The following is a 72089-nucleotide window of genomic DNA, read 5'->3' on the forward strand; positions in this document are numbered from 1 at the left end:
ACACAGTGTGATCTTGTCTACTATAATATTCAGACTGTAAGATTGGCAAGCAATTATTAACGTATCTGTGAATTTCTCCTTTCAAATGGAAACTTTCGTTCCACTTGATTCTTCATTTGCCATGCTGTAAATCTTGTCCTGACGCAATGGTATCTAATGGTATTTGCAAACACTAAAAATACCTTTTACAGCAGTAGGATTAACATTGCTTTACAGCAAATTGAATTCATTGCAAAGTTAATGTAAAGCGTGGAATGTCTACGAGTTTTCTTACAAGTTAAAATCTGTATTCACGGGTAAATTCTGAATGGGTTTACAGAAGTCGTTGTCATTATACATCGACTGAATTGCGTTGTAAAGGGGAATACTTTTATTTTCAGTAAAAGGCTAAACGTTATCGCTGTAAAATAAAAATTACAATTTAGATTTAAGTTTTGAAGTAATGTGCAAAATGTACCAATACTATTTATCACATGGTATGGCGTGTCATAACCCATGCATTATTTGTATTATAATAAAAGTATAATATCGCAACGTTTCGTATTCATGTGTACAGCATGAATAATAAGTATGCGACACCTTTCCAAAGTATATGTGATTCATCCTTTCCATCTTTGACTTACAAACTCATTGTGTTAACATTCATGCTAGGTGATTCCTTTACGAAGTATAAATAACTCATTCTTTTCATCTGTAATCTCCGTACGATGTGTTAACTTTCATACTGGGTGATTCCTTTACAAAGTAAAAAAATGACCCATCGTCTCCATTTGTAACTTACATAAAATGTATTACATTTCATACCTGGGTGATTCCTTTACAAGGTAAAAATTATATATCCTTTCCGTCTTTCACTTACAAACAGTGTTTAAACTTTAATATTACTTCATAACGACAGCGTGATCATTCGTACCATTACAAAGTATAAATGACAGTCTTTTCAACTGTAACTTACATACAATGTGTTAAATGTCATACTGGCTGTAGTTACCTGTATGCTGGTATTTATTATTACGAAACGATATTGATACCTTTCTTACGGTTTTTCTAAAGTGCAAACTGACAAGTAGACAATTATATTCTGAAGATAGAATTTTTTAAAATTTTATAATTTTGTTGATATTACATTTGTTGGAGTAGGACAAACCATTCTGACGTACAAACAGAATTATAGAGTTCTAACACGTTTTTAGCGCTCCATAGGAAATTCTTTCCACCTTTCCACTCATATTAGAGATTTACACGCGACACATGAATGATAAAATTTCGCTTAGCTTAATCTGACAAAATAGCTCGTTACAACACAGCGCGAATAAGGTATATCAGGTATGACGGTGTGATATCAGGCGGCATCTGTCTCTTCAACATCCGCTGTTCCAGTAGCGAAATGGGAAATCCGCGAAAACTGCAGAGATGCCTAGGGGAAACAAAATATTCGCGCTTAACAGCCACACAGATATCATAGGTAATCGATCAAACTGGATACGGGTGTGAAAAAGAAAGGTTGACATCTTACCCTGTAGTGGCAGAAAATCTTGGTTTGTGCATACGATTATATGTCCTTCATTCACAATACTACACATGTAATATTAATACATATAAAATTAACTTTATATTGAAATATATTAGGCCTACACCAAATAGGGTTTTACAATTACCTTGATTTTTAATGACTAACACCTAAAAATGTATTTTTGCGACGTCCTAACGAAATAAATCATTCAAGATAAAAGATTTATGCTTTAAAAGTTATATATATATATATATATATATATATATATATATATATATATATATATATATATATATATATATATATATATATATATATATAATTTTATAATGGAATTATAGTTAGAATAGTATTTGATAAAATGTTTTATCCAAAAACATAACAGACAAATATAAGAAACTTTTGAACATGTAATCATTGTTATCGGTATAAAGAAAAGAAGATCGGAAAATTTGTCTAGGCATGAGAGATTGTGCAATCTTTGCATGCACAACTGTGTAGGTGATGAGTTTTCGTTATCTCCTTGTATATAACTATTTCAGAGAGCAAAAAAGCAACTATTACCCAAAGTTTAAATAATTACTGAGTTCTGAGAAAGCTGGCGTTTTAAGAAAATTTTCTAATCTGATTAATATTTTAAGAACATTTCGTTCATTTCTTATCTTCTTTACTCGATGTGTTTGCTAATCTTTGCACTTCCTTGAGGAAAAGAAAAGTCCCCTACGCTCATCATTGTAAAGCAATGAGTTTGCTACAGATTAATTGGTCTTTATTTACCATAATTTGTATCCTCTCTTTCCAATTATATCACCGTCCATGTATTTTATGTTTGAACTTTTGTATTCCGTTGGAGTATTGACTGTGATAATGCTGTCAATCGGAGTCAAATTGTAATTACTGTACAAATATTATATTGTCCATGACTCATGTACACGCACGAAAAGTGAGAAACCAGTATTGTACCTCATAATTGGCACATTGCCACCTGAGTGTAATAAAGAATTTTATATAAATGCCTAAAGTTCGTTTTAAATTTTACTCCTTCCTTCCAGTATTTGGGACCTAAATGTGTTGACAGCGGAACAAGCTGACCACATCTCAAAATTTTTCTTATAGTGTAATTGCTGGTACACGAAAAGATAACTCACAACTTGATGATTTGATTTTCGCTGTCAAAATGTGTGACGTAAAGCGTATTATTCCTCTCCAATAATTCCGTTTACTGATAACCTTTCGTTTCAAAATGTCTCAGATATTGGAAAATGCTGCTACTTCCACCGATTACGATTTCCTTTAACGTGGCTGTTTCTTCTTAAAATGCAGATAAAAGTAAGAATTTAAGAAGTGTGTGGTCACCCTTAAGGGACAAGATGGAGAAAATGTTGTACAGTAGAAGCAGTTTAATGGGATAATGGAGGAAGATTTGTTCTTATAGTTGTGCCACTATTTGTATTATTAATATTATTATTATTATTAGTAGTAGTAGTAGTAGTAGTAGTAGTAGTAGTAGTATTTCTTTATATTCGTAATTTGTCATCCTTGTATTTTATTCTTTTATTTCGCTTTAGTTTTGAAATAGAAGAAAATGATAAATATGGTGCTGATATTGACTAGGAGGAGACGGATACACACACTGACAAAATCAGCCATGACTAAAATGATCTGCTGATAATTAAGCAGTGTGCATTATGCTTTGCTCAGTTATACATATTCCCATCGCACCATCTTTATCATGTTAGCAACCTACCCCTACCCCGCGGGTACAATAAATGACACAGTTTAAAATTCTCCGTGTCAAAATATGAACGACTGCGTGATATCACACACGGGTTCATGGATGCACAGATGGACGGACACGATGATACATCCCGGCGTAAAGAGGAAGAGGAAAACGGGACAAAAGTATCATAATAATGAACATAACTAACAACGGGTCATGACTTTAAAAAATACCGAAAGTAATAATCCATCATCCAACAACCCAAAAAGAAACAAAGAGTACAAACTTTATTTCTGCTTTCTGTCTTATGAAACTGTTTCGTCATCAGTTCGTAATATCATCAGGAATATATATCAATCCAATGTCTAATGACTCAATTCTGTGGTTTTGTTTTTTGTGGGGTGGGTGGGATGGGGGTTGTTTTTTTTTGTTGGGGGGGAGGGGTGTAAATGTTTCACTGCTATTATTCTTTTTTTACTTTTTTTTGTTGTTGTAAGTTTTGCATTTTCTGTTGTTTTTTTTTTAAATACCCTTTCATAAATGTATAAAATGTTATTTGTATATGTCACATATTTTTCAAATATACAGCGAGTGTTTTGACCACAACAGATTTGTCATGTTCTCGGAGAAAAATAAAGCAGAAAACTCAGAATATGAAAGTAGTCTTTGCTGTACACAGATTACGACGTCTAAATTATGCGGAGGGTTTGATTACTCAACTGAAAGCATGGTCATCTACGATTTTAATTGCTTTTCACTTTGCTTTTATAATATCCTAATGAAAATTTACCAACACAAGCAGCCAATGAAAGCAATAAAGATAATACAGGCAAGAGAGTTCACCTTTTAATTATTGTTATATACATGTACATTTCTGAATAAAATTAAACAAATCTGAACAATAAAAGAGGACATGGATGACACGGGCGTCCGGTGTCTCGGATTGTACAATTTCATCTTACTGACATTCCGAACAAGGTTTGCTAATCACTGTGACAAACCGTTTTGCACCTGTATTAACTAATTAAAGAGTCTCCGTGTTGTATCTTCTTGCATCCCTCCTATCCTATTAAACATTAGCCTGCTATCTTGATCAAGTGATCGCCGGGAATAACATTTGGGTCGACTAATCGAGATAAAAAAGAATAACCAAAATGACAAGAACAAATATGGAAGACAAACATACAAATGAAAACTAAAAGGATCTTTAAGTAATTTTAATGGCGTGTATTTGAACGATTTACAGACATGTAAATAAAATTGTATTCAACTGAATCTGTCTTACAAAGATAAGTGAACTCTGACATAATAACCGTATGTTGTTTACTGGATGGAACGAATAAGATGTTGTGACATGTTGTGGAATGCATGCATATAAAATAAGCACTTCAAAATATGGCATCAATAAAAACAGAAAAGGAAGACAAAAACAGAGAGGCCGAGATGGAGACATATTACAAAACAGAGTGACAGAGATATATAGGAGGAAGGAAGCAGAAACAGAAAAAGAGCCAGGTACACACTTAATGAGACAGATGCAGAGAGAATAAATTTACGAGAGAAAGAGAGAAGAAGAAGAAGAAGAAGACAGCTGCAGAGAAATAAAATAAAGGAAATTGAAAGACATGAAGGTATGGAGACAGCGTGGAAATCCGATTCAGATATGGCTTCGTATCAAATTTCATGACTGATATAATCTAAACAATTGACATTTTGGAAACAAAATCCGAACTGGTCCTATCAACGTTTGTTCGAATAATAAAAGTCAACATTGTGGTTTCCAGACAGTTTTCTGCATTGTACTCAAAGGTGGCGATTGGCAGTAACTGCACATACACGGTAGGGTCGAAGTTATAGTGGCATTATCCAAAGCAGAGGGTAGGAACATTTTGAAAGGCGAGCTGGAAAAGGAACTAGTCAGATGCGGAGGCATAAAAAGATGTCTACTAATCCCAGTAACGTCAGGGTAGCTCAAGTACGATACTTCTTTCCTCGCTGTCAGGTCCTGAATCATCCTGCGCAATTCTTCCACTGATTTGTTAAGCATTGAAATATAATTCCTAGCCAAAAGCAGAGTAGCCATTTTGGATAGTTTCTTCACGGATGATCCATTTGAAAAAGGCATTACCTCTCGAAGGCTGTCCAAAGCAGTGTTTAGATCATGCATTCGCTGGCGTTCCCTGTCATTAATGCGCAGGCGCACCGTCTCCGGAACACGCGACTTTGAAGTATATCGTCTGCTGCGTCTGATGACGTAAGAATCTTGCTTCCTTGGCCTTTCTTCGTCTCCACCAGATTGTTCTTCTCCACTGTCAGAAAAGCTGCAATTAGAGTATATTTCCTCTGTTTCTGCACGATGAGATGTTGGTTCTGTCGCTGCTGATATGGTTGACATCTTTCTTGTGTTGACAGCCGTCTTAAGCACCACCTAAAATATGTCAGTGACAATAATAAGCATATCATCGACCAACAACGATATAGCTATGCGATGAAAAGGGGATGTTTAATGGCCAGTTATGTTCGTAAACTTAGTCATATTAGTAATATTCCGTGGCTGTATTTTTAACAACACAAAGTGATATAGATTTTCCATGGTTTTGTTTTTTTAGATCCGTTATGTACTTTCTTCCAATAATTTTATAAAGACTATTATATATAATTTGCTGAAGACGTATATATATTTCATCTTGCCAAAATATTAATGTTTTCAATCCAGAATATGAAGAAAAACTAGTTTTGGATTGGAATTTAAATAATGATAAAATCATCATCATTCATTGTTATAAATATCTCTCTCTCTCTCTCTCTCTCTCTCTCTCTCTCTCTCTCTCTCGTCTAACTTTAGTTAATCCCTAATAAATAAATAAAAAGTTCAAAACAATAGGTAGATTAAGAAATGTAATTAATATAACAGTGACGAATGAATCTAAAAGACACAAAAAAACAATAAGTAATATGGTGCGGGAAATGTGCCATATTTCCTTTGTAAACTGTAAATAAAATTGAAAATCTAATAATGTCTTCATATCTTGTTTATCTCTTATACTTCTGTGACTTGTGCACACAAAAAAGACATCAGCCAAGCAGAACGTTTAGTTCTCATATAGTGCTAAGTGGATATAAGAGTAATGAAGGATAAGAAAATAGTTCTGAAACAGTGCAGATTTCACTAGATAGTTGGTAGAACTCTAGGCGTATCTTCAGTATTTTATATGACTATGTTAAAGAATATGAGATAAATCTTATCGTCGTTTTCACCCAACCGTATTTTTCTGGTTTGTGAAACTAAACTTTATGCTTAGAAAAATTTATAAAGAACAGAAATCAATAACAACCAATTTTATCTTCGATTTTATAATGAAGTTTTTATGAAAAGACAGTTTGCAAAGGCCCATTAAATCTTAAAACTAATTTAAAAATTTAATTAAAAATTAAAGCATAAAACAAATAGAACGAAGTAATTTCAAAATACATTTGACTAGTGGTAACTAAATTAACTTGGTAATGTAGGGAAAACTACTTCATGACCCTTAAACATTATGTGACTTTCTTCCAGCGGATATTTTCAGTGCGCACATTCAAGTAAAAATAACAGTCGGTATTATCTTTTTATTTAATGAGAAGTAGCAAAACATATTGCATGAATATTTACCTTAAAAATGTTTTGACCTATGCGTTTGTGAAAATGTCTACGACCACAAACTGAGGTAAAAAGAAAAATAAATTATTAATGCACAATGATTTATGGGTTGTTTTTTTTTGGGGGGGGGGTAAATTTTTTTTAATTTTTTTTTTGTGCTGTTTTAGCTGCGGCGGGAGGATAATTATTTGCTCACACCTTCTGTGTATTAAGTGTAAATTGCGTTTATTATTATCTTAGTAATTGGAATATATATATATATATATATATATATATATATATATATATATATATATATATATATATATATATATATATATATATATATATATATATTTGTGGAACGCTTCAGTGGGGGTCAGAATCCAGTTTCCATTCTACCTAAATATTATTGGGCGCTAACGCTTTCTTTTGCGGATACTGTAGTCAGGTGTAAAGAACATAGGTCCAAGTGTCATTTTATTTGGTATTTTCAACAATAATTTATATTGTACATTATAAAAGCTGACATATTTTTAACGTTAGTTTGTCAGATGGTGCATCTCTTTCCGGATGTTGCATTTAACATGTATCAGATTATCGGATTGTTTGTGGCTTTTATTTTTGTTTCTTTTTAATGAAACAAAAATATTAAACACCCTATGTGCATAAATGGTATTATTTATTAAAAAGGTTTTGTTATAAAATATCCAATATACTGACTAGATAATTTGAGTATCCTGGGCAAAATATCGTTCTATAAAATATCCAATATTTTAAAAAGGACATCGTTTATGAAATAGTATTGTAAAATTTATGTTAAAAACATGTGACAGATATTTAGCTAATTTCGTATACTTACAAAAAAATATATGTCCGTCAGTTCACTAGTGAATTTTGTTCCAACACTGTAAACACATCAACGTCTGTTTCCTTGCAGAAGAAAGCTGAAGCTATCCTTGTGTCCTTTATGAAAACTATCACTGTCTTTGCAGTATGTGACCAGATGTGATTTTAAATTTAACACCTCTGAAATTGTACCGACCACTCATGAGTCGAGACCTTTTAAACCCAAATCTGTACCGTCTTGTCCAATGGTGTCATCTGATGGCATTCTTATCGTTTTAATCGACGGCTCCCTATCAACAATAGAATAGGAAACAAAGTGATAATGCGAGGAAATCGAAGATAATCGCTGCACCCCTCAAGGCTCGGACCAGTACGTGTCCTTTAGTCGCAGTATATTATTAAACTTAAGTTTGCTATCGTTCCATCTTTTCATCAAATTGCTATAATTGACTGCATTTTATCCGAAATATTAACAGGAACTTTAATCTGGCAAGAAAGACAAATAATCATTTTCATAAGGCTGTAAAAAAAGGCAGATAAGTACTTTTAGTTTTTCCCTCGTTCAGCCACTTGCTCATTGAATTTACTTCTCCGTTGCTAGAAATATCGGTCACTTGAACGTATTTATCATATATCGCAAATGAACAACAATACACAATTGTCATCATTGAACATATTTATAATTGAGAAATCAAAGCCATTTCTTAAATGAAGAATTTATTCTTTTTTAAATTTCATTTTTAAAGTTTGATTTTGTGGTTCTTGGTATTTTAGGTACTTTAGGTAATTCCCACCCGAGTAGTTATGTGGGGCTGTTAAGCGACAATGGGAAAATACATTACGTAACACACACACACACACACACACACACACACACACATACACACACATCTGGGCACGTTTTGGCGATAAGACTTTTCACCCTGGGCACGGTTAGCAACGCGTGGAATTGAGCGGGGGGGGGGGGGGATGTTGGGCCTGTATAGAGACAAGGGAAAGTTGGATTGTTGTACAGGGTAGCGAGTAGCGGGCAAGTTTAACTAGTTCAGCGGGTAGCGAGTGGCGGGTAAGTTCAGCTAGTTCATAAACTATATCAATAAAACAACGCTTGGGGGACTTACGGGATATAGACATAGCCATATAAAACATACACAACACATAACCTCTAAAACTGACTAAAAATAATTTAGGAAAGAAAGCGAATCTTTTCGATGCATATGTGTGGTCCTAAAAACGGCCTTAGGTTTTCTTCTTCTTGTTCTTTTATAATAATTTTATCCGCATATCTGAACATTAATATTTCGTATTAGAGTTACTCTCATAACATCACATCTTCTTATTTTCTACAACATATTTTTCATATTTTTGTGAAAAAAGAACATGCATTTGCCTTAACATTCTGTTTTATGCTTGACAAAATATTATCTAAGAAATATTTTGGTCTCTAACTTATACATATATATTATCTGATTGAAACGGTGGTTAACAGTTTTGATTGTCGAATATATTATTGAAAGAAAACTATATTTTCGACCTGCTATTTTTTAAAATGGTACGTTGTATTTTATTTTATTTTACCGTTCTTGTCACTTAATGAAAGAATGTATCTTCCCAAGCACATTTATACTCATACGACGGAGTTTATCGAATGTACTGTTCAATTTATGCTCGTACGACGGAGTTTATCGAATGTACTGTTCAATTTATGCTCGTACGACGGAGTTTATCGAATGTACTGTTCAATTTATGCTCGTACGACGGAGTTTATCGAATGTACTGTTCAATTTATACTCATACGACGGAGTTTATCGAATGTACTGTTCAAATATTAAGGAATCATCAATCACACGTGAGGGTACCCTGAGTATAAAGATTTTCGATTAAAAGATTAAAAAAGGAAATCAATTTTTACATCCATCCATCAAACCAGACGATTTAATGCAAGGTCTAAGGCTAGTCTCATTAAGTGTGTGTGAGTGTGTGTGTGTGTGTGTGTGTGTGAGAGAGAGAGAGAGAGAGAGAGAGAGAGAGTGAATAAGTTTCGCTCAATAACACAATCAAAAGATTTTATACCAGGATACTCTTTCAGGGCTTACACTTAGATTCATTTGGTTTCTCAAACTTTATTGTCTAGTAAATCAAGGTTCCTATCATTTCATTAAAAATGTCGACACGTGAGTTGAAATTTAAGCTTTAGAAATGAGGGTTGGACATCAAGAAGTTTAAAGAAATTAAACTGTTTGTTCGTGATTTGGATTTTTTAACGTAGTTTTAACAATGTTTCTGTCATATCGCATATGTCTGCAGTGTGACAGTTTATAGCACTGAGGCATCATGCCGCAGACATGTATCACGATGTCCTACCCAGTCATATTATCCTTACACCAGGCTGACCAGTCCTTATACTAACGTCTTAATGCTGAGCGCCAAGCGAGGCAGCTGTTAGTACCATCTTTACCAGTCTTTAATATGACTCGGCCGTGGATCAAACCCACGACATCCCGCATCCGAAGCGGACGCTCTAACCGCTAGCCACCGGAGCGGTCTTAAACTTTTTGCAGATACTTCAAACAGAGCACCTTCCATGTTGTTTTCTTTTTTCTTTTTTTTAATACTTATTTCAAATTGTTTATTTTATTACCTGATATACCGTCCACCGCCCTGGTGGCCTAGTGGTTATATCGTACACTTCTGATGTAGAAGGTCGCGGGTTCGAGCCCAGGCCAAGTCATCTCAAAAACGTATAAAAATGGTACGAACAGCTGCCTCTGTGGGCGCTCAGTGTTAAGAGGTCAGTTTTAGACTGGTCGGACTGGTGTAAGGATAATGCCAATGTGTGGGACATGATGCTACATCACTACAAACTGCCACAATACAGGCATTGTAGCGATATGACTGACAATGTTTTAGATCTACGTTACCGATATAAACTAGAATTACAGATACATATAATGTTATTGAATGCAAAATACAAACACACGTATTTATTAATATTAAACATTGGACATAAACTTTATTTTTTAAAATCTACTTTTATAGTAAAATGTTAGCCTAATTTATTCTAATATTAAAAATCGAATTGGAAATTATTTCTCAGAATGTTGATATTACAATATATAATGAATATTATAAATGGAATTAATGATGCATACATTTATATAAAATATTTGTTCAATATAAAATATATAGAAAGAGAAGAGGGATATCACCAAAACGAATGAAACGAAAAGGTCATTTAAAACTAAATCTCGCCACATTTGAAAATAGTTGGCTTTAGTACTAAAATGAGATCATTTTTAAACTTGTGTCAGCAATATTATAGTTTTATTATAAAGCCATATTTCGTAAAGGTGAATACATTTTGCATTTTATCTGTATTGGCCTGATGTTAATGAGACTTCTCATTTAGAGACATTTTGGACTACGTAATTGTCTAATCCATGTATATTCCAATCAAAGTCTAATTACTGTTCTTATATAAAGAACCGACCAATTATGATAAATTGATTTGATATTTATCCATCAATTCTCTGGATTGCTCTTTGGAAAAGGAGTAATTTGGGCGTAATCAATAAAAATACCAAAGAAGAATCGGAATGCCTAATATACTTGTAGAATTTGTGTACATTCAGTCAATTGATTCCTTCATCAGATACAATTAATAAAAGATAATTATCATCAAGTTGTTTTGTATCTGGCCAATTTGGCTGATGGTTTCAAACAATCATGTCATTATCATCTTCATTCAGCCATCTTCTTCCTGATATAGATCACTGCATACTTGCAGACATACACCAACATTTTTGTTCGCCAAGGTGTTAAAAATTTGGACACGGATATTATCCGGATTTACCTGCTGTATAATTAAAGATTAAATTTATTATATGCTATGGTCAAAAGACTTGATTTGCCAGTGGGCAAGGAAGTAGCCAGACAATGGCGTATCATAATCGTTTAACACATCTGCAGCCCTCTTTGCTGGGGATAGAAAAGGTATACTGCGGTCATTATCGCTTTTTCCTGATCACAATAGGTTATAAAACGTGTTATCATTTTAGCTGAGCCAGTCTGGTACGAGATCGAAATCGATCGATGTACTTGGTAATTCATCGCTTCTGATCATGATTTATGGGGAGTCTGCATACTTTTATTATTTTTTAAAACTTAGTACGTATTGTCAGTATTTATAACATAACGTGTTTAGTGAAAAGGCCGTTTTAGTAAAAGATACCCAGATCTCATGTATTTTCAAATAATAATATAACACTAGAAGAGCAATAAAATAAGGTAAAAATTGCTTAATGCAAAACGTAGGGACCAGAGGTGTAGAACGAGAATATTCTGAGGCCACATACTAAATATCAAGCTGGGCTCGTTCCCTGTGTTACTATTTTATATTCCTAAAGCGGCCAACGTGACAACACATACTATAAAGCGTAAGGGTTGTTGTTGTTGTCGTTGTTGTAGGGTTTAACGCCATTTTTCAGCACACGATAGGCTATACATTGCTTGCCAGTATTAATGGTGGAGGAAGAACCCGGTAAACCCCAGAAAGAACCATCGACCCACGAGAAGCAACTAGCAAGCTTTCTCTCATTCCCACATTGGCTGAATCCGAGACTCGAACCCACGCAGACAGAGGTGAGATGGCAGTGATCCGTAACGGACAGCGGGGCCCCAAGCGTAAGGGTAAAATAACCCAAATAACTGGATATATCTTAGTGTTCAGCAAGTTTAAGTAGCATAGGAAAGGCTAATTCATGGCCACGACCACCCTCTATCGTTAATGTTTTTTCCTACATTTCAAAGTGACATAGAAAAAATAGTGGAAATTTAGAACTTTGAAAGACGCTGGAGCAGCTTTGATTTAATCAGTTACGACAAAAACAGCAATTAAGTCGACAAAGTTCTCATTAGTATTCCTGATTTTAACAAAAGAGCTAGCCAGGAGACCTTTGTTACCTAGAATTCGACATCTTTATTCTGCTCACATTCACAATGCAGCTTGTGTGTGTGTGTGTGTGTGTGTGTGTGTGTGTGTGTGTTACCTATTATGCAACAGCCCTGAAGCAATTAGACAGTCCTTGGTTATTTAGCAAAACATACAGGAACAATACTTTCATTCAAGTTTTCAAACTTTTTAAATCCAAAAAGTAAAGACGATATTCAAAAAGCGCGTACCTAATCCGTTGTAACAGGTCTTAAATTTCATTCAATTCAATATTAGATATGCATTAAACTGGGCATCCTCCTGTAATGTAAGATGATTGTCCAGGAAAGCGTTATTTATACTTTCTGTCCTACTTTTATTTGTTTTGTGCTCTTTATGACAAACTATTTGAGAAACTCCTTGAAATCTTATTTTGTTATGTGCGACAGGAACTATTTCTGGAACCATATTTGTATTAGAAACTCCTTCAGGAACATACATGCAGGTGTAATAGTTTGATTTTGCTTATTTTTCTTTCTCTCTGTGTGGAATTTGTTTTTAACTAAACGGAGGAAGGGGAGGGCACTAAACCCCTTCATGATTAATTTGTAGTATGTGCTTATTGGAACACAAACATTTTTACAAGTTCTACGCATATGTCCTTCCTATTTAGCTCTGTCAACACCTTCGAAACAAATGGTAGTTTTAAATTCTTGGTCATTACCATGGCGCTTGCGTTTTTCATTGGCACTGAACAAGTCACTCACACACACACACACACACACACACACACACACACACACACACTTAAAACAGGCACATCTAATATGCATACCACTAGTACTGATTCGAAACACTTCGTTCATTTTAAATTATTCATGCAACTGCATCACTTTAGTGTTATATCATAATCAGGTCATATGTTTATGTCGTCCACTAAAACGTGCTCGTCATCAGCACACGATGTCCATTTGTATGTGTAGACGTTTGCACTATGATTAAACATGCAGTCCTTGTACATCTTGAATTTTAAATAGTTTTGATCGCAACACTTTGCCTACTTTTGCAATTTTTCTTCTCATCGTAATCAGTTTTTACGAATACACTTTTAATCTCAAACCAACATATTCAATTATTGGTAACACCTGAAAGTTCATTATTAAAACATCGCGCTTTGTTTTATTTGCTAGATGGATGTTATAGATCTTTTGCGTTGGTTATTTGCTTGTATCGTAGAATTGTGTTACCATGTATGTCACTATATAAATTAATTTTCCTGTTTTGTATAATTAATTTTTATTGTGTGATGGTTTCTCTCCATGATTATGTTACGTCTGTCTATTTTGTGTGATTGACCTTGGTCAGTAATTGAGTTTAGGGCCTACAAGATAAAACTCGTTATTTTCTAAACAACATATTACGTAAGTAATATTTCTCTAAGATTTTATATTATTTTTAAAGATCATTATTACTGGAGGTAAACATATATACTTGTATCTGAGTTTAGGACATTAGTTTATCACTTGGAAATTCCTGATATTGTTGACCAATTAGAATGGTCTCGAAATGAATTTCGGACCCTCATCCTAGTCTTCATATTGTGACTTAAGGTTTTATATAAGGGAGAATTAAACAGAATTAAATTTTAATAATTTAACATTAATCTTAAGAAAAGTTAATTTTAGTTGTGTCTCAGTTAATATTTGAGACTATTAATTAACTTATTAAAATTATTCACCTTAATTACAAAGTACTTTATATTTTCGGACTACATCACTATTTTGCGATTATTGTGAATTAATTCAAGGACATTTTGGATGATGGCATTGTGATATATAAATACTGCTGGTACATTAGCATATTCGAGACTACTGGCACATCAACACATTCAAAATTGAAATTCATCGGAACACCACATGAATCATTCGGAATTCTCTACACTTTTGGACTTGCTATAGAACTTCTAGGACTTTCTGAGATTTAATTCAAAATTATGTCAGTCCTTTTTAAATTTTCACTTTGTATTGTAGGGAAATATTTTAATTTTTATATTTAAAAATTTTTGTCGTTGTTTTCTGTTTGTTTTGTTATTTTTACTATTTAGTTCAAGGCAATATAGTTGCAACAGTATTAGAATGAATAGGTAACGAAAATTTATCTGTTCAAAGCGTTTTCATTCTATTTGTTTTTCAACTTTTCGTATTATTTTGATAACTCTAACACTGTAAATCCAACATCAATCGGTTTAATTTTATCATGTTTTTCATAAAGAATCAATTCTCATATAATGTACACAGCTTAAGCAACATATAATGTACACAACTTAAGCACTCTTGTTGTATTAACTTGTTTCTCTTCAATTAATTGCTATCTTGTTTATATTTGTTGTTGGGTTTTATTTGTTTTGTTTTGGTTTGGTTTTTTTCCTGCCTGGGCCAAGTTTCCCATATGCTAACGGGTAGTCCTTGAAGTAATCACGCAAGTACTCAAGTATTTATAAATCCTCTTCCAGAATGTACCCGCTATCGCCATCACCAGGCATTCGAGCCGATTTTCTTCTACCCATTTCGTTTCCCCATCTGAAGTATTGTACCTCTTAATATATTGGCAAATAACCCAATCATACACGTTATTGATGTTGGTACATGATGAATGATTTAGATTATTTTTTCTCATTGAATGCACATTTAACATTGATTTTTCTTTCCCTAGATGCTTCGAATTCGTTATTAGTTTTTCAATATCTGAGGTTTTTAATTATTTTTGTGCATTGTTAGTAATCCGGAATATCTTAATGTTTTTAATTTGGACCGTATACAGTTTTCATCTTGAACATAAATGTGGTTCTTTAGATCACTGTAGTGAGGTGGTTTCATTAACGGTGTGAACGTAATGGGTTTCCTCTTTTTTTTAAAGCTGTATATAGCATTCATTCAACATATATCTTACATGTTATTAAATTGTTTTTTATGCTAGTACGTGAATTAGGGGATTTTCCAACAAATTACTTTGACAGCACTCCAGTGAATTGTGAAGATATTTTCCTCGCTGTCGTCAACTGAAGAATATATGTCGATAATTTTATGACCAAGAAACGTGATCCGTCATTACATCACATTTATGGTATAGTAACAATCATTGCTGCCCATAAGGCAAGTGTGTATGTGTGTGTGTGTGTGCGTGTTTGTGACTCTGTATTTTAACGAAGCGTTAACAATTTTAGTCATATAGCTACAATGTCTGCAGTTTATAGCATTCTCTAGCACTGGGGCATAACGCCGAAGACATGATGCATCATCTCTCACCCAGTCACATTATTCTGACACTAGGCCGACCAGTTCTAACATTAACCTCTTAATGCTGATCCCCAAACGAGGCAGCTGCAATACCATTTTAATAAGTTTTTGTTATGACTTTGTTGGGGTTCGAACCAGCGACCTCCCGCATCCGAGGATGAAGCTCTAACTACTTATGCCACCGGAGCGGTTAAAGTCAAGAATATCCACGTTCAAAACCAAACATATTATAATTTTGTTTTTAATTATTTTTGTTTATGTAAGTTAATTATTTCGAGTTTTAAAAAAATAGAATTGTATTACCATTGATATTTGCTGTTTTTAAGTTTTGTGGGTGTAACGTCGTTGTTCAACACATTATAGGCTATAGATGGTGGCCAGTACAGTATTTGGTAGAAGAAGAACCCGGGAAGAACCACCGACCTACAAGAAGCTACGGGCAATCTCACTTACCCACGTTGGCCAAAGTGAGACTCGAACCCAGTGGTTAGAAGTGAGATGCCTTAGACCACTCGGCCACCTGGGTTCCCAATAATTTATGTGCAAATATACACAAAATAAAGCTGAACAAAAGTAGTAAACAGCGCAGAATAACGAAAAAATCTGCTACTTCAATATGCCATGTAAACTGCTTGTCAATACGTTTGAACATAAAAAAGAACAATTGCAGATATATCCGTTATTCGTTTAATACAAGTAGATAACCCCTATCTAAAAGCTGAATACATTTTATTTTATATACATCATCTATTATCATTTTTGATTGTGTGCTGAGAAAAAAAATGAATTGTTTTCAATGTTCAGAGGAAAGAGAACGATCCAAAGGATATATACGATTTTAAAGTATTTAATGATAAGTAAATAATTGTTAAGACGTGAGGAAAAATAAATTTAGACTCTTCCTGCTCTCGGTAGTTTTATGTGTAACAGTCACCCATTTATTTGCATACGGTCTTGCTTGCTGTTACAACATTTTTCAGCGGCCGAGTGGTCCAAAAGCGCTCACCGTTACGGATCACTGCCATCTGCGTGGGTTCGAGTCTCTGGTTCGGCCAATGTAGGTATGTGAGAAAGCATACCAGTAGCTTCTCATGGGTTGGTGTTCCTTTCTGGGGTTTTGCCGGGTTCTGCCTCCACCATTTATACTGGCCACCATATATAGTATATCATGTGCTAAAAAGTAGCGTTAAACCCTACAACAACATTTTTCCGTAAGCGCAATCCTAACTTTGAATTTTAATAGTCAGTTCGAGTAATGCTCGCAGCCATTTTAGAAATTCTGCATACAAAAGCTTTTATAGAGATATCGAAACTGCAAGGAAATACTTGAAAACTGAAATATTCGATGCTAAATACATGTCAGTTCTTTGTATAGCTATAAAGAATGCTGTCTAGAAAGGATAGGTTTTGTGTCTTTCTCAAAACAATAGTTATTTCCAAGTCTATGAGACGGAGGTGGGGTGAGTGGAATCACTGAAATTTAATTTATAAAGCAAATAAACCATACGGTTGGCACTCATCTATATTTGTTAATTATTGTAATAACCCTCAAACCGCTCTATATATGTTGCTTATACATTATTCACATTTAAAAACCGGTTTCGGACTCTCAAATGTTCTTGAACTGTGCATAATGGAGGTCGTACATTAAAACTGACGATCGGTTTTTAGACTCCATTGGACGGGGCCCCGAGTGGCCGAGTGGTCTAAAGCGCTCACCGTTCCGGATCATTGCCATCTCACCTCTGTCTGCGTGGGTTCGAGTCTAAGGCTCGGCTAGCGTGGGTACGTGGGAAAGCCTGCCAGTAGCTTCTCGTGGGTCAGTGGTTCTTCCCTGGGTTTGCCAGGGTTCTTCCTCCACCAGTTATACTGTCCGCCATTTACAGCCTATCTTGTGCTGAAAAATGGCGCTAAACCCTAGAACAACAACAACAACAATAGACTCCACTGGTACATATTTGTGCTATCCCTGAACGATAAATAAGCAAATACCTAATTTTTAGAAAAAGACATTCAATCAAATAGACTATAATAAGTTCAAAGGATAAACCGGAAAATGATATAAAAACTGTAATGATAATTATAGTCTACGAGATTTATATTCGTTGTTTCAATTGACACTGCAGTTTTCTGTACACATTTTGAAAATATTACTCTTGTCATCCACTTTTTTACAAACTCGTCTCAATCACATATGAAAGCAGCACAATTTGCACACATACTACAAAGGATCAAACTGCCACAATTTGATCTAGATATACAAAAACTTTTCAATTAAACATTTTAGACTTTTACACAAAAGCCAGTCTGTAGAAACCACAGTTACTACGAAGGAAATAATTTCCATATTTACACATATATTTTAATGGAATTATCAAAAGATCAATTTTTCTCTGCTTAGCATTAAAAAAGAATACAAACAAACAAAAAACACCATGAAAATGGACCTCAAAGTTTCTAAGAATTTATTTTTATATTTATGGACAGAACATGTCAGTCAAATGATAATCGTTACAAATTATATTAGTTTTCATTGTTATAATTAAAAATTGGATGAATTTAAAATCAGGACTCACAGTGTCACGACACTGAACAGAATCTCTAAAAGAGGTTTTTATGCTAGAATATTTACAAATGTAACAAAACAAAATCATCAAAATTTTATAGTGGATGTATAGAATTTGTGCACAAGATATAAATAGAAACGAAACTTAGTTTTCAGTAACGGTAACCTAGATCCCGAAGATTGATTCTCATATAAAATCTGGTAAATAACTTCAAAGAACCCTCCTAATGTCAATAGCTGCAAAACAAGATCTCTGGTATTATAAAGACTTGTCACTGAAAATGTTTGCTGCTAATAACTTCACAACCACCCACAGAATGCTTAGCAAATGAGAGAGAGAGAGAGAGAGAAAGAGAGAAAGAGACAGACAGAGAGAGAACCCATATAATTTGGTACTCAACATTCATATGACGGTAATATAAAGTCTGGTCCATGCCATTTTAAAATAAAACAAGTTAGTTTTATTGCACAAACCATTTTTGCAATGTTCTTCAAACGAAATATTTAAAAACAAAAACAGCCGTATATTTTCAGTATTTTTTAAATGCAAACGATACAAGTTATCCTGTTGTAAAAAATGGAATGAAACTAAATTTCTTAGAATACGATGTTTCCTGGTTAATTTAGTTATAATGTGTGAATTTTACCAAATACATTAAGACATGTAAATAGGTCAATAGAAATCAACTTGCACAATGCCAATTCCACTTTCCGATTCAGAAGGAGTAAATGCAGAGATCCTAAAGTTGACTGTTTAGATTAGTTTAAATTGTAAAGTAGGCAGCGTTTCAGGAAATCAAATTGTCTCAGTTTCATTGACTTTTGTGAAAGCTGTATTGGCCAACAACAATGAAAATGTTACTGTGCCAATTAAATTTAGTTTAACAACCATTCATGTCAAGCAAAAGAGCCCAGATATATGAACAGTTGCCAGACCAAAAAATGGTCACTTTAAAGCTAAAAATTTAAATCAAAATTGTGTACTTTGCAGAGTACATTTAATAAGATTTTGAACTAATTTGCAGGAATTATTGCAAATCACTGCTTTCAAAGTGCACAAATTATTATAAATTTCGCACGTTATTCACACACATCTCTGGTAAATAGGAAGGTGGGTGGAATGGGGAGATAATTCTAAAAGTACTAATCTGAAAAAGGTAAATTCTACATAGGTGACAACTCTTGTCATGATACAAATTCATACCAAGTTTCACAAGATATCTCAGAAAGGTTTTGGATATGTTACGTAGTAAATAGTGTGCAGGACAGATGGGCAGACATAATTATAATAAACATGTGGATAACTCTTAAAATGCTTATCAGAGAGAATCAATTTGAATAGGACACAACCTCAAGTCATAATATAACTGCACAATTTTTTTTTTTCAAGACATTTGAAAAGATTCAGTACCTTTTACGTAAACCTATGTCTGTAGACAACTCTATTGTGCTGTGTAATGAAACAAAAAGCAAAACATGCTATTTTTGGTTCTACTATGTCTTTCAATATACCTGATGTAGAACACAGAACACAAAAGCAGAGAAATGCACAAAAAAATGTATTTCCACAAAATTGCAGAAATATCTATGACTTGTCTAGTCATAACCTTTCTCCCATACAAAAAATCAATAATAAAGTCTATTACAATTAATAAAAGTGTTTGAAAATTATTCAAAAATGAATCCTAAGAAAAATAAATGTTTCCAATAATATAAATGCTAGAACATAAATTAACCTTTTCTAATATAAATAACAATTATGTCATTTAGTGTTGTTTAAAGAATAGTTTTTATGCTTGTCTGACCTCGTTTGGATATATTCTCCCATTGCTCTTGTCCATTATAAACAGGAACAATCTAAAACTAGAGCAATTTTTGAAATCTTTTAACTTGCCCTTGTCAACAGTTACTACTTCAACTGCATGTTCTAATATATTGAAATTTCTATCAAACATGTCCTCCACTGACACAGGACCAACAGGCTTCTCCTTAAAAAAATTGAGAGTTTTCCCATTAGTTTCATGTCACACATGACTGACTTCCTGATTTCCATAGTTTCTTCAACATTTCTTGGGTTCTTCTGGTACAGTCTTGTTTGGCTTGAAATGACTGTAGGATCAGACTTTTGCTCATCTCTTCCTGCTGAATGTGGCCAAGTACTTCTATACTAAATGCACCTGATTTTTCCCCAACCTGTGTAAATCAAGGGCAAAAGATGCACATCTAAATACTCCATCTTTCATACATGATTCTTTGTGGTGATAATAATGTGATCTTGTGTAAAAAAAAATCCTTTATAGTTGGAACAGTAGACAAGATCTTTTTAGATGTTTTCTCTCTGCTATAAAACTTAGATGTTCTTCATAAAGCTCGTGGGGTTTTTTTGGTTTTTTTTTGTTTTTTTAAAACCTCTTCTGCTCTAAATTTGCCAAAAGCTTTTTATGTATTCATTTGACGATTTTTGAGGTTTTGAAACTGCAGCAACTTCTGGGGTATCCAGGTGCCTACTGGTAATATATCTGGCCCACTGAGTCTGCAGCATTCCACAAAATGGGTAACTATGAGATGGCTTCTGATAGTTTGCAACTGCAAGAGAAACTTGTCTTAAATGCATGTGCAAGTTTGTTTGATAAGACCAGTCAGATTTCATGAGTTCTAAAAAGGATTTATAGTATAATGTATCTGGCCTGAAAATCATACAAATTTTCTATCTTGTCTAAGCATAGGATTTTCTTATCAACTGATGATAAGCTTTTGTAATGTTGTTGACTTGCTATCAGGAAAACTTCGAACTCAACCCTGACTAGAACTACTAAAGACACAACTGACAGAAAATTTTTGTCAGCAGTTACAAAAAGCTCATAATAAGTTAGTGTCAGTTTTGTTATGGAATACAATTTCATCCTGAATGAACGTCAGTGTTAAGTCTGGTGGCAGTATGTACAACCATATGATCCTGACATATTTTTATACGCAATTTAGTTTGTCACTGTAATACTGAGCAATGTGTATGACAAATTTTTAACCCAAAGATGCTTTCATAGTTCAAGATTATTGCTAGCTGATTAAACAATAGGAGCTAATAATTGGCCTGGTTAACAAAGCAGGGTTTTTTAAGCAGGGTCATGCAAATTAATACACAAAATAATTTCATCTAAAGTGTCGTATAAAAGTTTAAAAGTAATGTGAAGAAACTTTTTCTCGATTCAACTGATGTCTGACATAGACACATTGCCATGCAGTGGGTGTTAAAAAGAAGTAAGCTGTATATAAGGGGCTCGGTAGGTTAATAAGGTAGCTTAACAGGAAATTACAGCCACCAAACTTGTTGTCACTATAACAATTTTCATTAAATTCTAAGTTTTTATATCATGTTTAAAAGCTAAGGCTAACAAGATTATAATCAAGATACAGGCCATCAATCATCATATGTCACCTTCAAGTTGCCTCTATCCCCTAGCTCCAGGGTGAAACGAATTACCCCTCCCTCATTAAGAGATTTTATTTGTAATGATTAACTGCATCATGGATTTGATCAAACATAAGAATAACTGTTGCCTACAGTTTACATAATGCTTGTCATTTTATGAAACAGCATATGTGATAATTTCTGATTAAAAATGCAGTGAACACTTGCATTGTCAGTATAGAAATGTTCTCTCTAAAACAAACACATGATTATCAGGTCAAGTTCAACAGATCTGACAGCACTAACACACCATTAACAAGAGATGTTGGTTACACATCACAAATATTGAACCTTTATGAGAAAAAGGTAAACTTTCTGTGTTGGAAACAGTGGGAAATTAATGGCTGATTTCTCCAAAACTGGTGGGCCAATCGTGCTTCAAGTTTGCAAATGTGTGTGTGTGTGTGTGCGTGTGTGATTTGGACTGTTAATGTAGCTTTAACAATTTTTCAGTCATATTGCTACAATGATGCAGTGTGTCAATTTATAGTGATGTATAGCACTGGGGCATCATGCCGCATAAATTTAGCACCCAGTCACATTATCCTGACACCAGGCCGACCAGCCCTAACACTAATCTCTTAATGCTGAGCGCCTATTGAAGCAGCTATTAGTATCATTTTTAAAAGTCTTTGATATGACTCCGCCGGGGTTTGAACCTGCAACCTCCTGCATCCTATATGGATGCTCTAACCACCAGGCCAGTGGAGCTATGCAAATGAATACATAAAGTGAACTCTATTAATTGAGTACTTATTAAACCTTATTCTTAAATTAATTTTAGACTTAAAAATCAAGCTTAAGCATGGAGTAATTGTACTAAATATATAAAATAATCATGGAATAAATATTTATCAAAACCACTCAAACCATACATAAGGTATTATTTGAAAATATCTTGTTTAACCATTGTTCTACTTCTGTTGCCACTTGCTAATAATATCATCCAGACACTCTCATTAAATTCATTTATTTAATAACTTAAATCTAATCATCCACATTTCTTTTCTGTGGCACAGTAGTCAAAATATGTTTGTTTTTATGATGCATACAATTTTTGTTTTAAATCCAGTGATTGTATTAATATTTTTGCATTATCACACCATTAATTATTGTCATGTGATCTTGATCTTTGACATTTAATTTGACTGGGGAAATTTTTCAGCGACTGAAATATGTCAAGTATTACACTTCTAAGTCTGAGATGACAAGTGCAAGAAGTCTAAATGATTTAAGGTCATGAAGGTGGGACACGAGATGTAAATACAGGTACTTGATCCAGCATTTTGGAAACCAGCTCAAGATTAAAAAAATAATACAAACTGATTACACTTCATCATCATTTCATTGGTGGTGATGAAATGAAAATATGGAAATGCTGGAACAAGCTGATCCAGCAATGGAGATGGAATTTAGTTTTGAGAACTGATAAAGTAAATCCATAGGATACTTCCTCTATCAGAATGGCGTCCTCTACCTTCAATCCATTCTACTTACAATGTCAGTGCCTTGACAGATGTAACTGAAAACAACATTTCATCATTCAGAAACATGCCATAATGGTCCAAGATTGCAAACATTACTAGACATCTCTTGAAGCATTCATGATCCTGGTAACAAAAGAGCTCCTTTATGGTCAGCTCCATGCAAATTTCTCATTGGTAAAACAAGTCATGTACAGAGATATTTTCTCTATAAATACCTTTTCCAGATTATAGTTATTCAGAAATGCTGTGTTGACTTCCTCCCTAACCAACTCCATGCAGCTTTGGTCTAGCCAAAAAGGCTGCCAATGACCATAACTGTTTCCTATGTGCTCCCTCCATTTCAGTTCTCCACTTCTGGTAGGGCGTCAAATTGAGGAGGTGAGAAAGCAAGACTCAAGAGTTGCACTTATGTTTCAGTGCAATTTACTATGATCTCTGCACAAACCTGTTATGTTACATAAATGAGAAATGGTCATTGTCACCAGAGAATTGGTCATGGTGGTTATCAGCAAGAATAAGTCATATGGTCCTATTTTTGCAGCAGTGAGAGGTAGTTTCTCCTTGCCCATCCCTTCAGTCCAATGTCAGTAATAAACTGTCATCCACACCCTCTGGTGACCCACCTGAGGCACCAGACTACTCTCTGTTAATCAGATTTGGACCCAAGACTCAAACAATTATGGTTTTTCATACGGTCCTATTTTCACAGGCCTAATCACAGCAGGAGTGGACTTGATACAATACCAGTTTACATCTGGACCTGCAATAGTCAGTGGAATATTGATTCTTTAAGAAAAGGCTCTTCATCTTAACCTCATGGAAATGAAAACCTTTCCCAATGCCCTCCACACATGGGAAGAACATATCCATGGAAACATGTTCCTGATAATGATGGACATTTTGGTTGTGGTGACATAAATCTGCAAGAAGGTGGCAATCACCAGTCATCACTGTAGGGGAATACCTTCAGAGGTACTACCAATATCAGGAAATAGCTCTAACTGCCCACTGAAGAATGAAACATCCTAAATCAACAATATTCTCCTTTTAGCAACATACATATATAGACAAGTCATGGTGACCTCCACTCTGCTCAAGCAATCAAAGTAACACTATTACATCCATATCCGAAAAACTTCTCCCTCACTCCTAGCTCCTTTCAGGGATGTCCTGATTGAAAATAAGCTTGATGCTTTAATCTTGGAGAGGATCATAACAGCTGAGGATCCTCCACATGAGGACATAAAAGGGGAAATCAATTGTTGTCAGTGACTGGAGTCACGTGATGTTGCATCACTCTCAGCACCCATTCCCAGATGGACCACTTCTTTCTCTTTCTATTAAAAACAAGAAGTTAGTCCCTATCACAATCAAGGGATATTGTTCTATGACAAGTTCCGACTTCATGGAAGAGACTAGTTTGGCCACAACAAGGTAATCTCTAGCATGCTGTCCACTTTTGACATAACCAGACCACACTCACGCACTATCCCACAATGGAATATCTAAGTTTGAGCCATCGTCTGCGCTGCTCCCCACTGAAGCAGATATCCTCCATGACTTGAAATTTATGATAAGATTAACTTTGACATTCAGAGTGAGTAAGCTACACTTGATATATGTGGATCTGAACTACATGCAGTTCTGTTCTGATGGTTCAGGTATGACGTGTTCTAATGACACAACCTGGTCCCTCCTTAACAATAGTTTGCTGTCACTAGTCAACAAACAATAATGCTTTGTTCACTCTCCTTGATTGAAATGTTAAGAAAAGAAAAACTTCAGGAGCCTTCAATAACCTCAGATGCTATCCAAGATGCATGGACCATATCCATGCCAATTTTAGCAGGTATTCCTATGACTGGAGGCAGGGATGGATGTCCATAAGCACTGGCCACTTGGCTATATAAAGTTATTAAATAAGTATGCTCTGACCTCTCACAGGATCAAGTAAACTAATGAACATTCCAGCTTATGAAATACATGTTGCTCCCAAGAGCCTCATTTTAAATATAATGTCTCAGTTCAGGACATAGCAGATGCTGGTGAATGACTGGCATGCCCAGAATGCCTTCTTTGGCTTCTATTTGAATCAATGGCCTTGCAAAGAAGAGAACTGAATCTCATTGAGGTATTGGTAGATTGCACAGTGACCAATCGCCATTCATAAAAGCACAATCTTGACGCAGACATGAATTTACCACTTTTACTGGATTCGCCTGGGAACTTTTGATGGTGAGACAATAATCAAGAGTAGAATCATACAGACATCACCTGTGCACACAGATAAAAAAATGTCTCTTGTTGTGCTAAACTAACATTGGGAGACGTTCATCCTTTTAGTAGAGCAATCTTGTTCCATCTCGGTTACACATGTAGAGGTAGAATGCTCAACATTTCCTGTTCCTTTTACCTATTCTCCTAATATAAGTGTGATTAGGTAATGTATTTGCCAGAGAAAGCAAACATTTTAGTAAATTAAATTTCAGCAAGGATACTTACCTGAACACATTACTAATAATCAATCCCACCCTCCCATGCAATGTGAACGCATCCTATAAACGGTGTTGCACAAGTAAAAACTGGTTTAAACTGGATATACTGATAGCCACCTAACATGTAGAAAGGGAGTTAATCTGTAACAGTTGCTCCCCTTTGTCTATATCAATATATAGTAAAAGAGTTTTTCCATCTTTCTATGAGGGCTGGATTGAGAGGTAGCAAAGAAAGTTATCCAATGTAATGTGATCTGATAAGTATTATAGCAGAAACATTATTTACTTAAAAATTTGCTTTCTTTCAACATGCCTCTACAATACTTAAATAAATTAAGTTTAATTGGTACAATTATAGGCACTATCATTCTGGACTTGAGTCGTTTGATGCCCCTGTGGTATTTAGTATTGAAAATCATTTATGGTGTCTTTATTAATTGCAGACATCAAAGAAAACATCATAAGATTTTCCTGGCCAAAGGAAATACCTTATGGCCCTTCACCATCTGTGGCGTGGAATAGACTTCTTACTTATCGTTTGCCTTACAGTTAAAACAATTCTTCAATTCTACAGTATTTCAGGATAGATCAGCAATTTCATATTTACCTCTCTGTAATAGGTTCCCCAAAAATGGAAACATGTTCAAATGCTCTTGAATCTGAATCTGGGTCTGAAAATATTATTTTCATAATGTACAAGATAATTTATATGCATAAAGTGATCATTTTTTTATTTCTTGGCAACAGTCAACAAATTTCTAATTTGGGCACTTTTCAGCTTTCTATCCATTCTTGGGGCAACCAAAACAAAGAGTTCAGAAAAAATCCCCTGTGAGAATAAATTCATGACTTCAGGAACTGTTCATGAATGTGCATGAACTGTTCTACAAATGTTCATGATCAGTTCATCATTTGAGTTCATGAACAAATGTCCATGAACATTTCATGAATTTTGATACATCATACATGAAGTTTATGAACACAATGATGAACTTTTATGAACTATTATAATATCTTTAAAGTTCCTGAAATGTCATGAACTTGGGAACAATTCAAGTACTTTGATGCACCACTAAGATATCTCTTAAAAATGTTTATGACATTTCTATATCATTATATTCATAAAATGTTCATAAAAATTCATTATTCAAACATACTCACAATATTTGTGAAATATAAATAAAGGTGAATAAATATCTATCAAAAATGATATAATACTGTATAAATATTCAATACTTTTGTACTTAACCTGAATAGTTCCAGATTAATATGGAAAAAATATTTTCTGGCCAGTATGAACAACATGTACTTGCTATAAAAGTTTTCACTGACTTTGTTCTAATGTTTTTGTCCATTACCGTCATAAACTACATATTCTGTTGACTTGTAACTATCACGAGTTACCAATTTGCCGTAAGAACCGAAACATGTAAGCAATGATTATCCTGATTAGATGATTGTGAAAGGAGAGGTGATAAGATTGGTTAATATACGTGCAAGATTTCAGCAGCTGAGCTTCCTTACCCCACAATCAAAAGAGCAAAAAAAAAAAAAAAAACAGTTCTGCAACAAGTAAAAACCTAGAACAAGAAAACGTGGACTCCCATGGAATAGACAGATGAGAATATTTTCAATTTCTTATAAGTAAGTAGAAGTGCAGAGAAGTGATTATGAATAATATGAAGGAAATGATTTGGTGAAAGCCAAATTAGGAGGAAAAGCGCATCCGGCCAGGATCATCAAAATTACGGTATCTTTTTCTTGGTCATGCACGATTATTTCAATGGAAATTATATGGATATTTTAGTGGTTTTAATACGTCATCATATTAGTTTTAACAAAACTAATGACACATGATATTTTTCAGACCCAATTTAGATTTGCTCTTCGAATTTTTGAAAATCACTACACGTTACTCGGCTTTCATATTCTAAATCATACCCACCTTGGTTGATCTCAATACAAGATGCAGTACTGTGTCTATGATAGGAAGTTAGATGTTCTGTAATGTTTTCTGTTTCCTAACATCACTATTTCTATGATATGATGTAATTTGGTAAATTAAAACAAAACAAACCCAAACAAACAAACTAGATAATGTGTCAAACTGTACACATACAGATGCAAATAATGTGACGAAACCTGAAGCAGCAATTTGCAGCATGCGGAGTCCGAGTTGATACATTAGCAACATTACGGCCTATACCCCACAAGTATGATGTTTTATCAATCAAACATGGCGAAAAGTTGTGAAAGCATGAAATAACCATATCTGTACTAAAATATATATACAGATAAGGTTATTTGGTGTAATGATGTTGTGAAAATATTTTGTCATATTTTATTGATTAAACATTCGACTCCTGTGACTATACCTATGGTTAGTCAGCTTCAGTTAAAATACAACCAGTGACAAAGTTTTCCAAATAATACAAGTTGTGTATTAAGTGTAAGGGATTACATAATTTTGAGTTGGATCATAACTGTTCCATTAAATAAAGTGGGGTAAAAAACTAATGTGCTAAAACCTGAAGACAATGTTGACCAGAGGTTATCTGTAGTTAACAAACTTTATCTTTCTTTCAGATCAGACAGCAGAAAAGTAAAATTATTAGAGGATGAAGTTTGTAGGTCAAGAAAGGAAATTTGAAAACTGGAGGATACTATGACCAAGATGGAAAAGACATTAAATAGTGACTGCTGCACCAAACAGTTGCTTAAGCTCAAGTTGCAGATGGAGACATTCAGTAGTGACATTAGATAGGATTTGATTAAATTATTGGCCCTGGGCATCTTCACAAAAGAAAGGTTATCCGACAGCTCAATCTCAGGGAAGAAGATCGGTAGTCAGGAGAATCCCCAAAGCCTCTCTTAAGCGTAAGACAAAATCAATATTTTTTTTAACACTCCCATGTTTTGCAACTTTAGAACTTAATATAGTGTCCGTTATCATTTCTGGTACAAGTCACGTAAACCAGTCTGATGGAGACATAAAGACACAAGCCAATAAGCATCATGGCTGCACCTGAGTTACAATACCATATGTACAGTAGTCAACTGGTTAAAGTACAGTATCAAGCAAATGAACAATAAAGACCCATTCCATTCTGCTTTTCAATTTAATGCACAATAAAGAATGCAGTGAATTTAGTGCATTTTCTGAGATGGAATAGCTACATAATATGTGAAACCTACTTCGAGATAAAGGCCCATTGTAGGTCAGCCACATGTACAAGTAACTAACTCATGTTTCTAATATTATTTCGTGCAGCCTAATCTGAATCTGCATAATTTATGCACTGGAAATATATTTAGATTCAAATATTACCTCCACTCATGAACAGTAATATAAATGGAAATACAACTATAAATGAAATATGTCAATGTTGACTGTGGGGGTGTAGTGGTTTTTTAGGGGTGGGGTTCTTCTTATAGACTTTAATGAATTATGAGAAGTTCCCCTGGTCCTTATTCAGAAGGTTAATTCTGGACACTATATTATTTATTGACTAAATATATTTATGGCTACGAGCCCCCAGTCAGCAATGCCGACAGTTAAATTAAAAGAAATACAAAGATGAAATTTAAACAATAACAATTTAATAAATGAAATTTAAAAGAATTTAAAGTAATCAATGTCTCTCTTTCACCCAATGATCCCTTTGATCATCATTTGAGTTCACAGTGTGAGGAGATTTTTCCCTTCTTGAATGCTACTCATCTAAATCTCTTCGTTCCCTTGTCTTTCTCTCCTTTCGTGATCTCCACTTCCGCTTCCTCTTCTATAATCCTTGTTCCTTGCCGTTATCTTGACTTCCGGTTCCTCTTCTAGTATCCGGAACCCTTGACGGTATCCCTTGAGGTCACCCGAAATTCACTCGGTATCTCTCACCGTCACCCGAAATTCTCTGAACTTCTCTCGTCCCCCGAAATTCTCTGAAATTCTTTCGTCCCCCGAAAGCTTCCTGTTGAAAGGTATAATGCATTAGCATAGGGTTATAAAAATCTTCCCTCACACTACGTCACTGAACTGAACCATCAGTTTAAGGCGGGACATTTGGGTCGCGCATGCGCACACATCGAAATTCCCATTCACTTCCGCCGCTTACAAAAATGGCGCCATAACACAATCACACAAAGGATTCAAATATCTACATACTGAGCCCTATCAGTTTATACATACAAAATATTTCAAATATGATTGTACTAAAATATTACTACGATTAGTAATATGACTATCTATATATTTATATATATTTATATATATTTCCTACACAAGCGTACCAAATCCACAATATTCACATTCAAATGGTGATAACCGGCAATCCGTTACTCAATGGCAAAATCTATCATTACGTAAACAAATTTCTTGTCTACCAAAATATAACTACGCAAAGAATTACAATATTAATTCTTATAGCGGCTAGCGAGCAATACAATTCTTCACAAATACAAATCGTCCTTTCAAAAGGGCGTAAACGTAATAATCCACGAAATAATATGCACACATATTACTAGCGAAAGAAGAGAACATTTTCGCCTCACAAATAAGGTGTACATAGTAACATTATGAATAATGATGCAACGAATCAACATCGTAATCAATCGTAAACAAAAGTACTAGCTAAAGTCATGAAAAAAATGCAAAATATTAAGGTCATAATTAACTATTCATACTTCAATACAAGTAAAATGTATACATACGACAAATTCTCTTCAATTAACAGCAGTCGTATCAAGCAGAATCAATGTAACATCAAACTTACCTGATCGAAGCTATTTCATGAATTTCCTAAATTCCGCCAATTTTTACGAATGGCTAACGGAGTGTGTGTCACTGCGACTCTTAAACACCAACTGACGAATTTCAGGCTTGTACAAGTCTTATGCCAGTTTCTCGAATCAAGTCCCACCTACAACGCATCCCGATTGGATGGCGACGGACTGTGGTCGTTTGATCGAACTGTCAATCATAAAAATGTCAGTCTGTGTGTCCCCATGTACTGTCCAGCCTACCATTGTCGGCTTCCGGCTCTTTGAAGTTGTCTACGTCACGTGTTCCCATGTACAAAGATTCCCGCCAGATTTCCACTCAAGAGCTCAAACAAAGATTGGGTTACGTAAGAGGATTAGCCAACTTAGGTACTTGGAAAAACAAAGCTTACCTGGCTCCACTTACAGACTTATAAATACATGTATAATACAAGGGGTTGGGGTAAAACATCACATTGACAAATTGGTTTATATTAAATAAAATATTTATGTACATTAAGTTATCTTTCTCTTTTTCTAAATTTACAAATTACTATATTTTTATGTAAGCATTAAACCTACCAATAGTAATTACTTTACTGTTATACTAGTCACCTACCCCTCCATTCATTTGTAAAAAGGAAACAAAAACACTGATTTTCAAAATGAAAAGCATCAAGAATATAAAATATCATTAATCAATTTCTAATTTCTAACAAGACTGACTCACGCTGGTCCCTAATAATTTCAGCTTATTGGTGTTTCAAACCAAATGTGAATTTCTATTGTAACAAAGTTGTCATATTTGCATGGGTGATTCTACTTTTGCTGAGAACATTATGTCATGTCTAAGCTTGCTGTCTTTGATAAGCTCTGAAAAATTCCACAAAGTTCTGTCACACAGAGAGTTGCATCCCTTTAAACACATGAATACAAGAGATACACCTACATATTTGTTAAATTTTGTTTCAGAAATATTACAACTAGAATCTGCAAATAATGGATGCAGACAACTGAAAATGGACTGTCATGCTAGTTGTAAATGTGAGGGACCCTGTGGCAGCAATCTGTTAATAAATTATAAACGGATGGATGTAAGTACCAAGTCAGGGCTGATGGTGGCTTTTAAAAGTTGTTGCCCAAAAAGTTGCCAAATTCAATATTTTGTTGCCATTTTTCAAAACATGTTGCCGTTTCATAATACAGTACTATCCATTTATCTCAACACCTTGGGACCAAGGTAATATTGTCAACATAAGTGGATGTTTAGATGGAGAGGGATGAAATTTCGCATACAAGTTAAATTTCTGAAGTGAACTGTCATCAGTGACTAGGATTTAAACTGAGAGGAAAAATACAAAGCAAACAAACAACGGAAATTTTGAATCAGTGAAGACAACTAGTCGGAAATACACTTGTATATTGACAACTTACATTTGTGTAGCACACTCCAAAATGTGTTAAATAATGTACATGTATATAACAAATCCATGAATTCAAGTATTAGATCATGTTAGAAAATTCATGTTTCAATTCCCGTTAGAAAACACAACCAACATAAATGTATTCCTTGTTTGATCTGTATCCCTTTGTCAAAAAATATATTTCACAAAACAACTCACACCGATATTATCCTAGTAGCACATGGCTGTATAGTTATTTATATGCTACATGTACATGTACTTAAATTGACCTTGATTTTGGTCAGCCTGAGACATCTACCATGACGCTGAGGCTTATCATAGGGAAATGAAAACGTGTGAACAAATTAAAAAGTTTAGCAAACATTCTTGCAATATGTCCCACTTTTATTTAATTTGACGGCCAGATATTTATTGTTTCAAAATATTGGAACAATAATTTGGGCTTTACACCGCCATTGGTAGTGATCGTAAGCATGAACTTTTTTGTTGCAAACAGGAAACTTTCTTCGCACAATAAATATTTTTCTTTCACAATGAAAAATGAAAAAAAGCTTTTATTTAAGTTTGTTGCCGACTTTCTTTGATCAAAGGTCTTTGGCTTGCTTTGATGAAGGTTTATGTGTTATTGAAGGTGCCACAAAAGGCCCTCATTGAAGGACACAAACAAATGCCAATTTGTTATTGCTGCGGCAACATCAAACAATTGTAGAACATTGGGATATTTTTTTCTTCTTCATTTGCTTAGTAAATATATAGAATGATCAGTGATTCAAAGATAATCAGTTTTCTTTGAAGTATCAGAAAAACTATGTTTTTCTGGTAGATTTTTTGAAAAGAAAAAAATATTGTCATGTCTTGCCAATTGTAGATGTTCCCATTCCTGCCTTCAGAGGTGGTCCATTGTAGTTAGTCAGGTAGCACAAATATGTTGGTTATATTACAGCATGCAGTACTAAGGCCAGACATCAGCATAAGTGGATTATGATATAACAACGCTGTGTTAAGGTGGTTTGACAATATAAACAAAAGATTTGTTTATGTAACAAATTGATTCTAGTATAATTTTGTATCCAAGTTTGTGGCTTCCTGTCATGGTGCTTTTGAATTTCTCCACTCCAAACCAAAGAAAGAAAATACAATTTTTAACAGCCAAAAATGTTGTTGCCAAAAAAATTGCCAGATAGTACAGTTGGTCACCAATAACAAAAAATATTGCAATTTGCAAAACTGGTGAAGCCCAGCATGATCACTGCCAAGTTATGTAGAATTTTTATATCCCAGATGCTTTCCATTTTTGAAACTTGTAGAGGGGTACAAACATGAGAGTAAGCAAAGACTATACTATTATGCACTAAGTTTTCTTTTTCATACATACCAGTATCTACTCTCTTTGAAAGAAAACAAAATCATAAAACAACCTTCTCCCAATCTGGCATGCTTTTGTTCTAGCTCTTTTGATTTTTTCCTTCCCAATATAGAAAGACAGTCTTCTTGAAGGAACTCTCCTTTCATGAATTTTCTCGCTGGCAGTATTCCATGGCCTAGATTTTCAAGAAAGGAAAATATTAACGTAATTAAGATTGTGGGAAATACTTTAGGAAATTTTCTGAGACTATCTTTTTACTCCAGTTTTAAATGTCTTGGAATCATCTTAATTTAAGCTGTGATAAAATGATCAGCATTAATTTTCTATCATAACATTATGGGTAATGGATGAATAACTAGATGTGATAAACCTTTCATGGCTAGATCGTTGCTTCCAAGTCAAATACAAAGATGCAATAAACCTTTCATGACTAGATTCTTGCTTCGAAGTCAAATAAATAGACGCAAAAACACTTTCATGACTACATCTTTGCTTCCAAGTCAAATAAAATGATGCAATAAACCTTTCATGACTAGATTTTTATTTTTTTTTGATTTTTTTTAACCCCATAATAGATTGACCAATGGGTCGGGGAACCATCCCAGGGTCACCTTACAATCAAACATTTCTGGTTATCAGATAATCTAGGGATAATAAATACAATCTACAGAGAAAGTAAAAAAGAAAACACACACACACACACACATACACATGCATATGGCACACAATCTTGGTGACATGGCCTTTGTGATATTACAGTATTTTGTTCCTGTTTACCATCAAGTCAGAGACAAGTTAAATGTTCATTGTTGAGGTCCATTTTTGAAGAAATTGGTCCTCTTTTTTACTTACCTTAGCAGTGTATTTTTCAATGTTCTTATGCATTGCAACTATTTGCTTAAAAGCAAAAATAGAAGGATTTTTCATATTGAATCTGCAAGTATAAATATAATATTTTGCCAATATAAGCAGAAAATTACCCAAACTGTCCAGTTGTTCACTTCCTAAAAATGTTTCTTTTTTGGACAGATGTACAATATTTGGGCAAAAAGGTGCAAAAACTTCAATAAAATGGTACCAAAACTGTGAAGTAATACTGCAGTCATAAAAGAGATGCTCAATACTTTCAGTTTCACTTCTACAGAAAGTACATTTGTTGTCATCAAATATGTTAATTCTTTTAAGAAAATCATTAGTAGCGATTATTCTATGGATTAATTTAAAGTTAAAAGAGATCAGCTTGGTATCCTTGGTACAGCATTTTGCCCGGCTATATATATCAGACCACTCCTCACTATTTATATTTTTATTAAATACTTGCATCCAAGTTTCTTGCTTCACTGAGTGTGTTGCCTTTTAGCTTCCTGTAAAAGATCTTTGTAAACAAACTTGAGTGAATCTTGTTTTCGCAAGTTTGTTATTTTATCCTCCTGCTTATCAAAATTATTATGTACTAGATGGTTTTTTATGGCATCTTTCCATGCTTTAGGAATTCTGGATATTAAGGAGAAGTATTTCAAGAAATCATCGCTTCCAGCTTTTTGTTTTATTATCTCAAAAGGTATTAAATTACCGTGATCATCTACTAGATCATTCAGAATTTCAAAACCAGCTTCTGTCCAGGATTTGTATTGATAGATCATTTTAGGGGGGACAAAATTTAAAATACTCATGGATAGATACTCGTTAGGACTTTGCGGTTCTTCTTTCCATTTAAATACTGCCAAAATTACATCTCTCCAAAAACTGTTTTTAACGAACTTACTAAATTCTTCTAATTTCCTTCTCCCTAAATTCCAAATATCCTTTTTATTTCTGAGTATAGTTGTATTGACTAAGTTCTGCCACGTTCCATTTTCCTTTTCCAGCAATCTTTTAACCCATCTTATCTTAATATACCTAATGAATGAAAATATGTGTATCATATTTAGTCCTCCCTCGTTTTCTGGGGAAACTAGTATATCATGTTTTATTCTCTCTACTTTTCCACCCCATACAAATTTAAATAACGTGCGATTTAGTTCTGCTTCAACTTTTGCTGATGGGTTAGGAAGTGCTGAAAAAAGATGTGTGAATATGGGCAGAACATGAGTTTTTACAACAATTACTTTACCAACTATTGACAGATGTCTTTGACTCCAGCTTGCCAGTATTCGTTTTGCCTTTGTTAGTTTCTTCATATAATTAATTTCCACCATCTGTTGTAAATTAGGAGAAAATTCTATGCCAAGGAGTGTAAAGTTAGAAGAGGACCAAATTAGGCCCATTTCAGGACATATTTTTTCATTAGAAAATTTCCTGTTTCCAATCCAAATAGCTTTTGTTTTTGTTATGTTACATTTAAGTCCCGATAATAGAGAAAAACCTTGCAAGATATTCATAGTTGCTTCAAGAGAAAAACTAGATCCATCAAGAAGAATAAAAACGTCATCGGCATGCTGACCCAATTTATATTCACTGTCGTCAAAGATTACTCCCCGTACATCCACGTTTTGCTTTAAAGTTATAGCTAAAATCTCAACCCCAATGATAAACAAATAAGGTGCAAGGGGATCTCCTTGACGACATCCTCTTTCAAGTCTAAAAAAAGATGACATATGTCCATTATTTACAACACAACTATTAGAGTCATTACAAAACAGTTTAAACCACTTACAAACGGAATCACCAAAATTAAAAGATTGTAGAGCTTCTTCCACAAAGATCCAGTTAATTGAGTCAAAGGCTTTTTCGAAATCTATTAACAATAATAAACCATATCTGTTTTCATTCTCAAGTTGGTCCATGATATCATATAATAGTCTGGTGTTTTCTCCAATGAATCTACCCTTCATATATCCTTTTTGAGTATCACTGATTATTGATGGAAGAACCTTTTTAATCCTAGCTGCAATTGCTCCCAAAGCAATCTTATAATCAGTATTTAAAAGTGATATAGGTCTCCAGTTTTTAAAATATCTTCTGTCTTTTTCCTCCTTTGGTATAGACATGTGATGACTCCTTGAGTCTGAAAATCTGAAAGTTTTCCTACAGTATATCCGTAATTTATTGATCTACATATAAATCCCCCCAGAGACTTCCAAAAGAATTTATAGAACTCTACAGTGAATCCATCCGAGCCAGGGCTTTTTCCATTTTCCATCCGTTTTAGAGACATACCGAATTCATTAATTGTAAGCAGAACCTCGCATGATTCTCTTTCCTCTTGACTAAGTTTAATATTTGATTAAAAAATCTATTTCGAGTTTCTTGAGTAGCCTCGTCATCAAGCTGAGCAATTCTACTTTTGAACAATTCCATATAAAACTGTTTTTGTGCTTCTAAAATATCTATTTGGTCAGATATATTTGTCCCATCATCTAAAATAATTTCCTTTATTGTCTTATTAACATAGTTTCTTTTATCAAGATTTAAAAAGTACTTTGTGCTTTTTTCCCCAAATTCATACCATCTAGCTTTAGATCTTAATATAACACCTTCTATGCATTTTTTCCTAGATTCCTCTAATTCTGCTTTTTTTCTCTCAAAAATTTCCAGAATTTCCCCATTTATGTTATTTGACAGTCCCCCCTGAATTTCTAGTATTTCCTGCTCAATTTTCTTTAATTTTTCCCGTTTCTCTTTTGATTTCCTAATAGAATAACATATAGTTTCAGATCTTATTTTCATTTTCAAAATTTCAAAGAACATTTGGTCGTTACAGGAAAGAGAAACATGGAGAGAGTCATCTTTATTTCCCCCTACATAATATTCATTTACAGTGTCAGTTATACACTTTTTGACCAAATCAGTATACTCAATGTTCCTCAACAGTTGGGTATTAAATTTCCAATATCCTTTTCCCCTTGGAAACGTTGAAAACGCCACACTCAAAACAATAGCTGAATGATCAGTCTTGTCCCTGGTAAGATACATGCATCAGCTGTATTCATATGAATGTCATCCGATACAAGAAAGTAATCTAGTCTACTTTGTTTCAAGGGAGATTTTTGCCTCCAGGTATACATCTTTAAGTCTTTGTTGGAATTTCGCCAGGGATCAATTAATTCCAATTCGTTTTTCAGGTCTTGAATCGCTGCCCTAGACTGTTGGTGTCTGTCATGTAAAATATTATAAGTATCCAAATCTAAGTCTTGAACAGTATTCCAGTCTCCGCACATTATAATTGATGAGTTCTCAAAAAATAAAGTCTCCTCCTTTAACTTTCTAAAAAAGCTAGGATTATCATCATTATACCCATACAAATTCATGAGGGTTATTCTGTTGCCATTAATTGTAATATCTAAAATAATAAATCTCCCTTAACTGTCACATCTTTCTCTATGAATTACAAATTCAAAAGTATTTCTAAAAAATATTGCAACCCCAGCACTCTTACTAGAGCAGTGGCTAAATATACATTTGTATCCCCATTCAGCTGCCCAATATATTTCATCGTTCTTTGTACTATGAGTTTCTTGCAAGCAAATTATAGATACATTCTTTTGTTTTACCCAGTGGAAAATATCCCTTCGTTTTAAGACTGAACCTTGCTGGCCTCTAACATTAATAGATATAATTTTTATGTTATTATACATGATAACAGCAGAAATTTTACACATACATATTCTTGTACAGGAATGTATGAAGTAATTATCACCTTGAGTTTGTCATATGCATGGCTTTCACACTCACACTCACACAGAATACAAACATCCATAATAAAATCATCCATGGTGTTACAGTAAATGCTGTAGCTTTGGCTGCGTTTAACATTAATACAGTATACTATGGACAAGTGAAACAACTCCATTTGCGATAACTATTATGCACCTCTGACAGACCTTTCCGGAGCTAAGACAGTTTTGTAAACCAAACGGCACAGATTAAAAAGAATATAAATTACAACTTAATGAATGAAAGAAGGGGTAAAAGGGAAGAAAAAGAAAGGGTGAAAGAGCGCATACATGGAAGTGGTGGGTGACTGAATGTATGAGCAAAAAATGTGAGACTGAGAGATTTATCATGGAAGAGTAATGTTGAAAAAAGTGAGTAAACAACTGAGTAAATGTGTATATGAGAGTATAAGAGTGAAAGATGATTTATAAACTAGTGAGAGAATTTATTAGGGAGAGATATGACACTGGACCAGCGAATAAACAAACATATTAATTAAGGACAAAATTGGTGAGGGAAAGAAGTGTCTTATAAACAAAATATTAAAACAAATTAGAGTAGAAAAAGGAGTATAAAAACAAACTTCACATACCTATTCGGTCAATTTCATAAGTTCACAGAATTGCATATTACACGTATAATCTAATTTTCTCATCAATTTCATCATAGATGTCAAATTTTATCCTTTTTCCTGATTTGGTTTTACCATACACAGATCCATTAAAGTACCATGCACTGTCAATTTCTTGATGCCTAGATAATTTATTGATAAGTTCAGTATTCAGCCTGGTTACATCCTCTACCAGTCTAATTCCTTTGTACTGCAGAAAATCCTTTCCGCTTCTTGATAATTGGAAGTTTACAATCCTGACTCCAAAATTTGACAATCACTGGCCTTGGTTGTCCCTGTCGACCTGGAATCTTATGCACAGCCACTATGTCCCTGTTATCTAAATTAATCTTTGTGACTTCCTTCACCAATTTCGGAATTCTCTCTCTCTCAGACTTTCATTTTCCTCCTCCTCCAGCCCTAAAACTTCTATGTTCAGCTTCCTTGAATATTGTTCGATTTGGTTTGAAGCTGCACTTGCTTGCTCTGATCTCCTCTCAGAATCTTTCATGTCAATCCTCATTTTATCATTTTCCTTCTTTGCTTCTTGTAATTTTTCTCGCAATTGGTGGTTTTCAAATTCCAGTGAATCCACCCTATCCATCAACTCTCCTATCCTCTCCTTTACTACCCTTTCACTTTCTACTACTATCTCCTTTCTCAGATCTTCTTTCACATTCTCTAACAATTTCCTCACAATAGTTGTGACAATTTCTGTTAGGTCATATTTTTTTCACCAAGTCAGCAATAGCAGATGTAAAATCCGCTTTTGAAATGTTCCCTCTGAGACTTTGCTTTATTTCATCCAAGTCCAGCTGAATTGTACTCAAGGTTGATTCACTCATACTTGTGTCAGATGTCTCCATTACGGTGCCACTCTGTAACCTGGTTTTTATTTGTTGCTTGCCTTGATCTTTCTTTCCACTCATGCTTGTAGATAATCTTGTTTGGACTAATTTTTTCTCACTACTCAGTTGTGACACTGACATTTATTACTCACCATGTGCCAAACAATTCTTACAATTGAAGGCAAACTACACTGAAGTAAGTAAATGAGTCAAACAGATCAGGTAGGGAATGTCTCAAAACTGTACCTCTAAACTTCCATCTCTATTCCATCATACTTGAATTTTGAGTGGAAAAACATTTTTTTTTCAAAATTGATTAAGATCTACTAGTAATGTTGTATGTCCTGCATTCCTTGAATATTCACACATAATCCCAACAAGTATGAACCATTTCACTGTAAAAATAACCACTTATAGCTGCCAAAATCTACAGAGCCCACTTTACTAGCTTCCACCTATAGCTGCCGTTACTCAAAAACCCCTTCATGACTAGATCTTTGCTTTCAAGTCAAATAAATAGATGCAATAAACCTTTCATGACTAGATCTTTGCTTTCAAGTCAAATAAATAGATGCAATAAACCTTTCATGACTAGATCTTTGCTTCCAAGTCAAATAAATAGATGCTATAAACCTTTCATGACTAGATCTTTGCTTCCAAGTCAAATAAATAGATGCAATAAACCTTTCATGACTAGATCTTTGCTTTCAAGTCAAATAAATAGATGCAATAAACCTTTCATGACTAGATCTTTGCTTCCAAGTCAAATAAATAGATGCAATAAACCTTTCATGACTAGATCTTTGTTTCCAAGTCAAATAAATAGATGCATTAAACCTTTCATAACTAGATCTTTGCTTCCAAGTCAAATAAATAGATGTAATAAACCTTTCATGACTAGATCATTGCTTCCAAGTCAAATAAATAGATGCAATAAACCTTTCATGACTAGATCTTTGCTTTCAAGTCAAATAAATAGATGCAATAAACCTTTCATGACTAGATCTTTGCTTCCAAGTCAAATAAATAGATGCTATAAACCTTTCATGACTAGATCTTTGCTTCCAAGTCAAATAAATAGATGCAATAAACCTTTCATGACTAGATCTTTGCTTTCAAGTCAAATAAATAGATGCAATAAACCTTTCATGACTAGATCTTTGCTTCCAAGTCAAATAAATAGATGCAATAAACCTTTCATGACTAGATCTTTGTTTCCAAGTCAAATAAATAGATGCATTAAACCTTTCATAACTAGATCTTTGCTTCCAAGTCAAATAAATAGATGCAATAAACCTTTCATAACTAGATCTTTGTTTCCAAGTCAAATAAATAGATGCATTAAACCTTTCATAACTAGATCTTTGCTTCCAAGTCAAATAAATAGATGCATTAAACCTTTCATGACTAGATCTTTGCTTCCAAGTCAAATAAATAGATGCAATAAACCTTTCTTGACTAGATCTTTGCTTCCAAGTCAAATAAATAGATGCAATAAACCTTTCTTGACTAGATCATTGCTTCCAAGTCAAATAAATAGATGTAATAAACCTTTCATAACTAGATCTTTGCTTCCAAGTCAAATAAATAGATGCATTAAACCTTTCATGACTAGATCTTTGCTACCAATAGCCTCATGGATTAGATTCACACATGTACTTAATTCTTGCAAATGTCCTGAAGGTGTAACTGTACTGAAAATCATTTTTTAAGCAGAGCTCTATACAGTGTGTAACATGTTGATGACCTGGATAGTCTACCCCCTGGGTTGGAACTTTTTTTTTGTTTTCTTCTGCTTGTGACTCTGAAATGGGCAATTATTTACACTGTTCAACAAAACACGAGTCCCATGGTGGGTTGATGCTCTACTGACCAAAAAGAATTTCCATGAACTTAAGACCATTTTTTGCTTTTAGCTGCTAAATTCTGAAACCATATCTGACATTCTTCAACCATAATAAGATCTACAAATTGTCTGATGTAGTGAATATACTGGATGTCAGACTGGCACTATATCCAAACAGGACCTGGAAGACATTATAAGAAGCCTTTTATAATTAACAAAAAGCCATGTTGATATAATCATCCATTCAGATAAAGTATTAATTTGCAATAAGTATTAATATATAATATGGCTGTCTTACTTTTAATGACATGCATGTATGCGTGTCAAATTTCATGCATGAAATTGAAAAGGATTTCAGATCTTAAGTGTGTAAAATGTGGATAGCTAAAAAAGGTTTCTTCTGGAAAGAAAACTAGGTTATTATGGTATGGTATTTTCATGAGAGTAGGTGAAGCAGAGTTCATGAAACTTAAGGTGTAACAATGGATAGTGAGATGAAAAAAAGTCATCCACGCATGAAAACTGGAACCCATTGGCCTAGCTGAGTAGTTGACTATCTCTAAGATGCAACCATAAACAAATTTTTTGTGTAGTTGAAATATAGTCTGAGATCTTGCCAGCATAACTAAGTGTGAAAATCGGAGCATAGTAACCTATTTTGGGAATGGATAAATTTTATTTGTTGAGTTCACAAGTGTAGGTGAAATCTCAAAGAATACAAAGGATGCAATGAAGGAACACATGAACTAACTTAAGAATACACAAATGAATGGGCATAAAGCTACATCCCCTCCAAAACATCCTTAGTGAGAGGATACAAATTGTTCATTGCTTTGCCTTGTCTGTGCTTAGGGTGCAGTGGACAGTTTTTATGCACAAATTTAGCTTACTTTCACCAATTTTGGTAACTTTAAGCATCATTGTAAAATTACATGATATTGCAACTTAGAACAAAGATACAAGCACATACCTTTATATAAACTAAACCTTCATTAGTCTGTTGAACACAAATCACCTGTCCACTTCAAGACATTGAGAAAACTAAAAGAAAAAGAAAAAGACCCATGTCATGATGGAAATCTGTGTGCAAAGTCAACATCTTTCTGTGACCATTTTTGGAAACCAGTCTGTTTAGAGTGCAGTCAAAAATATAAAGTCTCACCTTCAAGTACATTGAAAGCAATGGTAACATGAATTATGAAAGATCCAAAATAAACATATTTACTCAAGAATATGTCTTTTGTGGTTCTTACTCTTCCAAATGGCATGGGCATATAGATATGCCATTCCTCCTTATTACCTTATGCTTACAACAACACATTAAATGGGTCCAGAGTTTGTAGTTATGAAAATTTCATTGTACCCATATTGTGAAAACCAAAGATATGCAATTGTCAGCTACTTTTGGTTGATGTTCCTTACATACAAAGCACTTTTCACTATCAACCCCCCATCGTCTGCTTCACTTTTTATGTTACAACAGGGACCATCTGTAACCCTGAAGGGCCAGAGTGAATAAATGATGATAAGTCTTTATTATGGCTTTATTTTGACTTTCTGGCCATTTCTCTTGATTTTCTTAGAGATTTCCTTTTCAAGCTTTCACTTTTAACATTTTCACCACTGCTCTACAGGCTTAGTGGTTAGAGCGTCCACATCGGATGAAGGAGGTCACAGGTTTGAACCATGGCCAAGTCATACCAAAGACTTATAAAAATGGTACTAACAGCTGCCTCGCTAGGCGTTCAGCATTAGGAGGTTAGTGTTAGGACTGGTCGGCCTGGCATCAGGATAATGTGACTGGGTGGGATATGATGCTCCATGATAACCCACTGATAGTATGCCTGACTCTACATCCCCGTTTGTTTGTACCCCGCTACAGATTTAAAAACCGAGAATGTTTAATGTGATAAAGAGTGCACAGAACTAAGTCATTTGAATCATTGATTTATAAATTCTAACCTGACTGTGACCAGAATGGCACTAATGCTGGCATCCTCTGCACCATTTCATGCTTAATGGACTTTCTATACTCACACGGCGCCATATTGCGTACTCTATATGCTAGTTTATTTCCCTCAGACAACATAATGACGTAGTTCATCCTGTTCATCAACTGCCGGATAATTCCGTAAATTACATAACGTTGAGAGTTTGGAAGTATATCCCTTTGCATATATGAACATAGAAATTAAACCCGCTTGTTAAATCCACATGAGAAGCAAATTTGTAGTTGTCATTATTTTCCTTTGCTTGATATGACATTGTAAATATCGGAAGCAGACGACTTATGTATGTACATCTGTAGTCGTGATACACCCCTTTGCTGAAAATGGACTTGTTCAGAAACCGAAAATGGATCCGAGCATATCCCACTATTACAATGAAAACGTCAGTTAAGCATGAAACGCGCATAAGATGTCGGTGTAAGGGCCACTCTACTCACAATAAGTTAGAAACTAAAAGTCAATGAATAAATTGGCTAAGTTATTTGCACTTTTTTTATCACATTTTAGGTTTCCATTATTTAAATCGGTGGGAGGGGTACAAACAAACGGGTTGTAATGTCAGACTACATCACTATACACTTCCATACTGCAGACATCAGCAATATGACAGAATAATTGTTAAAGCTTCGTTAAAAAGCCAAATCATACACACATTCACACCCACTCCGCAATTTCCAGTTGCTTTTTTACATCAGATTCTACAAGAGATACAAAATAATACAATACAACAAGAAAAATAAAATACGCAAGTGTGGTCAAAGGGTCTGTAAAGAATAGCTATAAGAAAACAATGCATAACAAGATTATATACCTGACCTGCTAAGTCGATGCCAGTGGTGCTCAACACGAGCTTGATGTTGACAAATGTAATAGTCTGAAGCAAAAAAATCATACCAAGTGACAAAATTACTTCATATTACCCCCAAGACCCGTTCTGACATAGGACCCTGTCTATTATGGAGGGGGATTGATACTATTTTTTATTGTTGTTGTAGGGAACATAGTCATTGTTCAGCACACGATAGGCTTTACATGGCGGCCAGTATTAATCATGAAGGAAGAACCTGGGAAAACCCCGGAAAGAACCACCGACCCACGAGAAGCTACTGGCAAGCTTTCTCACATTTCCACATTAGCTGAATACTATTTTTATAGTGTAATCACAGGGGCTCGTTACAAAGAAAATCATGGGATGGGGGTTTTAACCTGTAACAAGTTACAGGTTAGAACCCCCCATCCCTCGATTTTCTTTGTAACGAGCCCCTGTGGTGTAATAGACTGGGTCCTATGTCAGAACGAATCATAGGAGTAATCTGTCGTAATTTTGTCACTCAGTTCGAGTTTTTGTTTCCTTCAGATTATCAGTATCAAGCTCTATTCAAGCACATGTGGTCAACAGCAGCTTATAGCAAATGTTTTTCAACCCAAGCCCAAATGTAGCCAAATATACCGCCATGTCTGCCTATTCTGCGCGTCGGGTAATTCTGCGCAACGATACGTCATTTCTGTAAACATTTGATCACGTGCTATTTTGGGTCGAAAATCCATTTTGTATCCAGAAAGAAGAATCGTACATTAATTTAAAAAAAGCGATATTCATAAAGTGTACAAAAATATCCCACATTTAGACTCGAAATGCACATAAAAAGGTGATTTCTAAATGGCAACGTGAACACCCACTCCATGACCTTCTTAAACATGTAACCCAGAAAATTCCTCTTTTGGAATCATACAAATAAATACATTATATAAAAGATGGAAATGTGTACCATAAAACAAAACTGTATTTTAATCCAAGTTTCCAATTTTGCAAGTTGTCCTAATACGTACAAAATCGTCTGCTACCCGACGTGTCTACCTGCCGCTAGTTCATACATACTCAACAAATTCCCGGCGTATAGTCTGTTTCTAAATTCTGTAGTAATTTTTCTCCATCAACAAGACGCTGTAAATACATTACATCCTATTCATTGTTGTTTCTCTTCCACGTCATAGCTTATTTTTCATAAAATGTTAAACTTTACTAACTTTTTTACGTTGAATTTTGTAAAACTAGCTATAAACCTGACCTAATTACTCGACTGAACTGCCGACAGAAACAATCCAAAGTAATATATTTAATTTATATATCAAGATGGATAAACATTACATCTTTTCAAAGCTATTCGCAGAATAGGCCGACATATCGCTAGTCAGGAAAACGGCGGGGGGTATCACCCGTGTCCAAAATTAGTATTATATTGAACAGAATATTCAGGTGACAATTGCATCTTTTCAATTGGTAAGCATTGCTGTATTTTATTTTTGTCAATTCGGTATGCTTTTTGCTTCAATATTGGAAACGAAAACCTTAGGTGCGCAGAAATGCCCGACAGCAGTGTACCTACATTCCGAATGCCATTTTGACAGTGCAAACGTTACCCCCATTCTCTGTCTCTCTGTCTCTGTCTCTGTCTCTCTCTCTCTCTTATTATTTTTTTTTTAAAACGTGTACTAAACAACATGTTTCAAGTCAAGAGTGGTTATCATCACTGCCGTTTTATTTTTAGATATGCATGTACTACTTTTTTAAATTCACTTGTCTACTGCTACGAGTGGCTAGTTCTTTTTCCTAGCCGGCTATTCGTATTTCACTGTCTACATATTGTACTGTGAAGTAACTGTGGAAGTTGTACATACCACACACATCAGTTTCGAAAAGAAAACAATCCCGAAATACATAGTTCACTTATATACCCATATACTTAATTTTTAAACAAGGCTACTAGCTGAAAAGGACCAATTTGTTTGTGTGTGATTTTGGATTTTAAACGTAGCATTAACAATTTCTCAGTCATATCGCTACGATGTCTGCAGTGTGATAGTTATAGTGATATCTAGCACTGGGGCATCATGCCGCAGACATGGATCATGATGTCCCACCCAGTCGCATTATCCTGATACCAGGCGGACCAGTAAGAGGCGCCGTAACGGACAAAAGCTGGTCCAAATAGAAAGTGCAGTTGAAATTTTAATGTCATATGTCCTGAGTTCCAATTTCACATGTTATATCAAAAATGCTTGCCCTTAAAGTTCCATTTTCTAGGTCGAGATTTAGATTGTATCTGTTGAATTAAACAGTAGTGGTTAAAAGTTATATTTTCTATGTCGAGGTTTTAGATCTGTGTAGTTTGAATTACACGGCTGTGGTTGAAATTTCAGTGTCAAACGTCGAGAATTTCTAATTTACGTATTGGTTCAAAGAGTTTATGTTGAAAGTTTCATTTCATGTGTTGAGTATTTAGATTTTATCAGTTGAATTACACAGTGCTGGTTGAAAACCCAATGCCTAATATCCATTTTTTTTTTTAATTGTATCTTCTAAATTGCACGGCGGTTGTTGAAATTTTAATGTCTTATGTCGAGAGTTTCAGTTTAACATGTTGAATCACGTTCATTGTGCTGAAAGTTCTATTTCTTATGTTGAGTGTTTAGATTGTATCTATTGAATTACACTGCGGTGATTGGATTTTTTATTGTGTTTGTCAGAATTGTTATTTTTATACGGTGAAATGATGTGTTAGTGTTAAAAGTAACATTACACAATGTCCACTTCAGCAATTCAAAATAATATCGAGTATTAAGATGCATCATTCGTGTATTCTGTTATGAGGCACCATTACATCTCATGCATTTACAGTTTAAAAGTTACCATTCACAGGTCGAGAATTACTATGAATTTATTCGCTAGAGGTCGCTCGCATGAACTGACCAAATTATTTTTAAAGGAGGCTGCTTCTCGTTGTTGTAAAATTCAAGAGGTGAAATCTATATACTCAACATATGAAATGGAACTTTCATCACAAACAGTGTTGCATACAACGTGTGAATTGGGGATTATCGACATATGATACTGAAATTTCAACCACCGCTGTGTGATTCAAAATATACGCTGTAAAACGTCGACATACGAAATAGAACTTTAAACCACCAGTGTATAATTCAACATATAAAATCTAAAATCTCGATCTAGAAAATGGAACTTTAAGGACATGCAATTTGATTCAACACGTGATATTAGATTTCTCGACATGAGACATCGAAATTTAAACTGCAAATTTCTGATTGGACCAGCTTTTGTCCGCTACGGCGCCTCATAGACCAGACATAACACTAACTTCTTAATGCTGAGCGCCATGCAAGGCAGCTATTAGTACCATTTTTGTATGTCTTTGCTATGACTCGGCCCGGGATCGAACCCACCAACTCCCACATCCGAGATGGACGCTCTAACCACTAGGCCACCGGAGCGGTCCTCCGATTTCAGTCTAAATAAAATCAGAGATATCCAGTGTCCCATTTAGGACAGCAGAGATTTCAGACTTTTTATTAGATTTCTTTTAATTCTGACAATAACATTGAGTCAGACCTTATCAAATAGGTATGTCACAGAGACGGTCTTTGCTACGTGAAGATTAGTTTCTCTTGATAATCAATTTGCTATTATTATTATTATTATAGTTCCATTACTGAATCTGTCACATCCTGGCAGGAAATAGATATTGGACATGTCCAACCTTTGGGGGGCGTGGGGCCAAAAAAGAAGTTCGTGGGTCACATGAGCAAGAACAGTTCCTTTTCCTTTTATGAATATTAATTAAAACGCACATTTTCAGAAGGACTAACCTACATGGTCGCAGTCCGCGCATTGTAATGATCACGTTGGTCTTTGGAATTACGTACGCTTTTGCCACAAGTTTCCCTTAGAGTTTTCGGTAACTTTACATCAAGTCCCAGGTAACACAAGTGAACAGTTTAAAAAAAAAAAAAAAAAAAAAAAAAAAAAAAAAAAAAAAAAACCTAAGTATGTTTATGGAGCGCGAGTCACAGTGAGGCGGTTATTTTGAGATGCGCCCTGATATTCCTAAATATATCGTATAGAGTGGGTCCTTCACAAGGCTATTGTAAAACAACAAAAAACAAAACACAAAAATGGAAAGAAAAAAAAATATGTAAACATTATTATGTGTAAGATATGTTTTACTTTGTTGATTAGCCAGAAAAATATCAACAAGCACGACATCAATTTAAATGAAATTCTGTCAAAAATCACGGCAGAAAAACTGCAAGACCTACGCTTTCTACACGGCAGTTCAGGGTCAGGAAGTGCTGATATGCAGAGAAGTAATCCCACCAATGTGATATAGTAAAGAGATCAATCAAGATGCGGAACATTTAAATCAACAGACTTCGTTTTTTTTTTTTTGTTTCTGTAGAAATTATATATAATGTTTTGTTTTGTTGGGGGAGGGGGTGGCGGGGTGTATTTCATTGTTTTTGGGGAGTGTTTTTTATCAGCATGTTTACATGTGGTGATGTCCACATTTGGCTTCTTATGGTAATAACAACTGTCTTTTATGTTGTCGGTGGTGGTGTTTTGGTTTATCGACTTTTTCAGCGCATGACGAGTTTCTTATACACTTCAGACAAAATAACTGGTGGAAGAAGAACCCGAGAAAACCCCAGTAAGAACCACTAACCCGCGGGAATATACTGGCAAAGTTTTCTCATATACCCACATGAGCCCGAGCCAGAGACTCGAACCCATGCCGACAAAGGTGGGATGACAGTGCGCTGTAGTCATTCCTGGCCCCGCTGTATATTAAAAAAATGAGAAGAAAAAAATTCAAACAGTCCTTATTGTAAGCGATGATCATCATCGTCATCGGCATCTTCCTTATCACCATAATTAGATAGACGTATCTTCAAGAAACTGGGATTAATAAAGGTTTTAATAACTGCTAATAATATGAGTTCATTCAAAGAGACTTTGTTGTAATTAGATAACAAAATACATGTCATCTAAAATAAGAAATCAGTTTGTATGAAAGGGGCATATGTATTACTGAATATTTTTATTGAATAATATTTAACTGGAATGTTTAAAAAGATCTTGGTTATTATTATCCACAACATTTGTACAGTATTTAGTTCCAATTAAATATTACACAAAAGTTCATTTCGAAACAACGATTATATAATGAGACTAAGACACTAATGTCCCCAGTTTATTTCGATTCCATAGTAAGATTAATAAACTATTTCCACTTTTTTATGTTACTATATCCATTGACACTGTATATTGGTACACAGATTCCTCAGAGGTACAAATATTGTGATTACGAAACATTGCTATATCCATGTAAACCTGAGCGAACTATTATTTATAGCAATTTATAGACTGTCTCTGAATACATCAGGTAAAATTTGGCCAAAGGGTACATAGTGCATGATATCAAAATTCGACTGAAATAATTCAAACAAGATGGCTGTTCACTAGAGAGCACGGACTTCTGGTAATACTGACTATCAAACAGCAGGGCAATCACTCATATGGCGATGGAAAGTAACAGTAAATCAAAAGAATAAGATGCGAATAAAATATGAAAACTTTAATTATATTGAAAGCCTTATTACATTTTCTTCAGGCTTGTTTTGGATTTGTAGCTCTCTGAAATTGCTCTTCCCTTTCCTACATAATTTTCATCTGCTTTTCTTATTTAGTGAACAGATTTCAGTGTTTTAGATTAATGTCTCTTTTTATAATTAAATTATATATTTTTTTCAATTGGATATCCAGACATGTCGAGAAGTAGCTCTTGACCCTATATTTGTTTCACAAAGCCTTACTAAGGTATTTGATCTTAACATTTTTTTCTTTTCTTGAAGTGCGCTGGTTTACAAAGATTATGTTACAAAAACCAAAAAGAAGAAAATGTAAAATTCATCTTGTATGACATTCAAGTTAACACGTTGATATTCCGACAGCGGAAAAATGTGCATATTGTTCGTGTTTACATGCTATTCAAAGCAGAAAATTGAAATGATTATCCTTTCAACAGAATTTATTTTCCTTGAGATCGACGATGAGAATGTGCACTTCTTTCACTATTTATTTAGGTAATTATTTATTGTCTCGGCGTTATTCAGATCAAAATGAGAAAAAGATAAACATTTACTCTCCTTTGTCGACATCAAGTGGTCCTTGTTTATTTAATAGTACTGAAAAGGTTTACATTCAAATAGTAAAAGTCTAAAAAGTTATTAAAAATGCGTTAAAAAAATCAGTAACTAAATAAAGAACCGAATTCACGGAATTTTCAGAAAATTTGATAAACTCATCTATGTACGATTAGAAATATGACTATTAAATTCCATTTTTACTGCCTCAACCGGTTTATGGATATTCTTGGTAATAATGTTTTATTCTTTTAAGTGTCTAATTCCATGCAGTTTTAAAATGGGTAGAACAAAAATGAAAGATGGCTGTAATGACCAGAAAGTCTAATCAGATCGCCTGCGCACACGTACAAAAACGTTAGCCAAAAATAAAAATGTGTAGACGTTGAATGGTTCATGCCCAAGGTATCTAAAAGATCTTCTCGAGACAGACAGACAAATCTACAGAAGAACGAATGTATGTATGTATGGGATAGACCAAATCAAAATGCCCTGAATGATTGACTCAGTCAAATGAAGTTCAGTTGAATTGTTTATATACCTATGTGCCTGCTTCAATCAAGTGAAATTCAGTTGAATTGTTTATATACCTATGTGCCTGCTTCAATCAAGTGAAGTTCAGTTGAATTGTTTATATACCTATGTGCCTGCTTCAATCAAGTGAAGTTCAGTTGAATTGTTTATATACCTATGTGCCTGCTTCAATCAAGTGAAGTTCAGTTGAATTGTTTATATACCTATGTGCCTGCTTCAATCAAGTGAAATTCAGTTGAATTGTTTATATACCTATGTGCCTGCTTCAATCAAGTGAAGTTCAGTTGAATTGTTTATATACCTATGTGCCTGCTTCAATCAAGTGAAGTTCAGTTGAATTGTTTATATACCTATGTGCCTGCTTCAATCAAGTGAAATTCAGTTGAATTGTTTATATACCTATGTGCCTGCTTCAATCAAGTGAAGTTCAGTTGAATTGTTTATATACCTATGTGCCTGCTTCAATCAAGTGAAATTCAGTTGAATTGTTTATATACCTATGTGCCTGCTTCAATCAAGTGAAGTTCAGTTGAATTGTTTATATACCTATGTGCCTGCTTCAATCAAGTGAAATTCAGTTGAATTGTTTATATACCTATGTGCCTGCTTCAATCAAGTGAAATTCAGTTGAATTGTTTATATACCTATGTGCCTGCTTCAATCAAGTGAAGTTCAGTTGAATTGTTTATATACCTATGTGCCTGCTTCAATCAAGTGAAATTCAGTTGAATTGTTTATATACCTGCTTCAATCGGACTTCATTGTTATTTAGTTATTTAGAACTTTCATCTGTGGAGAGCATACGTGATTTGCAAACAAATAAAATTTCTGAAGTTTAAGTCATGTAGTAAACTTTTCGGAATTTGTAGACTGTAAAGCATACAATAGGTAGGAAGATAAAACTGTTCATTATTTGTATCGATCTCAGTCTGATAATTGGAGGCATAAACCTAATAAGTTATTTTTTTTAAATTGTTTTACTGTAGTTTTAGTTAAATAAAAGATTTTGAGACTATTTTTTTGTATTGTTAAATATATTAGTCAGATAGGGTCACTAACGAACTTAATGCAAGGCTGACAAAATGTATTAAGTGTAGTGTTTATGTGTGCGTGTCAGAGAGAGAGAGAGAGAGAGCATTCTGAGACCATCCCCCGACCTAACAAAATGAACCTACATCATGTCCAATTATATACAATGTAATAATATTCCAAGGTTTGACGTGCCTATAAACAGGGAGGGTATGTTAAAGCTAGAAATACTTTTTTCTTCAGATTTTAGTCTTGCAATGCAAATAATTGAAGCAAACTTCAATTAAAACAAAAATAAAACTAATTCTTTTACTGTTGCAGTAACTATTACGTAATTTCGGAAGGTTGTATCTGTCGCAAAGAATTCCATACAATGCAATATTCACTTTGTTATATATGATGGTGGACTCTGCTGGTTTGCCGTTGAAAACGACAGCTCTAGGAACTTCAAGTACGTGGATAACTAAAGAATTATGGTTCAGCCGTTTGTTTTAACAAGTAAGTTATATTGTGTTTATTCATCGACTTCTAGCTCAACATTCTCTCTCTCTCTCTCTCTCTCTCTCTCACACACACACAGACACACACACACACACACACACAATCACACAGTTAATATTGTCTCATTAGGCGGCAGACAAGGCGGCAAAAAGTCAGGCAGAGAAAGATGTTAAAGTATGAAATCCTGAATTTGTTATTTGTTATAAAATGTATTTACTAATAAACTCTAGTTATTTTTTTTTATTATTTAAAGGCCTAAAGGTCTTTAAAGGGTTAGTTTTAAATGCTTGATTTTGGACCGTGGGGGGGGGGGGAGCGGTTGCTGCAACTCTGACCATCGAAAATCTTGTCGCTTGTATAAAACTGTTTTGAAAATACAATATCGATTAAGTATTTCTCTATGAAACGACGAAATAATGACCGCCTTTCAAAGAATTTGTACCTGACATTAATCGAGATGGCATATAGAAAGCACACAAACACACACACACAATCCCTTGCAATAATTGTTTTTTTTTTTTTTTAAACTACAACGACTGTCTTGACAAACTTGTTGTCACTACACACACACAAACACACCACCACCCCACCCCACCCCCGTGGATTATCATTATGACATTAGATTTTCACCACACTGCTTTGAATAATGTCTACTTTGTCCTAAATAAAACTGTTGCCAATCGGACTTCCAATATGTCCTCTATATCAGGTAATTTGGATATATTGCTACAAGTGAAGAGGTGAAATGATCTTGCCCTGAATTCCAGGATATACATTTCACAGTATAGTACGTCTTGCATTTCCCTTGTTGTTCTCTTTAATTTTTTTTAATTTGCGATGATGGACAATATTTTTCCTCAAAAACCGTGTGTAATATTGATACCATTCTGCTTATGCTGAACAAGGATGATGACTTTCTGACCTATATTCATAAAAACTGGAAATTATAAATGTCCAGACCACCTAGAACCTGATCGATGTTATACATGCCAAAATCCTTCATATACAAGAATTTGTATAGAACATGTTCTGAATCACCATAAAAGTAATTACACTCTTTTAAAGCCTTAAGAACATTACAAAGTACTTGGAACAAAGTAAATGCCATTCCTTCTGACACAGAATCTGTTACTGTTATGAAAATTTAAATAACGATAACAACTTTTTTTAGTTATTTATTAGATATATTTTTTATTTTAAGGCTTGAAAGAAGAATAACCTGCATTGAGAGTGGGTCAGATTGATACCAAACAAAAATGTGTATTATGTTTATTATTCCTGATCAAATTTATTTTACACTGTGCATTTCATGAGGCATGCATTTTTATTATTGTGAATCAGCGTTTTAAATTTTTATTTTTGTATTTTTTTAAAACTTTTTACGATGTAAAACTTTCCCTTGATTGCCACATTTTCTAGTCTGATTAGTTTCTTTATAGATTTCAATGGACCTGTACATTTTTTGTTAACATCGCGCAGTTTGCATCAATCATATTATTGATAAAATAACACGTGCTTTGCTTCATTCCTTTAAATAAATATCATAAATTTTATGTCATGTGCACTTTTGACAAGTGATTGTCATTAAGTCGACATCAGTCTTCGGGATAATTCTATATGCAAAATTCGTAGTGTCTTTAATTGTCATTTTAATTTTATATTCTGTGATATAATTTTTAAACGTGACTAGAAAACTGGGTTTAGTATCTGTATATTCTACATACGTATGGGGTGTAAGAAGACATGGTTTATGGGCTCGGTTCATGCTTATTTTGCGAACATGTTAATATGCAAACGTTACATCTCGTCTGCAACACCAAGTTGCCTCCTTTAGGATATTCGTTTATATCAGTCTTTGAAGCAAACCGTACAAGAAATGTTTTATCGCAACATTAGAAGAAAAGTTCAAGATGATTTTAAAAAAATTAATTTTTTAGGAGTTATAAAATATTCAACGAAGCCCCGTTTCTAATTATCTAACAATTACTCGTTTATTATGGAAAAATGTACTGGTCTATCTACGATTTATTCAAGGTCATTTTTATCCAAGTATTGAAACTAAAATCTTGATAAATATTTTCCTTAGTTTATGACCTAGATTTGAATCATGTATTCTCTTGTGCAAAGACACAAGGCTCAGACGCAGCTTGACCGGTCATATGGCCTAGTGCTGAGAGCGTCCGCCTCGGATAAGGGAGGTCGCGGGTTCGAACCCCAACCGAGTCATACCAAAGATTTAAAAATAATTGGTACTAACATCCGCCTCGCTTGTCGTTTAGCATTAAGAGGTCAGTGTTAGGACTGGTCCGCCTGGTGTCAGGATAATGACAAAATGTGACTGGGTGGAACATCATACTACATGTCTGCTGCATGGTGTCTCAGTGCTAGACATCACTATAAACTGCCATACTGCAAACATTGTAGCGATATGACAGAAAAATCGTTAAAGGTACGTTAAAAATCCAAATCACATACAAATATGCAGCTTACCCCTGTCGTTCAAGTTAGCCAATTTACTAGCTACCCAAAATATTCCTCCCAGCCTTGTAAAATAACAAATGTACTTGAAATAACCGGAAAATTTTCATGTAACATTTTGAAATAATGTACATTTTCAGAAGACTTAGGCGTTTTGTTCAGTCTGGTGAATTCCATATAAACGTTTCATTTTCTTCCTTTTCCTAGAAAAAAGTGAAATAACCTGACCATGGAACGAAAGGTTTTTCAATGAAGTGACTGGTCCTGATTAGTTCGGCAGAAGTAATCAGATTAAAATAACCGATTTTCTATATGCGTCAAACAGGTTTTTTTAAAAAAAGTCAGCCTCCACCAGATATGGCTTTGAGGAATAAAATGTGGCGGAAAGTAGATAGAAAAGATAATGTGCTAGAATATTTATGTACAGGTGAATTTATTCAGTCAGATGAATGGAACTCATCTTCTTCATCTCCAAAATTCATCGAGCGAGACTACGGATACCATAAAGATGGCTTTGACTTCAGAGGGAATAGCTATACATTTGATAATAAAATAAATGTGACTGAAATCACACATGCGACATCATGCCAAAACATGCTTTCTATCATAAGCGAAGGTGGGTTTAGATCAAAGGAAAAATTATATCCTGATATTGGTGTCACGAGCTTGGTGTGGTTTGGATTGAATATCGGAGAAGAAAAAATAAATTGTGTGAAGGAGAACAGCAAAAGTAGAGTTCAAGCTTTAATGCAAGACAACCCTTTGCTGGAAGCAAACGCAGATGAGGTAACTTCTAAAATCACTCATAACCCCGCGTTCCAGCCAATGTCCAGGTACGGACATTTTAAATTTATCCTCATAATCAAAGACGTATTAACGGCATACAAGGCGCAGTTCTGCGCTAGTTCTAGCGAGCCAGAGATTAGAAAGCTTGGGACATTCGCTTACAAGCAGGAAACTATGCATGCAATTCTTGTCTGCTCACCTGACACTCCAGGCACTGACAAATGTCCACCACTGTCTGATGACCCTGTCGTTCAACCAGATGAAATGTTTGAAACATGGACGTGGAAGCCAGATTCTACTGGATGCCAGCATATATCCTTTACGGGCAGTGGTTTCCCATTGCATTATCACAGTAGATGGGAACATGTCGTTTTCGCATTCTATGTGCCACAGGGTTCATTGCTGAAAATTGATAATCTAAAACATTGTCTGTCGTTATGTCTTGCAACAATTCAATATGTTAAAATAAATGAAGATTCTTCTGTGCAAAACGGCATATGTATGATGCTTGACTCGATAGCATCCACGGATGATAGGAAGAAGAAATCACTGGCGGATACGTTGATACGCATGATCGCGGGTTATCTTCACGAAGAGCGTTTGTATGAGAAAACGATGATTAAGGAATCTTATGAGAAATATGCACATGTTGAACTTGAGTTGGTTTTACAACGTTTACAAATATTACTACCACCATCGGAATTCAGAAATTTGAATTGGTATCCACTCGAAGCATGGAGGAATTCACTTACCATACACAGCAATGTACTACATGTCATCGAGAAACTGAAACCAAGCTTGTGATATGGCAGTAATCTCAAGAAATTTGACCTACTGCAAGTCGACCCTGAAAAACTCTTGCGTGATATTTTGTGTGCTATTACCACACAGTAACAGTAGAAAGTGGCACTGGGAAAGTTATTAAAGTCAGTGTAATTTTAATGAGCATCTGTAACTTTCATATGCAATAAAAACCGATGTACAGAAATTGTTCCGCTCTGTGTGCATCCGTCAGTACTGGCAGTATACATAATTTGACACACACACACACACACACACACATATATATATATATATATATATATATATATATATATATATATATATATATATATATATATATATAACACTATTTTCAATCCTTACTCTACGAAGATTCGAAGGAAGTCCGCGGGTAAACGGCACCCATCGCCTTGCCTCCACACACCAACCCATATTCCATCACGACTAAGCGCGCATCATCAAAAATGATTCAACTGAGTCGGTGTTATATGCACTCGCGTGTAGTAGACACACTCGCATGACGACGTAGTCAATAATTCTCATCAATCGATACAGTCATTCCGGATTCCTATGAAAGAAATCAAGGCATATATGATTAATTATAGAGAATTATAGAGAATTATAAATATACACCAGACAGAACGGAAAGTGATGTCCCTGGATTCTATAAAAGAATGCTTGATAATAATAGTAGGCAGAATTAATATGTAAACATTGATTTCTTTCATAGCAATGACTGTATAGACAGATGAGAATTTTTTATTATTATTATTATTTGCACAAAGATGTACCACAATACCATTTAATACACAGTCGCTCAGTAAAACGTATTCACGTATGTGTATTTAGAGAGATGAAAACTGCATTTACGAGTAAACAATGCTGAGAATTCTTTGTTACATCATGCTACATGTCTGCGGCATGATGCCCCAGTGCTAGACATCACTATGAACTGCCACACTGCAGACATCGTAGCGATATGACTGAAAAATTGTTAGAGCTACGTTAAAAGTCCAAATCACACACACTTATATAAGTAGACTTTCTTATTCATATATTTTCCCCTAGTTTTATTTATACTGTATTGCGCATTAGCTGAACACGTCATATCTATCACTAATGCCTTCTATATCACCCAAAACATTTTAAGCCACATGTTTCGCCAAGGCTATTAAATCTCTAATTGCAATGATTACTAATAATACGTAGCTTTATATTTTTTATGGCATTTCAAAACTTTTATCTTCTCCTAACTGGAGGTGATAAGGGTTTCGCTTCAATGATTGTCAATCTCAGTTGTGTCTTGTTTATTGCGAAAATTTTGTATTCTAAATTTCGTCTCGAATAACTTCACTGTCTTCGGTTTGATTATTGCAATAATGCTGGGTCATTCGACTTTCAGTTTATTTAAACTTTTGAAGCTTTAACTTTTTATATGCTGATTATGACATGATTTGACTTTAGAACCAAGCAATAATGATTTTACAAAAATGAAAAACACACTAGTAGCAGGTTATAAACCCAATTATTTGTATAAATTCTTGTTCAGTACAAAATTGATTGCTAAACAACAATGTTCTTCTTTACCTGTTCCTGATAATGACCGAAAACAAAATGTTATTTCTAATTTTTGTTTTTAGAAGACGAATTCCAAAAATGACGATTATTGAAACCCATTTAAAAAATGCGCAGTATATAATGATAAATGTCGGATTCTGAGTTAAAAGCTATGTGTAACATCGATCAAAACACGGTACATTTAAAAAGCTTGTAGTGTAATAGACCTTTCGTAAACATGCTATAGCTGTGTGCTGCTGTAATAGACTTATATTGTATACTCTGCATGTTGTATGAATTGTTTATATACCAATGGAAACATTTGGAAGAAAAAATGCCACTCCTCTGCTTTTGTCAGATGAGAGTTTCACCCAAAAGAGGCAAACAATGTAAACGAGTTCATGAAAATAGGTTCGTTTATGGCATGAACAGCCAGTAATAAAGGGGGGGGGGCACAAAATACAATTAATAATTGTCATACTCTCTCATAATCAATGATATTTTCTATCACTGTTCATGTATCTTGTTTTGTATTGTGTCAATACACTATGCCGGTTTATTCTTACCGAATTAACTCGAAAAAAATCATATATATTATTGTATACCAACTTTATTTATATGTACGCTGTACATGTTAATAGTACTGTTCGTTTGTAAACGCTATCTGTAATAATTATTTGACAATCTAAACTTTTATTAAATCTTATCTAATGATGCAAATGATAACTATATTCTGGTGTATTTGTGAGAAGATTGGGAGTTTCGTGTTTTAGTTATAAACTGCTTTAAATAATTTGTTTAAAGAAGGTTATGAAATAGTATGTATATTAAACGGAACCTATGACAAATTAATAACCAGCATAACAAGCACTTTTATGAAATATCATTTATTGATAAAGAACAATAAAGTTACATCTCCATGCAAAACAGTATGTAAATCTTCGCATGTGTAAATGATAAAAGGTATTTGTATTGTTACGACTCTATGGTCTTTAACTAAAAAAACAAGTACGAAAACCAACAGGTTTAGTAAATGTAAACAAATAATTTATTTCCCTAGAATATAAAGTGAAAATTTAAAAAGAGCTTACAGTTTAGTTAATAAAATCCCAAATATTCGTAAAAGTTCTATCACAAGTCAAAAAGTGTAGAGCATTCCAGATGTGAATATTTGTAGTGTTCTGAATGAATTTCAGTAATGAATGGATTTGATGTCCCAATAACTTGGAATAGTGTTGAGGTACTAACAGTCTTGATGTATCACAATGATATAATCTAAATATCTCTAAATGAATTCACAATGATCCCATAATAGTGGCTGAGTCTGAACGTATCAATGAGCACTTTGTAATTCAAAAAAATAATTAAAACAATTCCTCTCAAGTATTGACTGAAACACAAATATAAAACTGATTCCACTACAGATGTTAAGATATGAATGAATAATTCCGACGTAAATAACTTTAATATAAAAAGGTCTGTTTCCAGAACGTTTGAAATTGTAAACAATGTCAAGTCTTTCATTTAAATTTTAGTAAAGAACATAGCAAATATCAGTTAGACTAGGAAATTCCCCAGGCGATAATCAATATCCTGAACTCAAATCCAAGTACACGTGTTTACCGACAAGTATTACTTATCTTAAAATATAATCCACAATCATAGCCAAAAATTAGGTATGTAATATGTTGTTCGTAAAAAAAAAAAAATGACCATTTCAGTCTGTAATGGTGGACAAAACCCAACACAATGCACATTAAATGTAGATAGCAGTATATATAGTTGACTAACAATATTATACCGTGTAGTTAGGCAATTTTATTCTGAAATGGTGACCAAGAACTTTAAAACATTGTAATTCTTATTTGTATGCTCGTTTGTATGTATACGGCGTCCGGGTTTCTCCCATCTGTTCGTTTAATATGTCGACTAACTAGGTGTGCCAAAATTAGCCCACAGAGGTTGCAAACAAATTCGAGAATTAGTTCCATTAGCTTGATAAGATGTTCACCGGTTTTAAGCGAAATCCACCAGACGCAATGGACATCCCCTACACGTAGTGGACTTTTAAAACCTTGCCCCTGCTTCCACATCCACTGGATTTTGTGGATAGATAATCCGGTATCCACAATGCGCGAACTGTATATACCAGAATTAGTGGAATTCTTTCCAGCGCGTGCTAGATAATATGAAGTGAAATTACATACAGCGAAGAATATTACCATATCTCAGACCTGAGTTAGAATCACAGTAGAGGACGAATTAAAAATTCTCTAACCTGTGTGGTGATATTCTTTCTCTACATATGATTTCACTATTACGCGATTTTGGATCTAATAAAATTATTATCGCAAAGTCGTGAATACCGTACCTTACTGGTTTGAATTCTGATGATAAAATGGCAACATAGCTGTTTGTGACCTACGAAAGCGGGAGAAAGAGATTCATCTATTTATTAATATAAAAAAAAGAGATGTGACCAAAGATTAAACATATTGAAAACTGCAAATCTAGTGTGTGATGAGATAAATCAAATTCTCTGTTTTGCATGGACCACGTTTCGTCACCTATTCTCATGTCACAGTGATATTGTATAGTTTGTCTCAAATCTACGTTGACATGCTTCGTACCTCTTACCAACATAGGGACTAGATGTGTCAGTGTGGTATTGTTGACACCCTTAAGTCCCGTCCCAGCACATATAGCTAGTTGCGACTTTAGAGTGACACCCTTTTATATCTAAATTGTGTGTGGTGTATATGTACCTTGTCCCTCCCAAAGGTCTGTAGGTGTTAGTGTTATAAAAAAAAACAATAATGCAAATAAAAAAAATTGCAGGGTTGATTTTTGTTTTATCCATCAGATCTCTAGAGTTATAATTATCCCAAGGAAGCAGGTGGTGTACTTTCCACTAATTGTCCGAGTTGACAGTAAGTGGATTTCTACCGGTAGCTTCTGATTAAGGGTCGTACTATTCTCCCTAGGGCTATTGAAACCCAGGGCTAATTTCCTCCCCTTTTCCCAGTTGATTGTTTTGATAGAGTGACTTTGCCAAAGTCATTAGTCCTTTTTATTGATTAGTATATGGTGATTGTTGTCGTTGTTGTTGCTATTGTTGCTATGATGATGTTGTAAATGTAAGTGTTAATGTTATAGGACAGCATAAATTGATCAAATTCGCTTAGTTCTGTACTAACTAGTTTCCCAAAAATAATAATTGTGTGTGTTTATATGTTCTTGTTTCTTGAGTGTGTGTTCTGCATCTGTGTAGAGTATACCGTAGCATACTTCTCTAACGTATTGTGTATTGGGTGTTGGGGGCTTTCTTTTAAGTTTTTGCTTGACGTAGCACATGATAGTATACCATGGTTATTTATTTTCCCCTCTAAGTGTTAGCTGGGTTTTTTTTTATGCCTTAGCATATGTTTCAAAAGTTTGCTCCCATTACGGATCCCAAGGGGAGTCAACTTTATTTGACCTTCCGTGGGAGCTCTTTTGTTTGAAGAAGTTATTTACAGAAGTATATTCCCGCTATGTATGTTCATTTTGTTGGTCACAGTTTTGTGGCTCGTCTGAGCCGATTGCCTCATCTTTTTTTCTATGTGTAGATTGCCACCTGACTATTTTGTTACTTGGGACGGTCGCCCAGGGGCGAGGATTGAAACTTTTTTGATTCATCCAAGTGTTTTGGATCCCATGCCTGATATAGTGATCATAAAGTTGGGTGAAAATGATATTGGAACTATGGAGCCAAATGTGCTCGTTAATCAACTATTGCAGTTATGCAGACAGTTTCTGGACCAGGGTGTCCAGTTTGTTGTGGTTGGATCGTTGCTGCCCCGGTTTTTGCCTCGGGGCTTATCACGCTCTCAGTATAGTCGCAGAGTGCGACTAGTAAATTTAGAGTTATTTCGTGTCCTGGCCAGTAGTAGCCGGATAATTTATTGCCGTCTTGAAGGTTTTAGAAGTATCATCATGGCTCCTGATGGAGTACATATAACAGTTCCCGGAAATCGGTGGCTACTGACCCGCTTTCTATCAGCTGTCCGACGCAGTTTCCAGGAGATCTGAGTTCTACATTAAGAGTTTTCTATTTCATGTTTTGAAATTTGGACATTTTCTTTAATTTGTCTCTTAATTTTTTGATGTTTTAAATAAATACTTGTATTATTACAGTTATTTGTTTGTCAAAAGTTTCGAAAGTATAATAAAATTGTAGTCGGGTGTGAGAGAGGCGCCTAGGTATTACTCTAAAAGCGCCTCCCGCACGCCCATAGGTATGCAATGTACGCAGTATTGTTTTCTATCTGTTGCTATTTATAGCTGTAAATGTTAATAGGTACGCTGATAGATTCCAGTAACTATCGCGTATTCCTCATTTCTTTGTTTATCAATTTTGCAGTATTCATAATGGTTTATTTCCAAAATATATTCTTTTGTCTGGCTTAGAATGTTCAAAACTGTTTATATTTTTAATTATTTGCTTTATTAGAACGGGCGAAAAGCGCTGTATTGAGGTCCAGGTGTGACCCCTTATGTGCCTCCCGCTCATTCCTATGTAGGAATGTAAACAAATAGTAGTCGTTATTTTCATTCATGTTGTAAGAATCAGAAAGAGCGCAAGTAGGTCCCATATAGGTATCAATGTTTGACCTCCCTATTGCACTCTCTCTCTCTATCTCTTGATTCTGTAAATCCAGTTTTCATTGTGTTGTTTTATTTATTAACATTTTGAAATATTTGTTGTTATTTATTAAATTATGAATGGCGAAGCGAGAGTGGGTTCCTCATAGGAGTCAGTATTGACCTGCCCACACCCACCCCGCCTATTCTTCTTTTCTTCTTCCCATTCGTTTAATTCTACTTAAATCCAAATGTGGCCCTAATGAAGGCTGCAGCCGTGGATCCCTTGGTACCCACTGCTGCATTTGCTTTCAAAGAAGGAAGTCTGTGTGTGATCCTATGTATATTTATTTCTGGTTCCACAATTGTTCATTTTAAATGTTCTTGTGTCATTTGACTAGCCATTGGGCTCTCCAGGTGTTAGTGATTTGTGATTTGTGTCATTCAAAGGATGTGTGTAAATATTTGCATATTCTGGTGTCACTATGACTAGCCTGTGGGCTCTCCAGAGTCCATTTATTTGAAATGTGAATTTTCCTGGTGTTGTTTTAACTAGCCAGTGGGCTCTCCAGGAAACATTTGTATTTATTATGATAATATTTATTCCTTTCTGATGTTATCCAAACTAGCCATTGGGCTCTTCAGAAGGAAAATGTTAAGTATTTATGCTATGTGTTTAGGCTTTTCTTTTTCTTCCTTTCATTTATGGCTTTCATTATGAAGTTAATTATATCTATGTACAGTTGTTTGTTGTGTATCTGGTCAGTATATAATAATTGCATTGGATTGTAGCTGCCCTGTTTTTTAATAATTTGGTTGATCAGTTTTTGTCTAAAGTATGTTAGATAAGTACAGTCTAGTATGATATGGTTCTTGCTATCTGATGCACTTTTGCATAGATAACTTGGGGAGATATTGGCTAATATTTTTCTCTTGTATGCTTCTTCTTTGTCCACCATGCATTATTAAGATATAAGTAAATATTTGCAAATTTGGTAGGATCTTTTATCCCGTGGCAGTGTTTCCAAATATTAATCCAATCAACATTGGTTATTTTGGTCTCTATATTATTGGGTTTTTAGTTTAGTTCTTCCAGCTTTGTTTCTAGGACTTTTTATTCTCCATTTGTTGCCAAATCACTGTTATTGAAAAATTTCTTAATTGTCCAGGTTATTTTATAGGTGCTCTTTGGGGGAGTTTGAAGTTGCAATTTGAGGTTTTTTCGTTTGAAGATATCTTGGTATAGTTTTGTATTCTTTGGTATGTGGTATTGGCTGGTGACTTAGGCTAACGTTACTCTATGATGTCTCCCGAGCTTTTCGGTCTTCGGTAGGCTACTATGTGTTTGATGGGAGAATTAACAGTGTATCAAACGATCCATGATGAGCCAATATTATCTGGATGGTTTGACCTACTTTTGATTTTCTGGATGGTATTTAAAATGTTTCCTTTATTTTCTATTTTTAATGAGGTTAATGGTTTTGTTTTTCTTTTCCCTTTTTATTTTGGTGCAAGTGTAGCGGCTTTCATTGTGGGTTCCATGTCAGATCTTTGTCGTGGTCACGTTTCATCAAGTACTCATTCAACTTATCAGACCTTATATTAGAAGATTTCACCGTCGGTCGGAGCGAATTCTGTGTATTTAACAGTGTATGGTTGTACGGGATACCCTGAATTCCAGTTGGACCGAAGAACGTTTATGTGGTCCGAGGCAGAGTTTTGTCGTGGATTTTACAGAATGATGTAAGTCGTTTGCTTCTGATTTAAAGTCGTCCAGGTTTTCTCTTAAATGTTGCCAGTTCATATCTATGTAACAACTGATAAAGTGTAACCCTCAACCATGACAAACGTTTCCCCTACAGCCGTCCGAAAATAATATTATGATATGATGGGACCATCTTTATAACCATGTCGGGTCCAGTGATTTGGAGGTAGTCCTTTTCATTGAAAAAAAAGTTTTAAGTCTTCATATCAAACAGTTCATTTCAAGAATTCACCAGTGTTCATTTTAAAAATACCCCATGTTTCACCCATCCCCACATTCCCACCCAACAAAATCCAATTGCTTGGTGTGTGGAAATTTTAAGTTCAAAAAGTAAGTTACTCTAGGTCTCATGATTGTTCTGTCAAACATGATGTTTCCTCATGTTTCGCTTTCTCCCCTTTTCTCACCTTTATGTAATTTATAATTGCGTCATTACTAGGTTAAAGTTATTGCTAGGTCTCAGTTCCTGTGTTAGAGCATTCGCCTCGGATGCCAGATGTTGCGGGTTCGAACCCCGGCTGAGTCATAGGAAAGACTTCTAAAATGGTACTGACAGCCACTTCGATAGGCGCTCAGCATTAAGAGGTTAGTGTTAGGACTGGTCGGCCTGGTGTCAGGATAATGTGACTGGGTGGGACATCATATTACAAGTCTGCGGTATGATGCCCTGGTGCTAGACACCACTATAAACTGCCCCACTGTAGACATCGTGGCGAGATGACTAAAAAATTGTTACAGCTACATTAAAAATCTAAATTACACACACAGTTTTGTTCTCTTGTTTTTATATACAACTACGAAATTTTAAATACTAAATTGTTGTTATCGAGCATCAGGTAAACTGCCCTTTAACTTCAGAGTGCCACTCTTCGTTTTAACCCTGTGATAGTTGTAAGATCAAATTCCTATTTATCCACAAGGGCAGTCTTTCAGACCATATGGACATACCATTGATAGATCTTGGTATATTATACTTCACATTACATTGAAATCCATGGTCATACAAATGCTATTCTTAACAATTTACACCATGAAATTTATTCCAGTGTTATTTGCGAGTAAATGTTATTAGAAAAATTTGTATCAGAGACGGAGAAGAATATAACAAATGATGAATGCGTTTTTATTAAGCGTGGGACGATTTCTTGCTTGAAAAGCAATAATAAATACGGGTTATGCAATAAATATAACTATTCTTAAAGAATCGTACATTATAACACATTACAGGTGATAATCCTACGTGTAGTTCAATATGGGTTTCAACATAGAACTGGAGAAGAAAGAAATACAGTATGCACACTTAAGACCTATATGATAATAGGCGATGAATTATAAGGCCATGAACATGTCTAGACTCGTTGGACCGGGGATAAATATCTAAATTTAGAAATGGAAGTAGTCTAACAGAACTTTCTAAATTTAGACCATTAGGAATCCTGTCGCTGAGACGATAGGCAATACATTTTAAGTCTAAAAACATTCCTAGACTCGTTGGACCCAGATTAGGCCTCTAATTTAAAAATGGAAATACAGTAACATTTCTTTCTAAATTTAGACCTAGTTAGGAATCCTTTCCCTCGGTATTAATCTGGGTTGGTAAACAGTCGCTTCAGTATTTCTCTCAATTACAGTGGCGAAAAAGTAAGTATAACTCTTTTCCGCGTAGTTCCTACCGTAACATGCCACTACAATTTCTCAACATATTTCATGATTTAGATTTGTACTACCCACACTAAACTCGGTCCAAATGTGTTTAACCACGCTTTGTATACGGTACTTTGTATTCAGTATTCTGGCAACAAGTTGTAGTCTCGTCGGGGTAAAATTTAACATAAATTTGCTGAACAGATAGGAAAGTTACCTTTTATAAATTTCACTTGAAATTTAATATCCATAAGCAAAGTAAAAAATAATGTAAATGAATGGTGATTTTATTACTTATGGTATGGCAAAATAATCATAAAACCATAACGAATAGTGTATTAAAACATAATTTTCACACACATAATTTATAATATTTTCATGCAAACTCAAAGAGTATCTTATCATTACCTACATTGATCATAAGACTTGTTTTGGTGTCTTTTTTAATATTCATCCTTAAAAGTTAGACTCACCACGTCTTGTTTACTGTCTTTCAGTTATCTTAAAGTAAAAGAAACCATGTCTCGTTTTACTAGCATTAATATAATTTTACATTAAAAGCATTCAACACCACGCTCATTCATAATGGGCAATTACTTGTCAAGCCGGTAATTCTCTAATTATTAAAAACTCATACTTACAATATATATATATATATATATAAATTGTTCTAATTTTAAAATGCGGATTTTAAAGGTTACATAGTAAGTTTGTGATAGTATATTGTGTGCGACTGCATTGCATTGCGATACATTTGGAGCATATATTTTGAAAATCATCGTTCTTGATAAAAATTAATCTTACCTTCAAAATGTGTTTCCGATGTCTATTGTTCGTTATATAGACAGCAATTTCTTACCTAGCTGAATAAATTCAAGATTCACCTGTGTCTGTTTGCATTGCAACCGTCAACAACAACCAACCCACCCTCTATAACAAAGGGAAGAAAAAAAAAGGATTTTCGGTATGTTTTGTTTTAAAGCTCAACAGTAAGTTCGTCAGACACAATGACTGCCGTGTCACAGATTTTTTTAACCTGTTTTCATGTTTATAGTATTTGTTAATGTGCCGTTGGTGCGTTAAGTGCTCGCTCGTTTGTATATGTATCCCATAAATACCTCACATTTCATTATCTTATCAAACTTGAGAAAATTGAGTAACACCTTTTGAATCATCATGTTCAAAACTGGTGGTGATAGGCTACAAATTACAAGGTCAAAGATATACTTCTTGATTTCTCTCATGATAATAAAATCTAAATTTAGACTTGGAAATTTCCTAACTTTCTACTCTGTGAAATTAAAATCTCGTGAATATGGTCCGGAGTTGCAGCAACAAAAACAAAAGAAAACAAAAAAACAAAAGAAAACAACAACAACAAAAAACCCAACATACAAACAACATAAAACAAAACCAGTACATACTTAGCTAGAACATATAAATAAAAATTACCTTATGTTTCAAACATGGAAATTAATCTCTGACAATCAATGAAACATAAATCTGACAAGACGCCGATCGCGTCTCTTTGAAGTTGTCGCCTTTATTCCTTGATAACAACGACAAACCCACTGTGATGAGTTGCATTTAGATTAAGGTCAGATAGTTTACAAAAAGATAAAAATGGAATTAACTACGACATATTAGGTCAACCCAATCCTACTGCTTTCTTAAGTCACGTATACGATCGTCCTATGAAAAATAGGTGAATTTACGAAAAGGTTGTGGTAAGCGTGTTGTGCCGAAGAGAGAGTTTAATCTTCTAAACTTCGATTCATGAACAAGCTTGGTATATGCTAAAATGAAGACTTTCTTTTCCTACATTAATGTGTGATATGTCTCATTGTGGTACCAAAAATGATATAAAAATGATATATTTTGACTAGTGGTTTCTATACTCATTAAAATATCACATGTATTCGATATTAACATAGGAAAAGAGAATAATCATCTCTGTCTCTGTCTATCTCTCTCTCTCTCTCTCTCTCTCTCTCTCTTCTGCGCACCTAAGATTTCCGTCTCCAATAGTGAAGCAAAACGCTTACCAAATTCGACAGATTGACGAAAATAAAATACAGCACTGCTTAATCATAGATGTTAAAAACGTTAAAATTAAAATAAAAAACGTAAAAAAAACGCATTTTTTTCTCAATAAATAAAAAACGAAAAAAAAAAAAAAACGTTCCAGTAGTTTTTAGGCAACACAAAAATCAATATTTTACTTATTTACACGCTACATACCAGTTTTAAAGTTTCAGTGATACAAATATGAAAAAATGTCAAAAGTTTTAAACCGTAGTCCAGATAACATTGACATTTTTTTCACTCAATGTCGTTATCACCATCAGACTGATCTGACCACTCTATGGTTTCCTCCATATAATAACCTGTATGGCCGATGATAAAAAAATGGAAGTACCAAATTTAAAAAACGCAAAAAAAAATAAACGTAAAAAAGACGCGTTTTTCGAGGTAAAATAAAAAACGAAAAAAAACTTTTTATCATCTATGCCATTTGAAAAGAGGCAGTTATCACTAGAATATTCTGTTCAAAATAATATTAATTTTGGGCAAGTTGACACGTTGAGTAGCTGACGATATTGTACGTGTGGGACAAGTTCTTGCAAAATTGGAAACTTGGATTAAGATGCAGAATTTTTAAGGTATACATTTTCATCTATTATATAATGTATTTATTTGTATGATTCTTAAACATACATAGTAAATAGGATTTTCTGGGTTACATATTTAAGAAGGTCATGGAGTGGGTCTTCATGTTGACTTTTAGAAATCATATCTTCATATGCCTTTCGAGTCGAAATGTAAGATATTTTTGTCCACTTAATTAAAGTACGATTGTTCTTTCTTGATACAAAATGGATTTTTAACCCAAAATAGCACGTGATCCAGTGTTTACAGCAATGACGTATCGCTGCGCAGAATTGGCCGACATGGTGATATATGTGTGTGTGTGTGTGTGTGTGTGTGTTTGATGTGATGTGATTTGGATTGTAACGTAGCTTTAACAATTTTTCAGTCATATCGCTACGATGTCTGCAATGTGGCAGTTTATAGTGATGTCTAGCAATGGGGCATCATGCCCAAGACATGTATGATGTCCCACCCAGTCATTTATTCTGACACCAGGCGAACCAGTCCTAACACTAACCTCTTAATGCTGAGCGCCAAGTGAGGCAGCTGTTAGTGCCATTTTTGTGAGTCTTTGATTGGACTCGGTCGGGGATCGAACCCACGACCTACTGTTGCAGAATAGAAACCGAGTGGGTTTTTGGACTAAATGAATAAGACAAACACAATGTGAGAAAGATGGAAATTTATGAAATGAATTAATAAAAGATGTATGCTTCTATACCCCTTGTACAGTCGCACGATTCCTTGGGTTGGCCCACACTCTTATCGGCCGCTCGCACCCTTTATGGATCCACCACATGTACAGCCATACGTAGACACGTACAGACAGCATACAGCACCCTTCTGAATTAGCTACGTCTACGTCCTTGGCACAGATATACGTACATACATACATACATACATACATACGTACGTATTGAAAGCACGCAGCCTTAAATACTCTGGAACCTCCAGACAGCTCTAAACAGCTTGATATAGCTCTAGACATCTCTAGTAAATTAAAGTCAGCTCTAGTCATAGTCACAGTCACAATCACAGTGACAGTCACAATCAGCTACAATAAAACCAAATTGGTCATAATAATAGTTTCTGTAAAATCTCTAAATATATGCTAATACATTAACCTCTAATAGTGACTTGTAATTCAAAGTTCAAATCCGCGTTGTAATAAATGTATTATTACGCGATAAGACATTACAAACCGAATAAGCTTCGCATATCAAATGAAATGTAAATTTAACACTTACCCCTATGGCTGGAGAGCAATGGAGAGCGTACACTCCTTGACGTGATCCAAAACGACCAGTGTCGGTTTGAGAAATTGATCTTACTTAAATCAATAGGAGAGTGAGCAAAAGTCAGGGTAAAATATCCGTGCATATCATGTTATTAATGTCCCTTCCTCGGCAGTAACTTCCGGCGAGGTACATGTTAATACAGTCGCTTACCTAGGAAAACACTTACCGGTATTCACCCTAGATAAAATATTCAAATAGTTCTAAGGCAAAAGCAAGTTATTTTTTGCCTAATTCTGTGACACCTACCGCATCCGAGGCGAACGCTCTAACCACTAGGTCACCGGAGCAGTATATATATATATATATATATATATATATATATATATATATATATATATATATATACATACGTTTTTATGTTGCGCATTGTGGTTATATATGTGCATAATTAAATACTATTAAATATTATGTAAGAAGTTACAAAAATTCATTTTGCAAGTGTTCTTTACGTTGCGTTTTACATCAAACGATTTTGTTCCGTACCCAGTTTTGTCATATATCAATATATCAGTTTGTGTCATAAACTGCTCGATAACTCACATGCCCAATGCGTGTGGCCGGAGATTTCAGCACCAAAATACATTGCTGTTATTTAAGATTACGAACAATTTGACAGAGACAATAGTTATTTGTAATGTCGGTCATATATGCATAATGATACAATTACAGTTCAATATTACAATGATCTGGAGCTCCAAATTACAAATAAAGTTAACACAGGGAGGTGAAAAAGGGAACGAAAATATAGAAATATGTTGAAGATGAAACAGAACTAGCATTATATAACTATGTAGTCGTGATTTTCCATATAGGTACAAAAAATAAATAAAATAAAATAAAATAATAAGTGCACATTTGATTTCTTCTGTGGAATGCAGAAAAGACGTATTGTGCAAGTTGAGATATGATGCCATGTTTCCTTGACTTCATCAGAGAATAGAAGATTTCTTCACATGGGACCGCTTCGGTGGCCTAGTGGTTAGAGCGTCCTCCTCGGATGTGGAAGGTCGTGGGTTCGAAACCCAATGAAATATAAAAATGGTACTAACATCTGCCTCGCTTGGCGCTCAGCATTAACAGCATAAAGAGGTTAGTGTTAGGACTAGCCGGTCTGGTGTCAGGATAATGTTACTGGGTGGGACATCATGCTACATGTCTGCGGCATGATGCCCCAGTGCTATACATCACTATAAATTGCTACACTGCATACGTTGTAGCAATATGACTTACAAATTGCTAAAGCTACATTAGAAATCGTAATCACACACACACACACACACACACTTACATGGATGCTTTTTTTCTAAAAACAATTTGTGTGAATCTGTTTCTAAGATCTACATAAAAATGACATTGTGAAACAAAGTGGTATTCATCATCTATTTGTCTTTTGTCACTTGTACGTTGATGGGGTGTGTGTGCCATTTTGACGTCCTTCCTCTATAGCTAAGTTATGAGCGAAACAACGGAGTCTACTTTTGTCACTTGTACGTTGATGGGGTGTGTGTGCCATTTTGACGTCCTTCCTCTATAGCTAAGTTATGAGCGAAACAACGGAGTCTACTTAATGCATTGTGTAGATGGGTAAGTAATTTATTAGTTGTATAAAACTGAACGTGAAAAGTGTCATACATATTACAATAGTGATATGCCTTGTGTGATTTATTTAAGGCTGAGTTCTAGTCCTGAATTAAAATTAAATCGTCCTTTAGACAATATCTATAAATCAACAAAACTCCTTTTTTTTTGTTTCTCCTACATCATGTGCAAATCAGCTATAGCTGAATCCATATCTGAATAGTATGGCTTTGACTTTCGAAACCCATGTAAATTTACATTTTGTCAGCATAATAATTACAACAGGAAAAGGAAAAAAATATCTACTATTTAGATTTCGATATTTCCCAAGAATTTGCTGGGATATTAAAAAATAAGAACAGAAATGGAGACAATATACAATACCAAGAGGACATGTTACCAAGGAC

General features: G+C 34.5%; 1 protein-coding gene and 1 long non-coding RNA gene across 8 annotated transcripts in view; one reads left to right on the forward strand and one right to left on the reverse strand.

Annotated features, from left to right (window-relative positions):
* Window positions 1-18375: 18375 nt before the first annotated feature.
* LOC149796531 (uncharacterized) lies at window positions 18376-44921 on the reverse strand. 7 transcript variants are annotated; one of them, XR_016421718.1, is made up of 5 exons: window positions 44267-44921; window positions 42417-42487; window positions 35930-36066; window positions 26552-33661; window positions 18376-21079 (listed from the first exon to the last, which is right to left on the reverse strand). It is a non-coding gene; the product is annotated as an uncharacterized LOC149796531 (long non-coding RNA). The 7 variants fall into 7 exon arrangements; XR_016421719.1 differs by lacking the exon at window positions 44267-44921 and adding an exon at window positions 43409-43683; XR_016421714.1 differs by lacking the exons at window positions 35930-36066; window positions 44267-44921 and adding an exon at window positions 43409-43682 and having other exon boundaries at window positions 26552-29909; window positions 30711-33661.
* Window positions 44922-64093: 19172 nt separating this feature from the next.
* The window catches only part of LOC149796532 (uncharacterized), a 13212-nt gene continuing 5216 nt past the window's right edge, over window positions 64094-72089 (forward strand). Inside the window, exon 1 of the mRNA XM_089961224.1 lies at window positions 64094-64488. The gene's annotated coding sequence lies outside the window, so the exon portion shown is untranslated. The remainder of the gene's footprint in view (window positions 64489-72089) is intronic.

This window comes from Sinohyriopsis cumingii, chromosome 6, assembly GCF_028554795.1.
Source record: "Sinohyriopsis cumingii isolate HCF-2022 chromosome 6, ASM2855479v2, whole genome shotgun sequence".
Lineage (NCBI taxonomy): Eukaryota > Metazoa > Mollusca > Bivalvia > Unionida > Unionidae > Sinohyriopsis > Sinohyriopsis cumingii.